This window comes from Triticum urartu, chromosome 1 (assembly GCF_003073215.2).
Source record: "Triticum urartu cultivar G1812 chromosome 1, Tu2.1, whole genome shotgun sequence".
Lineage (NCBI taxonomy): Eukaryota > Viridiplantae > Streptophyta > Magnoliopsida > Poales > Poaceae > Triticum > Triticum urartu.
This window is the reverse complement of record NC_053022.1, coordinates 567,632,344-567,704,432: the sequence shown is the minus strand read 5'-3', so window position 1 is coordinate 567,704,432 and position 72,089 is coordinate 567,632,344. Positions and strand designations below refer to the sequence as shown.

The 72,089-nt window shown below is 48.9% G+C and overlaps 2 protein-coding genes across 2 annotated transcripts; both read left to right on the top strand.

Moving 5' to 3' along the window:
- Positions 1 to 25,344: 25,344 nt before the first annotated feature.
- On the top strand, positions 25,345 to 26,903 carry LOC125531241 (serine carboxypeptidase-like 50). The gene has a single exon (XM_048695654.1). It carries the CDS (start codon positions 25,463 to 25,465, stop codon positions 26,831 to 26,833), a length of 1,371 nt encoding a protein of 456 aa, XP_048551611.1. The 5' UTR covers positions 25,345 to 25,462; the 3' UTR covers positions 26,834 to 26,903.
- Positions 26,904 to 44,692: 17,789 nt separating this feature from the next.
- LOC125533195 (E3 ubiquitin-protein ligase WAV3-like) lies at positions 44,693 to 46,711 on the top strand. Its single transcript, XM_048696934.1, has one exon. The coding sequence runs from the start codon at positions 44,693 to 44,695 to the stop codon at positions 46,709 to 46,711; it is 2,019 nt and encodes a 672-aa protein (XP_048552891.1).
- The last annotated feature ends 25,378 nt before the right edge of the window (positions 46,712 to 72,089 follow it).

Here is a 72,089-nt window from a genome sequence, read left to right as displayed (position 1 = left end):
ACCCTAAAGAAACTGTTGGGTATACCTTCTACCTCAGATCCGAAGGCAAGATCTTTGTTGCCAAGAATGGGTCCTTTCTAGAGAAAGAGTTTCTCTCGAAAGAAATAAGTGGGAGGAAGGTAGAACTTGATGAAGTATTACCTCTTGAACCGGTAAGTGGCGCAGCTCAAGAAAATGTTCCTGAGGTGCCTGCACCGACTAGAGAGGAAGTTGATGATGATCATGAAACTTCAGATCAAGTTGCTACTGAACTTTGTAGGTCCACAAGGACACGTTCCGCACCAGAGTGGTACGGCAACCCTGTCTTGGAAATCATGTTGTTAGACAACGGTGAACCTTCAAACTATGAAGAAGCAATGGCGGGCCCGGATTCCGACAAATGGCTGGAAGCCATGAAATCCGAGATAGGATCCATGTATGAAAACGAAGTATGGACTTTGACTGACTTGCCCGATGATTGGCGAGCCATAGAAAATAAATGGATCTTTAAGAAGAAGACATACGCGGATGGTAATGTGACCATCTATAAAGCTCGGCTTGTCGCTAAGGGTTATCGACAAGTTCAAGGGGTTGACTACGATGAGACTTTCTCACCCGTAGCGAAGCTGAAGTCCGTCCGAATCATGTTAGCAATTGCCGCATTCTATGATTATGAGATATGGCAAATGGACGTAAAAACAGCATTCCTTAATGGTTTCCTTAAGGAAGAATTGTATATGATGTAGCCGGAAGGTTTTTTCGATCCTAAGAATGCTGATAAGGTGTGCAAGCTCCAACGCTCGATTTATGGGCTGGTGCAAGCATCTCGGAGTTGGAACATTCGCTTTGATGAGATGATCAAAGCATTTGGATTTATGCAGACTTATGGAGAAGCATGCATTTACAAGAAAGTGAGTGGGAGCTCTGTAGCATTTCTCATATTGTATGTGGATGACATACTGTTGATGGGAAATGATATAGAATTCTTGGAAAGCATAAAGGCCTACTTGAACAAGTGTTTTTCAATGAAGGACCTTGGAGAAGCTGCTTATATATTAGGCATCAAGATCTATAGAGATAGATCGAGACGCCTCATTGGTCTTTCACAGAGTACGTACCTTGACAAGATGTTGAAGAAGTTCAAAATGGATCAGTCAAAGAAGGGGTTCTTGCCTGTATTGCAAGGTACGAGATTGAGCATGGCTCAATGCCCGACCACGGCAGAAGATAGAGAAAAGATGAGTGTCGTCCCCTATGCCTCGGCCATAGGGTCTATCATGTATGCTATGATGTGTACCAGACCTGATGTAAACCTTGCCGTAAGTTTGGTAGGAAGGTACCAAAGTAATCCCGGCATGGAACACTGGACAGTGGTCAAGAATATCCTGAAGTACCTAAAAAGGACTAAGGAAATGTTTCTCGTTTATGGAGGTGACGATGAGCTCGTCGTAAAGGGTTACGTCGATGCTAGCTTCGACACAGATCTGGATGACTCTAAGTCACAAACCGGATACGTGTATATTTTGAATGGTGGGGCAGTAAGCTGGTGCAGTTGCAAGCAAAGCATTGCGGCGGGATCTACATGTGAAGCGGAGTACACGGCAGCCTCGGAGGCAGCACACGAAGCAGTCTGGGTGAAGGAGTTCATTACCGACCTAGGAGTCATACCCAACGCGTCGGGCCCGATGACTCTCTTCTGTGACAACACTGGAGCTATTGCCCTTGCCAAGGAGCCCAGGTTTCACAGGAAGACCAGGCATATCAAGCGTCACTTCAACTCCATTCGTGAAAGTGTTCAAAATGGAGACATAGAGATTTGTAAAGTACATACGGACCTGAATGTAGCAGATCCGTTGACTAAACCTCTCCCTAGAGCAAAACATGATCAACACCAGAACGGCATGTGTGTTCGATTCATCACAATGTAACTAGAATATTGACTCTAGTGCAAGTGGGAGACTGTTGGAAATATGCCCTAGAGGCAATAATAAGATGGTCATTATTATATTTCTTTGTTCATGATAATTGTCTATTGTTCATGCTATAATTGTGTTATCCGGAAATCGTAATACATGTGTGAATACATAGACCACAGCACGTCCCTAGTGAGCCTCTAGTTGACTAGCTCGTTGATCAAAAGATAGTCATGGTTTCCTGACTATGGACATTGGATGTCATTGATAACGGGATCACATCATTAGGAGAATGATGTGATGGACAAGACCCAATCCTAAGCTTAGCTCAAAGATCGTGTAGTTTGTTTGCTGTAGCTTTTTTGAATGTCAAGTATCATTTCCTTAGACCATGAGATTGTGCAACTCCCGGATACCGTGGGAGTGCCTTGGGTGTGCCAAACGTCACAACGTAACTGGGTGACTATAAAGGTACATTACAGGTATCTCTGAAAGTGTCTGTTGGGTTGGCACGAATCGAGACTGGTATTTGTCACTCCATATGACGGAGAGGTATCTCTGGGCCCACTCGGTAATGCATCATCATAATGAGCTCAATGTGGTCAAGTGGTTGATCACGGGATCATGCATTACGGTACGAGTAAAGTGACTTGCCTGTAACGAGACTGAACAAGGTATTGGGATACCGACGATCGAGTCTCGGGCAAGTAACGTACCGATTGACAAAGGGAATTGAATACGGGATTGATTAAGTCCTCGACATCGTGGTTCATCCGATGAGATCATCAAGGAGCATGTGGGAGCCAACATGGGTATCCAGATCCCGCTGTTGGTTATTGACCGAAGAGTCGTCTCGGTCATGTCTGCTTGTCTCCCGAACCCGTAGGGTCTACACACTTAAGGTTCGGTGACGCTAGGGTTGTAGAGATATTAGTATGCAGCAACCCGAAAGTTGTTCGGAGTCCCGGATGAGATCCCGGATGTCACGAGGAGTTCCGGAATGGTCCGGAGGTGAAGAATTATATATAGGAAGTGCAGTTTCGTCCATCGGGAAGGATTCGGAGTCACCGGTATTGTACCGGGACCACCGGATGGGTCCCGGGGGTCCACCGGGTGGAGCCACCCATCCCGGAGGGCCCCGTGGGCTGAAGTGGGGAGTGAACCAGCCCCTAGTGGGCTGGTGCGCCCCCCCTTTGGGCCCCCCTGCGGCTAGGGTTGGAAACCCTAGGGTGGGGGCCGCCTCCACTTGCCTTGGAGGGCAAGCCTCCCCCTTGGCCGCCGCCCGCCAAGGAGATCCCATCTCCTAGGGTTGGCGCCCCCCAGGGGGCCTATATAAAGGAGGGGGGAGGGAGGGCAGCCACACCCCAAGTCTTGGTGCCTCCCTCTCCCCTGCTACACCTCTCCCTCTCGCAGAAGCTCGGCGAAGCCCTGCTGCGATCACTGCTGCATCCACCACCACACCATCGTGCTGCTGGATCTCCATCAACCTCTCCTCCCCCCTTGCTGGATCAAGAAGGAGGAGACGTCATCCGCTCCGTACGTGTGTTGAACGCGGAGGTGTAGTCCGTTCGGCGCTTGGTCATCGGTGATTTGGATCACGGCGAGTACGACTCCATCATCCCCGTTCTCTTGAACGCTTCCGCTCGTGATCTACAAGGGTATGTAGATGCACTCCTCTCTCCCTCGTTGCTAGATGACTCCATAGATTGATCTTGGTGATGCGTAGAAAATTTTAAAATTCTGCTACGTTCCCCAACAAATTCAACTAAGCACTTACGAAAAATATACCTAAATAAAGTAGCTCATCTAATTCAACTAACTAGTTCAACTAATTAATTCAACTAATTCAACTAAACTAGTTCTATTAATTTTCTTACTAAAAATAAGGTAGCTAGTTCTATATAATAATATGTTAATTAGATAATCAAATCTCATATAACTAAATTAAATATAGACCTAACATATAATTTATATCTAATTCATCTAACATTTGACATTAATATCTAATATATGTTCATATATAGGTGAAACATTAAACACTTACTAGTTATATTAATTCAACTAAATAAACTAGTTCTATTAATTCAACTAAGCATTTACTAAAAATAAACTAGTTCTATTAATTTCTTACTAAAATAAAGTAGATAGTTCTATATAGTAATATTTTGATTAGATCATCATATCTCATATACCTAAATTTTCTTACTAAAAATAACTAGTTCTATTAATTCAACTAATTCAACTAAGAATTTACTAAAAATAAACTAGTTCTATTAATTTTCTTACTAAAATATGTAAAGTAGACAATTTTATAACATTTATATATAATTGACATTTCTAATATTTCTATAACTAAAAACAGAAAAATTTCTAACATTTTTATAAATAAAAAACATAAAAATTTCTATAACTAAAAAACTAAAAAAACAATGTGTGTGTGTGTGGACATGGCGGTCGGGGCAGGATCTCACCGGCGAGGCGAGGCGACGGGGGCGGCGACAGGGACGGCGACGGGCGGCGCCGACGGGGATGGTGACGACGGGGATGGCGACGACGGGGATGGGGACGGGGTGGCGACAACGGGGACGGGGACGGACCGGGCGGTGACGACGGGACGACAGGGCGGGGCGCGGCGACGGGGACGGGGACGGCCAGGGCGGGGACGACGGGGACGGGGACGGGGCGGCGACGGGGGCAGCGACGGGGGCGGCGAGCGATGGGACAGAGGAGAAGAAGCAGATGAGAAACTGAATTTTTTGAAGTGTTTTCTTATATAGGATGGGCCTTAAGTACTGGTTGGAGCCACCAACCGGTACTAAAGGTTGTGCGCTGCCCCCCGCGGTGCACAAAGTTTAGTCCCACCTCACCGGGCGAAGGGCAGCCGCTGGTTTATAAACCCAGCCGCGGCTGCCCTTTCAAACTCCTCTATAAAGCAGGCTTCTGTGCCTAACTACGGTGCGCTGCCCTGTGAGTTTGCTGGGCCTTGTGGGCCTGAAATTGCATGCCCGTGGTCAAGCAGGTCCACAGGGCGGCGCCCCAAATTTTTTTATATAGTTTTCTTCTTTTCTACTTTATTTTTTCTTCCATTTATCTCTGAGTAGTTTTTTTCTTTTCTGCTATATTTATTTTCTTCTATTTATTTCTGAGTAGTTTTTTTATATAGTTTTTTTCTTTTCTGCTATAGTTTTTTTCTTTTCTGCTATTTTTTCTTTTCTGCTTTTTTCCTTTTCTGCTTTATTTATTTTCTTCTATTCATTTATTTTTATATACCATGCCAAGTTGATGGTTGAAAGTTGATGATGTCACTTTGAATGCTGCATACTGAACGCAAAAGAAGAAAACATTGAAGTGCCCATGAAACAGATGAGTTCTCGTCCGAAACCCTAATACTCCGAAAGAGATTGTCCAGTTTGTACACGAAGTGCGTCCAGTTTTTGCCGTGACCCTCTCTACTCTTTCGCACATGCTATGCGGATGAAATGATGATACAATGCCAAGTTTCAACATTTTCACAGTTCATTTTGTAGTGATCTTCAATTTCACGGTCATTTAGCTCTCTAAACAATTAGGTAAATGACTGAAAAACAACAAATGTAGTCAGAACATGTTGGAAATTGATGACCTCGCTTTGAATGCTGCATACTGAATGCAAAAGAAGTCCGGAGTTCAAATAAGTTTAAAAACATTGAAGTGCCCATGTAACAGATGAGTTCTCGTCCAAAACCCTGATACTCCGAAAGAGATTGTCCAGTTTGTACACGAAGTGCGTCCAGTTTTTGTCGTGACCCTCTCTACTCTTTGGCACATGCTATGCGGGTGAAATGATGATACCATTCCAAGTTTCAACATTTTCACAGTTCATTTTGTAGTGATTTTCAATTTCACGGTCATTTAGCTCTCTAAACAATTAGGTAAATGACTGAAAAACAACAAATGTAGTCAGAACATATTGGAAATTGATGACGTCGCTTTGAATGCTGCATACTGAACGCAAAAGAAGTCCAAAGTTCAAATAAGTTTAAAAAACATTGAAGTGCCCATGTAACAGATGAGTTCTCGTTCGAAACCCTGATACTCCGAAAGAGATTGTCCAGTTTGTACACGAAGTGTGTCTAGTTTTTGCCGTGGCCCTCTGAAAGGATCGATAAGGTTGACTAGAGGGGGGTGAATAGGCAACTACCAATTTTTAGCTTTTCTTTACCAAATTAAACTTTGCATCAAAGTAGGTTGTCTAGATGTGCAACTAGGTGAACAACCTATATGATGCAATAACAACAAGCATACAAGCAAGCAAGGGAAGGAACACTAAAGATCTAGCACAAGTAAAGGTAAGAGATAACCAAGAGTGGATCCGGTGAAGACGAGGATGTGTTACTGAAGTTCCTTCCTTTTGAGGGGAAGTACGTCTCCGTTGGAGCGGTGGGGAGGCCAAAACCCCCCAAAAAAAGCCACTAGGGCCACCGTATTCTCCTCACGCCCTCACACAATGCGAGATGCCGTGATTCCACTATTGGAGCCCTTGAAGGCGGCGACCGAACCTTTACAAACAAGGTTGGGGCAATCTCCACAACTTAATTGGAGGCTCCCAACAAGACCACGAAGCTTCACCACAATGGAATATGGCTCCGAGGTGACCTCAACCGTCTAGGGTGCTCAAACACCCAAGAGTAACAAGATCCGCTAGGGATGAGTGGGGGAATCGAAAATCCCTTGGTGGAAGTGTAGATCGGGGCCTTCTCAACCACTCCCGAGCCAACCAACAAGTTTTATTGGCTAGAGAGATAGATCGGGCGAAAATGGAGCTTGGAGTATTTAATGGAGCTTGAGCAATAACTTGGGGGAGGAAGAGGTAGGTGAGAAGGAAGAAGGGGGACTCCCTTTTATAGTGGGGGCAACACTCCCGTTGCCCCCCACCAACCAGCCCCGCACAGGGCGGTACTACCGCTGAGAGGGGGCGGTACTACCGCCAGGACAGCGGTACTGCCGCCCCAGCCAGCGGTACTGCCGCGCCGAGCAGACTAGTAGGGAATGGACCCAAATGCGGTACTACCGCGGTGGTAGGGCGGTACTACCGCTCCTGGAACGGTACTACCGCCACTACAACCGTGACTAGTGCCGCAAAACCCGACACGAGAAAAAGACCTCTCGAATCGAGGCGGTAGGAGCCAGACTGCCCGGCGGTACTATGGCCGCAGGGTCAAGGGCGGTACTACCGCTATGGAGCGGTACTGCCGCTTGTGACCCTTCGGCCGTACTACCGCTGGGGCGCAAAAGAGAGAGAGAGAATCTCTTCAAAGATGCCGAGGACGATGCGGAGGTGCCAGGCACCCCAGCGGTACTACTGCTGTGGAGTCATGGGCAGTACTACCGCTGTGGAGCGGTACTGCCGCTTGTGGCTCCTCAGCGGTACTACCGCTGGGTGCACGGTACTACCGCTTGGACCCAGACAGGACAAGGGAGAGAGAAGAGAACTCTACAAGGGAATGGAAAAGCTTGGAGGGTGAGAAGCTGATGTGTACGTGATGATTCCACCCATGCAATACCCCAGCGGACCCCCCCCCCTTGATAGTACGGTGCCCTCTACGCAACTAGTCCATCGAGAAAGAAACGAAAGAGCTACACCGCCTTGAAATACACTCCGAGGGGAAGAACGCGTCTCGTGCCAGGGGAGAATCTGTGAATTAGTCAAAGCACAAGATTAGTCCGCAAACATGTTGTCATCAATCACCAAAACTACCTTGAGAGAGATATGCCGTAACAATCTCCCCCTTTTTGGTGGATTGATGACAACAAGGGATTTGCGCAAGGAAAAGAATTAAAACGAATAAAACTATGAACTACAAAATATAGACGGGCTCCCCCAGAATGTGTGCACCAAGATAAGGCACGACACACACATTCGGATCAACACTCCCCCTATATTTTTATAGTCCAACAACACTAAGCACAAGATATATAAGAGAAGAGAATAAACAGGACAAGCATGCATCTCATAATAAACTACAGTACTCTGAAGTGACATAAGTAATAAGATAGCGATAGGGAGCATATGTCTCACACCATATGTCTAGAACTGAGGACTCACACCAAACCAAACCAAAAGAAACACACAAGAAACCACAAGGCGAGCATGACACAAGAAACAAATCCCTACACTCTCTCCCCCTTTGGCAGCGAGACACCAAAAAGGGCAAAGAGGGACACTACGACTCCAGGTGATGGGAGAGGAAGGTCTCGAACATCACATCTCTGCATCTTCATCATGGGTCGAAAACTGCTCGGCATCGGAGTCGGTCCAGTGGCAATTCTAATGAATCCAGTCCTCCTCTTCAGTGATCTGACCCTCAGAACCACTGGCAACTGTTGCTCCCAACTGACGCATGAGCTCCTTGTGGCGCGTCCTGGCATGCTTCTCCGCCACATGAGTCATGTACTAACCATGGGACTCCATGCAGAAAAGCTTCTTCATCTTGCACTTAAGCTTCTGAGCCCACGACGGTTCTGCACTAGAGGGGCCAAGGTTCTCCTTAGGAGCATCAGTAGCATCCTCACCCTCGATCTCCATGGCAACGGCAGCAGCAGACGGACCCCCCTGTGGCAGCAGTAGCAGATGTACCCCCTGTGTGAGGCGCTGACTAGTTGTCCTTCTTCCTCAGACGCTTGATCTCATGAGAAACCAAGTCTCCAGTCTCTAGCAGCACTCTGGGATAAGTCTGTGCCCAGGCCCTCTCAATGAGCCTCATGATGAATGGACCATAGATAGGACACTTGTGCTCAGACACGGCAGATAGGAGTTCAGACCACATGACATGAGAGATATCCAGGCTCTCTCCAGTGCTTGCTTCCTTCTCATGCTGACAGAAAAGGAGCATGTCCACAAGGTAAGAGTGGACCATATCCAGATTCCCGATCCGAGGGAAGAGAGTCTCACGGAATATGCGATGAAGAATGTCCAGATACGGAGACAGCTCATAGGTCTTCTTCTCAGTTACAGGGTGAACCTTCATAGTGCAGTAGGGCCAAAGGGCTTGCTTGTGGGTGGATGTAGCATTGCGGTGAGGACGGAAACCGACAGGAGTCTCAAGCCCGTTATCCACCACATCAAGTAACTCCATGAACGCCCGCCACTTGACGGAAAGTAGCTTGCCATTAGTCATCCATGTCAGAGTCCTGTCGCCATCCGTCCCAAGATGGACTGTGGCATAGAATTGAGCCACCAAATCCGCATCGAAATCCTTGTTGAATTGCATGATCCTGAGAATGTTTAACTGAGTGCACATCTGAAGGGCTTCTCCAAAGTACTCTGGGTCCTTCTCCATAGCATCAGTGTCAATGGAATGAACATCAACAAAAAGATTCTTCTTGGCCTTGATCACATCAAAGTAGATGGCAAACTGAAAACGGTTCCAGAACGGGCGGTTGACCAAAGTGGGTTCTTGGTCCACCGTATAGGGGTTGCGGCGACGCTTCTCCCAAAACTCCTTGTTGGTCATCTCAGTCACAGTCTTCCCTTTTGGCTTGTTGGCGGCTCGCTTCGAATGCTGAGGATGTGGAGGAACACTTGCAGCTGCACTTGCTGGAGGCGGTTGGGTGCTTGAGGAACCACCGGCTGGCTTTGATGTGCGGTAGCGTTTTGATGTGGCACGCCCGGGGTTGATACGGCGACCTTGCTGCTCGAAAAGGTCATCACCTGGAGCCAAACACAAAAACACGCAAAACAACCAGAAGGAACGAGCATAAGCCAACAAACACAACAAAAAGATCAAGGTAAGGCAGGAAAATGATGGAAATTGGCATGCAGCAGTAGTATCGTGACCTGCCCGCGGTAGTACCGCCCCAAAGGGAGCGGTAGTACCGCTCTAGATCAAGCGGTAGTACCGCTCCAAAGGGAGCGGTAGTACGGCTTGAGGCGGATAAACAGCAGTTTCATAGCACGAGGCGGTGAAACAGTGGTTTCCTACTACCGTGGTCAGATCCGGCACTACCGGCCTACCAAATTCAAAAATAATCCTACCAAACTCTAATCTAGATTGTCTAGTTGCCTTCTCCAACCAACTCAAGCCTAGATTTAGCCAAAAATCTAGAGTGCAACCAACATTGCCCCTAAGAAACAAGAACTGAAAAAGAGACAAAACAAAAGAAGGAACGGGGGCAATACCGGCATCCATGGCAAGAGGACGAGGTGGGGATCGACTCCACCAAAGGAAATGGAGAGGGACGCCCCGGAGACGGAGATCCGCCGGAGCCCTCCCGCGGCGAGAGGAGGCTGGAGAGAGAGGAAGAGACAAGAGGGGCGAAGTGAATGGGTATGGGGGAGAAGAAACCTCCCCTTGCCCCGACTTAACCCCCTGGTCCCGTCCCTCGGCGGTAGTACCGCGCTGGGGGCGGTAGTACCGTGCACCACCAGCGGTAGTACCGCCCAGCATGCCACGGCAACTAAACAAGCACGGCTTATGCTCGACGAAACGACAAACACGGCAAGAGAGAAACAACAACACACAACAGCAAACGACCAAGACACACCTCTTCAAAAGAGGGCGATGGCCGAGGCCACCTATGTTTGAGTCAAAAGGTATGGCACCACGAAGATTTTAACCTTGGGCCCATGACCAAAACTCGTCTTTGAAGCACAAGTGCCATCAACAATGGCTAAAGTGAAAGACTTGATCAATTTATGCATAATGGGGGGAGGGAGAGTTCATTGAGAGAACAACACTCCCCCTATGTCCATGCCTACACCTAAACATAGACAACAAATTGAGCATGGTGGGGTGTGCACGGGTTCAAGCAACATTGCTCGAATCGATGATATTTAGCTCATGCCTTAACTCGCGAAATCTTGCTTCATCCAAGGGCTTCGTGAAGATATCTGCAAGGTTATCATGAGTGTTGACGTAGTTGAGCTCGATCTCTCCTCGCCTAATGTGATCCCGGATGAAGTGATACCAGATCTCAATATGCTTCGTCTTGAAGTGTTGCATCGGGTTGAGAGAGATCTTGATGGCACTTTCATTGTCACACCAAAGAGGCACTTTGTCACAAGTGACACCGTAATCCTTTAAAGTTTGCCTCATCCATAAGAGTTGTGCACAGCAACTACCGGCCGCCACATACTCCGCTTCGATGGACGAGAGAGACACACAACTTTGCTTTTTGGAAGACCAACTTACCAAAGAGCAACCAAGGAATTGGCACCCTCCGGAAGTGGACTTCCTATCCACTTTGTCTCCCGCCCAATCGGAATCCGAGTACCCTACAAGCTTGAAGTTTGATCCTCTTGGGTACCATAAGCCAAAGTTTGGGGTATGAGCCAAATATCGAAAGATTCGTTTGACCGCCACAAAGTGACTTTCCTTAGGTGCGGCTTGAAACCGTGCACAAATTCCCACACTCAACATGATGTCCGGTCTAGATGCACAAAGGTAAAGCAAGGAACCAATCATGGAACGATATACCTTTTGATCCACCACTTTACCATTGGGATCTAAGTCAAGTTGGCACTTGGTGGGCATTGGAGTGGAGGCCGGCTTGACGTCACTTAGCTTGAATCTCTTGAGCATGTCTTGAGTGTATTTGGATTGATTGACGAGGGTTCCTTCTCTTCTTTGCTTCACTTCGAACCCTAGAAAGAACTTCAACTCTCCCATGGAGGACATCTCGAACTTTGAGGTCATGAGAGCGGCAAATTCCTCATTGAAAGCTTTGTTAGGAGAACCAAAGATAATATCATCAACATATAATTGGCACACAAACAACTCCCCTTTGACCTTCTTAGTAAAAAGAGTGGGGTCGATTAGCCCAACTTCAAAACCACGGTCTTGTAACAACTCGGTAAGGTGGTCATACCACGCACGTGGGGCTTGTTTAAGGCCATAGAGTGCCTTATCGAGTTGATACACATGATCGGGAAAGTAGGGATCCTCAAACCCGGGGGGTTGCTTGACGTAAACCAATTCATTAATGGGACCATTAAGAAAAGCACTCTTCACATCCATTTGTTGTAACTTAAAGTTATGATGAGAAGCATATGCAATCAACATGCGAATGGATTCAAGACGAGCAACGGGAGCAAAGGTTTCACCGTAGTCGATACCCTCGACTTGGGAGTAGCCTTGTGCTACCAAACGAGCCTTGTTGCGAGTAATAATCCCATGAGCATCTTGCTTGTTCTTGAATATCCACTTGGTTCCAATGACATTGTGATTCCCCGTTGGCCTTGGCACCAATCTCCACACTTTGTTGCGCTCGAAGTTGTTGTGTTCTTCGTGCATGGCATTGAGCCAATCCGGATCTTCTAGCGCCTCATAGACCTTGTGGGGTTCCACACAAGAGACAAACGTGTGATGCTCACAATAATTTGCTAGTTGTCTACGAGTGCTTACCCCCTTTCTTAAGCTTCCAAGCACATTCGTCATGAGATGATCCTTGGTGGAGATCTTGGAAGCAACCTTGGCGGCACGATGCTCTAATTCCTCCTCGGTGGTGAGTTAAGGAGGGGTTACTTGATCATCTTGAGAGCCGTCATGAGCTTGTTCTTGATCTTGAACTTGCTCGGGAGAGAGAACTTGACCTTGGGCATCACTTGGTGTGTCAACACCGTCTTGAGCATGATCTTGCCCTTGGTCTTGTTCATGAGGTTGAGGGCCTTCACTTTGTTCTTCGGAAGTGTGTGGGCCTTGGGTTGGTGATGGCTCCACTTGAGTGGAGCATTGTCCTTCTCCTTCAGCCACAAGGGTTTCCTCAATGGGTAGGATGAAACCAACACCCATTCTTCTTATGGCTTGAGGAGGAATTTCATCACCTACATCACAAGTGCCACTTTGCTCCACTTGGGAGCCGTTATTCTCATCAAACTCCACGTTACACGTCTCCTCAATAAGTCCCGTGGATTTATTGAGGACACGGTAAGCATGAGAGTTTGTAGCATAACCAACGAATATGCCCTCATAAGCTCTAGCCTCAAATTTAGACAACCGAACACCTTTCTTGAGAATGAAACACTTACACCCGAAAACCTGGAAGTACTTGAGATTGGGCTTGTTGCTGGTGAGTATCTCGTATGGAGTCTTGTTCAAGCCCTTGCGGAGGTAGAGCCGATTGGATGCATGACATGCGGTGTTGATGGCTTTGGCCCAAAAGTTGTATGGAGACTTGAACTCCGCCATCATGGTCCTTGCTGCATCCATCAACGTCTGGTTCTTCCTCTCCGCAACACCGTTTTGTTGAGGGGTGTATGGTGCGGAATATTGATGCTTGATTCCCTCATCACTAAGAAATTCATCCAAGGTGTAGTTCTTGAACTCGGTGCCGTTGTCACTTCTTATTGTCAAGATCTTTGCATTGTGTTGACGTTGTGCTTCATTTGCAAAGTCAATGACGGTTTGTTGGGTCTCGCTCTTCCTCTTGAAGAAATACACCCACGTGTACCTTGAGTAGTCATCCACAATCACCAAGCAATATTTCCTACCTCCAAGACTATCGAATGATGGGGGCCCAAAAAGATCCATGTGAAGGAGCTCCAAGGGCCTCTTTGAATAAATGATAGTCGTGGGAGGGTGAGCCTTCTCATGTAGCTTTCCTTCGATACAGGCACTGCAAGCACGATCTTTAACAAAACTAACATTCGTTAGTCCACGGACATGGTCCCCCTTGAGGAGACTTTGCAAAGATCTCATATTGACATGGGCTAAACGGCGATGCCGAAGCCACCCCACATCAACTTTAGCCATTAGGCATGACGCGGTCTTAGTGGGTTGCTCCGAAAAGTTAATCACATATAGACCGTTCTCGACATGCCCAACAAAAGCTACTTTAAGAGTCTTGCTCCACAAAAGGGCCACTGTATCGATATCAAAGAAAGTGGCAAAGCCCATGATTGCAAGTTGACGAACGGAAAGTAAATTGTATGCAAGGGACTCAACAAGCATGACCTTCTCGATCGTGAGATCATGAGAGATGACCACCTTGCCAAGTCCCAATACCTTAGAGGATGAGGCGTCACCCCACTCGACATTGGTGGGCATAGATGGAACTTTATGCACGTCCACCACCAAGTCCTTGCTTCCGGTCATATGATTTGTAGCTCCGCTATCGAGCAACCATGATCCACCACCGGAAGCAAACACCTACAAGAGATCAATGCTTGGTTTTAGGTACCCATTTTGTAATGGGTCCTTTGATGTTAGTAACAAGGGTCTTAGGGACCCAAATAGACCATTCGATGTACTCATGAAGAGAACCAACAAATTTGGCATAAACATGCCCATCACTAGCACGACATAACACATAAGAAGGATTAAAATTGTCGGCTTTGTTGGGAGGGGTGACATTCCCTTCTTGAGATTGTTCTTCTTCTTCTTCTCCTCGGGGGAACTCTCTCCCTCCCTCACAAAGGTTTGCATGAGGGGAGGAGGTCGTTTGGTCTTGTCATTCTTCTTGTTCTTGGAGTCGGGCACGTACCCAACCCCTTCCTTGGCCACACCTCCCTTTTGGTTGATCAAGAGATCGTTGAGGTTCTTCTTGCCTTGTATGCACGTCGCAAGACCTCTCTCAAGTTGCTCCTTAAACTTAGCATTTTCCTCAACAAGATGTATATGCTCACAACACGGGTTAGTAGCATTTGCATTATCAATTAAAACCATATGAGGAAAAGTTGCTTTCTCCTTAGTTAGCTTCACTTGGAGTTGATCATGAGACTCCTCAAGACTAGCGTGAATACCCTTCAAGGCCTTGTGGGCCTTGTCAAGTATATCAAACTCCTCTTTGAGTCTAGCAAGATCAACTCCGAGTTTGGCCTTCTCAGAATTTAGCACACGAGAAACAATGAGGGCATGATCATAATCTTTCTTTAACTTAGCATGATCAACGTTGTGTGACTCCTCAAGAGCCAAACGAAGACCACGCTCTTCCTCAAGAGCATTGGAAAGATCCGAAATCTCATCGGCATAGTCACGACTATGCCCTTCCATCTAGAGATGGTGTCTTCGTGAGCCTCGATCATGTCATTGGCCTCACTAAGTTGTTCCAAGAGAGCAACAAAGTGCTTCTTGGATTTTTCCCTTGAGTTTGCCCATAAAGACCTCAAACTCGTTAGCCTCCACATTAGCTCCCTCAAGTTCATTAATGCTATCCATTTGGGAAGGATGGTTAATGATGGTAGTTTTGATGTTAGAGGTTACCTTGTTGGTGGCTCTAGCCATGAGGCACTTGGCGGTGATGCTCTCGTTGGGTGAGTCGAAGAGAGATACTCGTGATGTTGTTGCAATGGCAACGGAGGCCATGGCAACCGACTCATCATCTTCATCATCGTCATCATCCTCATTGTACTCTTCTTGCACAACCAAAGCCCTGGGAGGAGTCTTCTTGGTGAAGTTGTTCTTGTTGGGGAACGACTTGGCCTTGTCCTTTCGGATGAGTTTGCCACCATTGTCTTCCCTCTTCTCATACGGGCATTCCGCAATGAAATGACTCACTTTGCTGCAATTGTAGCAAGTCCTTACACGTTGCTTGCCCCTTGTGCCACTCGAGTTGCTTTTGCTAAAGTTTGGCCTTGAGTTTTTCTTGCTCCAAAATTGCCTTGAAGCAAGTGCCATGTGTTCATGATATGCATACTTCATATCTTCGGGGTTGCTCTCCTCTTCTTCCTCTTCTTCTTCTTCCACGGTGAGCTTGGCCTTCAATGCTAGGTTAGGCTTCTTTGCCCGTTGAGAACGGAGCACCGCATTGTCGGCGGTCTTGTCCAAAATGTTCATGGCCACAAACTCATCCAACACTTCGCTTGAGGTCAAAGTGTGGAAGTCTGGTCTTTGACGAATGATGGAGGACATGGCCTTGTGATAGGGCTGTTGGAAATATGCCCTAGAGGCAATAATAAATTAGTTATTATTATATTTCCTTGTTCATGATAATCGTTTATTATCCATGCTAGAATTGTATTGATAGGAAACTCAGATACATGTGTGGATACATAGACAACACCATGTCCCTAGTAAGCCTCTAGTTGACTAGCTCATTGATCAATAGATGGTTACGGTTTCCTGACCATGGACATTGGATGTCGTTGATAACGGGATCACATCATTAGGAGAATGATGTGATGGACAAGACCCAATCCTAAGCATAGCACTAGATCGTGTAGTTCGTATGCTAAAGCTTTTCTAATGTCAAGTATCATTTCCTTAGACCATGAGATTGTGCAACTCCCGGATACCGTAGGAGTGCTTTGGGTGTGCCAAACGTCACAACGTAACTGGGTGGCTATAAAGGTACACTACGGGTATCTCCGAAAGTGTCTGTTGGGTTGGCACGAATCGAGACTGGGATTTGTCACTCCGTGTGACGGAGAGGTATCTCTGGGCCCACTCGGTAGGACATCATCATAATGTGCACAATGTGATCAAGGAGTTTATCACGGGATGATGTGTTACGAAACGAGTAAAGAGACTTGCCAGTAACGAGATTGAACAAGGTATCGGGATACCGACGATCGAATCTCGGGCAAGTATCGTACCGCTAGACAAAGGGAATTGTATACGGGATTGATTAAGTCCTTGACATCGTGGTTCATCCGATGAGATCATCGTGGAACATGTGGGAGCCAACATGGGTATCCAGATCCCGCTGTTGGTTATTGACTGGAGAGTCATCTCGGTCATGTCTGCATGTCTCCCGAACCCGTAGGGTCTACACACTTAAGGTTCGGTGACGCTAGGGTTATAGAGATATTAGTATGCGGTAACCCGAAAGTTTTTCGGAGTCCCGGATGAGATCCCGGACGTCACGAGGAGTTCCGGAATGGTCCGGAGGTAAAGAATTATATATAGGAAGTGCTATTTCGGCCATCGGGACAAGTTTCGGGGTCACCGGTATTGTACCGGGACCACCGGAAGGGTCCCGGGGGTCCACCGGGTGGGGCCACCTGCCCCGGGGGGCCACATGGGCTGTAGGGGGTGCGCCTTGGCCTATATGGGCCAAGGGCACCAGCCCCGAGAGGCCCATGCGCCAAGAGAAGAGGAAAAGGAAGAGTCCTAAAGGGGGAAGGCACCTCCGAGGTGCCTTGGGGAGGAGGGACTCCTCCCTGGCCGCACCCTTCCTTGGAGGAAGGGCCAAGGCTGCGCCCCCCCTCTCCCTTGGCCCTATATATAGTGGGGGGAAGGGAGGGCAGCACCACCTGAGCCTTGGCGCCTCCCTCTCCCTCCCATGACACATCTCCCTCCTCCCGCAGCGCTTGGCGAAGCCCTGTTGGAATCCCGCTACTTCCACCACCACGCCGTCGTGCTGCTGGATCTCCATCAACCTATCCTCCCCCCTTGCTGGATCAAGAAGGAGGAGACGTCGCTGCTCCGTACGTGTGTTGAACGCGGAGGTGCCGTCCGTTCGGCGCTAGGATCATCGGTGATTTGGATCACGACGAGTACGACTCCATCAACCCCGTTCTCTTGAACGCTTCCGCGCGCGATCTACAAGGGTATGTAGATCCACTCCTCCCTCGTTGCTAGATGACTCCATAGATAGATCTTGGTGACACGTAGGAAAATTTTGAATTTATGCTACGTTCCCCAACAAGGGCATCATTGCCTTGAGGAATTTGCGCTTGATCCAATTGCCATCCGTGTCCTTGCTCTCGTGATCTCGTAGTGAGACCGCGAGTTTGGTTACTCCCCGATAAAGCTCACGAGGTTCTTCATCTTCTTTCATTGCAAACTCATCAGCCTCATCTTGTACCACTTCATAATTGGAGCATTGAATGCTTGCGCTTCCCCGGTAGAGAGAGACAACACAACGCCATGCATCTTTGGCCAAGGCAAAGGGACGAAGATGAGGTAGGTCTTCGGGTGGAATTGCATCTTGAATGATGAAGAGAGCATTCTCATTGAATTGACTATCCGCGGCTTCTTGAGGAGTGAATTTGCTTGGATCATGCGGATAAAAACCTTCTTCAATGATTCTCCAAAGGTTAGTGTTCACATGATTTAAATGACGTTTAAAGTGGTAAACCCAAGAATCAAAGTCCCCATTTTTCACAATCTTAGGAGGAGGACCGGCATGATTCAAATGAGTGGAAGGAATCGGTCCACCATAAACGAGTGATGGTTCCACATGGGCAAAGATGCCAGTACCATTCTTACCACTAGAAGAAGGAGCCTTTTCACTACTAGCTTCCCCTTTGTCGGGGATAGCATCCGTCACCTTGTTGGCAGGATCACCCACTTTCAACGGTGCGGTGGATAGTTTAAGCCCTTCAAGAAATTTAGTAAACATGCTTTCAACTTCGGTCGTCATGGAGGTTTTCAATGTCTCCAAGGCTACATTGAACTCCTCACGAGAGACCGAAGTTCCCCCATTTCCCGTAGACGAGATCGGATTCACACCGGAGTGTTCCTCCACACCGTCTACGGTATCAACCATACTCTTTGGACGGTAAACTCCTTAATAAAGAGATGAGGCTCTGATACCAATTGAAAGGATCGATAAGGTTGACTAGAGGGGGGGTGAATAGGCAACTACCAATTTTTAGCTTTTCTTTACCAAATTAAACTTTGCATCAAAGTAGGTTGTCTAGATGTGCAACTAGGTGAACAACCTATATGATGCAATAACAACAAGCATACAAGCAAGCAAGGGAAGGAACACTAAAGAGCTAGCACAAGTAAAGGTAAGAGATAACCAAGAGTGGATCCGGTGAAGACGAGGATGTGTTACCGAAGTTCCTTCCTTTTGAGGGGAAGTACGTCTCCGTTGGAGCGGTGTGGAGGCACAATGCTCCCCAAGAAGCCACTAGGGCCACCGTATTCTCCTCACGCCCTCACACAATGCGAGATGCCGTGATTCCACTATTGGTGCCCTTGAAGGCGGCGACCGAACCTTTACAAACAAGGTTGGGGCAATCTCCACAACTTAATCGGAGGCTCCCAACAAGACCACGAAGCTTCACCACAATGGAATATGGCTCCGAGGTGACCTCAACCGTCTAGGGTGCTCAAACACCCAAGAGTAACAAGATCCGCTAGGGATGAGTGGGGGAATCGAAAATCCCTTGGTGGAAGTGTAGATCGGGGCCTTCTCAACCACTCCCGAGCCAACCAACAAGTTTTATTGGCTAGAGAGATAGATCGGGCGAAAATGGAGCTTGGAGTATTTAATGGAGCTTGAGCAATAACTTGGGGGAGGAAGAGGTAGGTGAGAAGGAAGAAGGGGGACTCCCTTTTATAGTGGGGGCAACACTCCCGTTGCCCCCCACCAACCAGCCCCGCACAGGGCGGTACTACCGCTGAGAGGGGGCGGTACTACCGCCAGGACAGCGGTACTGCCGCCCCAGCCAGCGGTACTGCCGCGCCGAGCAGACTAGTAGGGAATGGACCCAAATGCGGTACTACCGCGGTGGTAGGGCGGTACTACCGCTCCTGGAACGGTACTACCGCCACTACAACCGTGACTAGTGCCGCAAAACCCGACACGAGAAAAAGACCTCTCGAATCGAGGCGGTAGGAGCCAGACTGCCCGGCGGTACTATGGCCGCAGGGTCAAGGGCGGTACTACCGCTATGGAGCGGTACTGCCGCTTGTGACCCTTCGGCCGTACTACCGCTGGCAGGGCGGTACTACCGCTGGGGCGCAAAAGAGAGAGAGAGAATCTCTTCAAAGATGCCGAGGACGATGCGGAGGTGCCAGGCACCCCAGCGGTACTACTGCTGTGGAGTCACGGGCGGTACTGCCGCTTGTGGCTCCTCAGCGGTACTACCGCTGGGTGCGCGGTACTACCGCTTGGACCCAGACAGGACAAGGGAGAGAGAAGAGAACTCTACAAGGGAATGGAAAAGCTCGGAGGGTGAGAAGTTGATGTGTACGTGATGATTCCACCCATGCAATACCCCAGCGGACCCCCCCTTGATAGTACGGTGCCCTCTACGCAACTAGTCCACCGAGAAAGAAATGAAAGAGCTACACCGTCTTGAAATACACTTCGAGGGGAAGAACACGTCTCGTGCCAGGGGAGAATCTGTGAATTAATCAAAGCACAAGATTAGTCCGCAAACATGTTGTCATCAATCACCAAAACTACCTCGAGAGAGATATGCCATAACACCCTCTCTACTCTTTCGCACATGCTATGCGGGTGAAATGATGATACCATGCCAAGTTTCAACATTTTCACAGTTCATTTTGTAGTGATTTTCAATTTCACGGTCATTTAGCTCTCTAAACAATTAGGTAAATGACTGAAAAATAGCAAATGTAGTCAGAACATGTTGGAAATTGATGACCTCGCTTTGAATGCTGCATACTGAACGCAAAAGAAGTCTGGAGTTAGAATAAGTTTAAAAAACATTGAAGTGCCCATGTAACAGATGAGTTCTCGTCCGAAACCCTGATACTCCGAAAGAGATTGTCCAGTTTGTACACGAAGTGCGTCCAGTTTTTGCCGTGACCCTCTCTACTCTTTCGCACATGATATGCGGGTGAAATGATGATACCATGCCAAGTTTCAACATTTTCACAGTCCATTTTGTAGTGATTTTCAATTTCACGATCATTTAGCTCTCTAAACAATTAGGTAAATGACTAAAAAACAGCAAATGTAGTCAGAACATGTTGGAAATTGATGATGTCGCTTTGAATGCTGCATATTGAACGCAAAAGAAGTCCGAAGTTGAAATAAGTTTAAAAACATTGAAGTGCCCATGTAACAGATGAGTTCTCGTCCGAAACCCTGATACTCCGAAAGAGATTGTCCAGTTTGTACACGAAGTGCGTCTAGTTTTTGCTGTGACCCTCTCTACTCTTTAGCACATGCTATGCGGGTGAAATGACGATTCCATGCCAAGTTTCAACATTTTCACAGTTCATTTTGTAGTGATTTTCAATTTCACAGTCATTTAGCTCTCTAAACAATTAGATAAATGACTGAAAAACATCAAATGTAGTCAGAACATGTTGGAAATTGATGACATCGCTTTGAATGCTGCATACTGAAGGCAAAAGAAGTCCGGAGAAAACATTGAAGTGCCCATGTAACAGATGAGTTCTCGTTCGAAACCCTGATACTCCGAAAGAGATTGTCCACTTTGTACATGAAGTGCGTCCAGTTTTTGCCGTGACCCTCTCTACTCTTTCGCACATGCTATGCGGGTGAAATGATGATATCATGCCAAGTTTCAACATTTTCACAGTCCATTTTGTAGTGATTTTCAATTTCATGGTCATTTAGCTCTCTAAACAATTAGGTAAATGACTGAAAAACAACAAATGTAGTGAGAACATGTTGGAAATTGATGATGTTGCTTTGAATGCTGCATACTGAACGCAAAAGAAGTCCGGAGTTCAAATAAGTTTAAAAACATTGAAGTGCCCATGTAACAGATGAGTTCTTGTCCGAAACCCTGATACTCCGAAAGAGATTGTCCAGTTTGTACACGAAGTGCGTCCAGTTTTTGCCGTGACCCTCTCTACTCTTTCGCACATGCTATGCGGGTGAAATTATGATACCATGCCAAGTTTCAACATTTTCACAGTTCATTTTGTAGTGATTTTTTCAATTTCACGGTTATTTAGCTCTCTAAACAATTAGGTAAATTACTGAAAAACAGCAAATGATGTCAGAACATGTTGGAAATTGATGACGTCGCTTTGAATGCTGCATAATGAACACACAAGAAGTCCGGAGTTAGAATATGTTTAGAAAACATTGAAGTGCCCATGTAACAGATGAGTTCTCGTCCGAAACCCTGATACTCCGAAAGAGATTGTCCAGTTTGTACACGAAGAGCGTCCAGTTTTTGCCGTGACCCTCTCTACTCTTTCGCACATGCTATGCGGGTGAAATGATGATACCATGCCAAGTTTCAACATTTTCACAGTTCATTTTGTAGTGATTTTTTTAATTTCACGGTCATTTAGCTCTCTAAACAATTAGGTAAATTACTGAAAAACAACAAATGATGTCAGAACATGTTGGAAATTGATGACATCGCTTTGAATGTTGCATACTGAACACACAAGAAGTCTGGAGTTAGAATACGTTTCAAAAACATTGAAGTGCCCATGTAACAGGTGAATTCTCGTCCGAAACCCTGATACTCCGAAAGAGATTATTTAGTTTGTACACGAAGTGCCTCCAGTTTTTGCCGTGACCCTCTCTACTCTTTCGCACATGCTATGCGGGTGAAATGATGATACCATGCCAAGTTTCAACATTTTCACAGTTCATTTTGTAGTGATTTTCAATTTCACGGTCATTTAGCTCTCTAAACAATTAGGTAAATGACTGAAAAACAGCAAATGTAGTCAGACATGTTGAAAATTGATGACGTCGCTTTGAATGCTGCATACTGAACGCAAAAGAAGTCCGGAGTTCAACTAAGTTTTAAAACATTGAAGTGCCCATGTAACAGATGAGTTCTCGTCCGAAACCCTCATACTCCGAAAGAGATTGTCCAGTTTGTACATGAAGTGCGTCCAGTTTTTGCCGTGACCCTCTATACCCTTTCGCACATGCTATGCGGGTGAAATGATGATACCATGCCAAGTTTCAACATTTTCACAGTTCATTTTGTAGTGATTTTTTTAATTTCACGGTCATTTAGCTCTCTAAACAATTAGGTAAATTACTGAAAAACAACAAATGATGTCAGAACATGTTGGAAATTGATGACATCGCTTTGAATGTTGCATACTGAACACACAATAAGTCCGGAGTTAGAATACGTTTAAAAAACATTGAAGTGCCCATGTAACAGGTGAATTCTCGTCCGAAACCCTGATACTCCGAAAGAGATTATTTAGTTTGTACACGAAGTGCGTCCAGTTTTTGCCGTGACCCTCTCTACTCTTTCGCACATGCTATGCGGGTGAAATGATGATACCATGCCAAGTTTCAATATTTTCACAGTTCATTTTGTAGTGATTTTCAATTTCACGGTCATTTAGCTCTCTAAACAATTAGGTAAATGACTAAAAAACAGCAAATGTAGTCAGAACATGTTGAAAATTGATGACATCGCTTTGAATGCTGCATACTGAACGCAAAAGAAGTCCGGAGTTCAACTAAGTTTAAAAACATTGAAGTGCCCATGTAACAGATGAGTTCTCGTCCAAAACCCTGATACTTCGAAGGAGATTGTCCATTTTGTACACGAAGTGCGTCCAATTTTTGCCGTGACCCTCTCTACTCTTTCGCACATGCTATGCGGGTGAAATGATGATACCATGCCAAGTTTCAACATTTTCACAGTTCATTTTGTAGTGATTTTCAATTTCACGGTCATTTAGCTCTCTAAACAATTAGGTAAATTACTGAAAAACAGCAAATGATGTCAGAACATGTTGGAAATTGATGACGTCGCTTTGAATGCTGCATACTGAACACACAAGAAGTCCGGAGTTCAAATAAGTTATTAAAAATAAAAAAGAGGTGCAATGCTGGTTAATTTGCTTCAAGCCTTTCGGAATAGTGTAGACTGCACTGCACATAGCTCAGTGCAATCTATGCTATTCCGAAAGGCTTGAAGCTAATCAACATGCAGGTGAGCATTGCGCCTCTTCGTTATTGTCTCTGCACTCACGGCTTATAAACCGCTCATACCGCCTCTCCCTTGGCGAGGTGGGACTAAAAATCAGTTTACTAAGAAACTCTAGTACCGGTTCATGCCATGAACCTGTAGTAAAGGTCTTCGTGGGGGCCCCAGCCTGACCACAGCCGCACTGGCCTCATTAGTACCGGTTCGTGGCATGAACCGGTACTAAAGGTTGCTCACGAACCGGTACTAATGATGTCCGCCCGCCTAGCCGTTGGAACCGGCACTAATATGCTTCACATTTGACCCTTTTTCTACTAGTGCATACCTGATCCTCGACGCTGGCGCCGCTCTCCGGGCGAGCCGCGACCTCCTCGACGACCCCATGCCATTTGTTGCACGCCCCCTAGAAACGCCCCCAATGGTTCGCCATCGCCTTGGAGCCGCGCTGCATGTAGACGCCTTTGAAGTAGGGGTCGACAAGCTTGCGCTCGTCGAACTCGGCCTTGATGCGGTCCCAGTACGTGTCGATGCTCTGGTTCATGCCGGTCGTCTGGTCGAGGCAGACGACTTTTCATACTTCCGCGAGGCATTCCTCCTCCTTGGACGCCCACTTGATGCGCGGCTCGCCTGTCCTAGCCGCCCACTTTTTTTTCTTGCGCCCCTTCGCCGTCGCAGGCGTCGGCTCCTCCTTCTCCTCCTCCTCGTCATCATCCTCCTCCTCCTGCTCCTCCTGCTCGTCCTCGCCATAGACGTAGCCGAGCTCGCCGTCCATGCCGCTGCTGAGATCCACCACCTCGTCCTGGGTGACGAACTCGGGAGATGCGGCGGCCGCGGCCGAACCTGCCGCGATGATGTTGTCCATGTCGGCCTCGGTCTCGTCGGTGTCGCCGAGGTGCAAGAAGGGCAGCGGGCCACGGCGTAGCGGGGACGTCGGGGAGGAAGTGTAGGCGGACGGCGAGTAGTTGTATGGAGGGTACTACATGCCGGCGAAGGCAGGAAAGGGCGTGCACTGGGCCAGGTATCCATGCGGGAAGGTGACGTTTGGGTTGAGCCCACCGTGCGCGTCCCCGTCGGCGTAGCCCGGCGAGGGCGATCCCCATGGCTGCGGAGAGCCGACGCCTTGCTGGCCCCAGGGCGCGTACTGGGCGTGGCTTCCGGGTGGATTCATCATCCCCGCGCGAGTCGCCTCGGCCTCGGTTTGGTCCGCCGAGACAGCCGCAGCCGCGCGCGTCGCGTTGTCGCGGGCCTTCTTGGCGGTGGCCTTGTTCCGCCGGTTGGCGGTGACAGCCTCCCGCCGCTGAACTTCCGCCCTCCACTCGGCGTTTGACATGCCCGGTGGCTTGATCGGCGGCGCCCTCGGCTTCCTCTGCTTCGGCTGGGCGACGGAGGCGGTCGCGGTTGCCGCCGCGCGGGGGGCGACGTACTTCTTCGATGACATGGCGGCCGGCTGGGAGGGAGATTGGCGAAAGGAAGGAAGAGTACGGGAGGGAAGTGGGGAAAACGCGGGAAGAAACGGCGGGAAGAGGCGCTTGCCTCGCCGACAGGACGGACCCACGCGTCCTTTTCGCTTGTGCCGGCGCCCCAGGCGCCCCCCAGAAAGCCGGGTTCGGCCTGGGTCCGCCGGCACCAGTTTCGCCCCAAGCCGGCGAAAAACGAGTTTCTGGAGGCGCGACTGAACCGTTTTTTCGACACCGGCACGGCAAAATCGCATGGAGAGGACCTGTTGAAGACGCGGCTGGAGATGCTCTTACATCCCGTCCCGTCCCCGTCACTAGTTCGCCGGCGTCAACGTGCGTGCGTGTTCGCACACAGACACATGTGTATAATATTCCAAACACCACGCTACGCTACAAAAAACAAAAAACTGATCGTCCATCGTCGCCGTCCCACTCCACTCAAGCGGCGGACCCCACAACCACCTCAAAAACATACTACTAGTAGGCCCCACATTGAAGACGACATTAAACACTTCACCAACTAAACCTCTCATCATCGGTTCACTCGGCGGTACTGACCTCACCTGCACGCACGGCATATCCTATCCAGTATCCCATCGATGGCTCCGCCGCTCCTCCTCGCCCTGCTCCTCGCGGCGGCCGCCGTCGGCCTCGCATCCTCGGCCGCGACCGTGGTGTTCCCCAAGGAGGCGCTGCCGACCAGCTCCGGCTACCTCCCCGTCGACCCGTCCGCCAACGCCTCCCTCTTCTACGCCTTCTACGAGGCCAGCGCCCCGCTCGCCGACGCGCCGGCCGACACGCCGCTGCTCCTCTGGCTGCAGGGCGGGCCCGGCTGCTCGGGACTCATCGGCGACCTCTTCGAGCTCGGCCCCTACCTCGCCGCCCCCGACGGCGCCTCGCTCTCCCGCAACCCCTTCGCCTGGAACCGCCGCTTCGGGCTGCTCTTCCTCGACAGCCCGCTCGGCACCGGCTTCAGCGCCGCGCCCTCCCCCGCCCTCATCCCCACGGACCAGCCCGCCGTCGCCGCGCACATCCTCGCCGCGCTCCAGTCCTTCTTCGACGCCAGCCCGCCCTCCTTCCGCAAGCGCCCGTTCTTCCTCTCCGGCGAGAGCTACGCCGGCAAGTACGTCCCGGCCGCCGGGGCGCACATCTTCGCCGTGAACCCGACGCTGCCCGCGGGGCGGAGGGTCAACCTCCGCGGCGTCGCCATCGGGAACGGGCTCACGCACCCGGTCGCGCAGGTCGCCACGCACGCCGACTCGGCATACTTCACGGGGCTCGTCAACGCGCGGCAGCGCGGGGAGCTGGAGGCGCTGCAGGCGGAGGCGGTGGCGCTGACGAAGGCCGCGCGGTGGCGGGAGGCGTCGGACGCCCGGGGCCGCGTGCTCGACCGGCTGCAGAACGCCACGGGCCTCGCCACGCTCTACGACTACGCCAAGCAGCGGCCGTACGCGTCCGCGGGCGTCGGCAAGTTCGTCAACCGGCCGGAGGTCAAGGCGGCGCTGGGCGCGCGCCCGGACGTGACGTGGGAGGAGTGCAGCGACGCGGTGGGCGCGGCGATGCACGAGGACATCATGAAGAGCGTGCTGCCGGAGGTGGAGGCGCTGCTCCGGCAGACGCGCGTGCTGCTCTACCAGGGCATCCGCGACCTCCGGGACGGCGTCGTGTCGCAGGAGGCGTGGATGAAGGAGCTGCACTGGGGCGGCCTGCACGCGTTCCTGGACGCCGACCGCGCCGTGTGGCGGACCGGCGAAGGGGAGAAGCAGGAGCTCGCCGGGTACGTGCAGCGGTCGGGGGCGCTGACGCACGTGGTCGTGTACGGCGCCGGGCACCTCGTGCCGGCGGACAATGGGCGGGCCACGCAGGAGATGATCGAGGGCTGGGTCACGCAGACGGGCGTGTTCGGCAGCGGCATTAGGTCGCGCGGCCTGCTGCCGGCCGGCAACCCCATCAAGGCGACGGCGACCTGATGCTTCCAGCTTGACAAAGCTGCTTTCTTGCTGTGAAGAAAATGGTTCAGTAATAATGATTTCAGTCCCATCATCGAAAAAGTCAATTCTACACTACGAAACAATCCGAGCCAACAGAGTCAATCTCTTTAATGCCCAATTGATATAAAACAAAATTGATCTAGAAAAAGAACTAGAAGGACAACTTTGCCCGAAGAAAATATTTGGAAATGACAGGATGAAAAACTATACGAAAAATGATTTGTTTAATATCAGCGCAAACTATGTTTCGCATATTATTCCCAATTTCCGTGGTCCGCGAGGAAGCCGGAATGGCAATTTAGAAATCTACTAAAAGTGTTGTAGAGTGTCTGCTTTGGTCGCTAGAATGGTAGAGCCCAGAAGGGTGTTGTGAGTCGATGAAAAAGCCCGTCGTGGGCAAGGCCTATGTCATTGCAGTGTGTCGGACGGGGATCTTGCCCAACCTCCAAGAGTCCTGGAGCCACCGTTAGCCGTTCGTTGTCGATGCCAAGCGCAAACAACCATCCTCTCTCGCCCACCGGTGACACTGCACGGACGACAACCACTGACCGAACACCTAAACCACATGACCGGAAGGGTCAACGGGAAGCTGAGCCCACCGGTCGCCAATGTCACCATGGATGCCGTCAAGATGAGACTAGAGTGAGGCATTATTCTTGGATGCGTCGTCGCCATCACCGCCAGAACACAACGCTACCCACACGAAGCCTACCCTATCTATAGTCGAAGCCAAACCACCGAGGTTTCCATCCCTTCCAATTGCCGAAGCAAACAACAGAGGACGCACGGACCGGCGGCGTCGCCCATGAAGAAGGCAATGGTTTCGCCTATCCAGTCGCCTCTTCGGAGTGGTACACTAAATTTGGTACACACACGACTCGAGCTAGATTGAACTCTTTGATGTAATATAAACAAGTTTTGTTTCACTAAATTTAATTTTAGCTGATATGTTATGGCTTGAATTCGATACATGTGCACTTTGCACTTTAGGCCTTATGGTTTACTATACTTCTATCTCTGGACCATATATGTAGTCATAAACCAATAGTATTAATTTAAAGACAGATGTCTTAAGTAATAGCATAACTTCATTTAATTAGATAATTGTTTAGAATTTTTCATAGTTTTGCACAAAGCACAATTTAATACACAGTCATATGCAAGACATGGTTTGTAAATGTTAAAATTTTAAATTCCCTTGAATTTTAGCATGCGAGAATGCAATAATGATGCACAATTGATGTTTCTAAAACTTTTTTCTCTGTTTGCAGTGGAGGGCTGCACCCAACGTTTCGCACAATGTGTGCCTCCATGAGTATTATCATGTAGGAGGCATGTGGCTGGAGGAGGCTGATGGGCGGTGGACCGGGAAGGGAGAGAGAGAGAGAGAGAGAGAGAGAGAGAGAGAGAGAGAGAGAAGGGGGAGGGGGAGGAGGGAGGGGGAGAGAGAGAAGGTGTGAAGGTGGGTGTGCTATTGAGGTTCATGGTGACCGAGGGGGGTGGGGGGGGGGGGGATGGTGCCGCTCAGGGGGCTGGAGATTTGGTTACTAGGATGATAGTGGGCCAACTATAGGGCGCATATTACAATCCCATCCCATACCCAACTTACTCATGTGTGCCATGTCGGCATATAATCATGCCCGTGTGCATAAAAACCATGCCAAGCGCACAAACACCACACTTTCTTTTGACGGACCTGACGTTCCGAGGAGAAGAAGGGTGGTACCCGACAGGCAAGTCAACACACATATGGAAATATGTTACCTAATACTAAAACACAAAATTAAAATAAGATTTATGATATTATCAAACATAAATGACATCAGCAATTCAAACAAATGACTTCAAGAGGCCAAACGAAGGACTCCATGCACATGCCCACATCACAGAAATAAAAGTTTAGAAGTTAAATGGTTAGGGTCACATACGATAATATGGCACCACATGTCCGCTTGTCGGATCGAGTTTCGACATGCCCGTCAACACAGAGTTATATCCACGCCCTACCATGACTAGCCGCGTAGGGTTCAGACGCTGCCCATGGGCCAAAATATGTCGAAGCCCTGCCCATGTGGGTTTAATGCCATGGGTAAAAGTGCATGGAACACAATGGACATTTAAATGATATTTTAGGCTCAAAGTCACCGAGCCATGCAACGTATCAGGAACGATCATTGGTATTCTACAGCACCAACGGGACATCATTGGTATCAAGAACCATCAACTCGTCGACAATAGAGGTATGACACTGCTGGCAGGCTTGGACGTAGGCTTGTGCCTGGTACCTTTTGTATTTCTACTGAAACCTGGTGGATCCTATTTTCTCACATGAGCAAAAAATAGATGGGTTAATGCCCGCAGGCGGGGGAATTGGGTCGACCCCGTTCTCGCTAAGCGGCAACATAGATGGGATGACGCCCGCAGACGGGGGAATTTGCAAAGATGCTAGTCATTTTGTGGGCAATCTGGTGGACGAGGCAGAAGGCCAAACATGAGCAAGTTTTTTAGAGTACACTGTCCACAATGGCCTTCATAAATAAGTATATAGGGTGATCTTAACTCTTGGTGCTACAACGGAAGCAAATGAAAGTTGGTGTCTCGCAGCAGAGGCAAAGGAGATGGATTAAAGGGAGTAATGAAAATTAATGTAGATGTTGCTGTATCCCGAAGTGGCCACACATGAGCATGTTCGGCGATATGCAGAGATGACATAGGAATGTAGGATAGTTTGACTCCCGTGTCGCTCCCCGCAGCGGCCCGGGAGAACCCTATACCGCCGCCGCCGGCCACCTACCCACCCCTCCCTACCTCCCTTGCCGCCGCCGGAGTGCGTCGCCGGGCAAAGCCCGTGCGGCGTCGGCGGCGGCGGGGTCTTCTCCGTCTCGTGAGGTGCACGAGCTGCGCGGGGCGGCTCGGCCACGGGGATGTGGATCTCGACGAGGCGTCGTCGGGTTCCTGGCTGGCGGTCGACGCAGTCGTCGGCGTGCGCGTAGGGAGGGTGCGTCCTTGCTGCGCCTTGGCGCGCACGGCGTGGATCTGGCGCGGCCGCCGGCCCACGAGGTGGAGGGGGGATTGCAGCGGGGTGGCTCGGATCCAGCGCGGCCGCCGGCGCGCGAGGTGGAGGGAGGACTGCAGCAGGGCGACGCGGATCTGGCGTGGCCACCGGAGCGCGAGGTGGAGATGGGTGTGCAGCGAGTTGGCGCAAATCTGGCGCGGCCGTGCTGAGCCCGTGTGGGGAAGGCCAATGTGCTTGTCAGTTCGCTGGCCGTCCGCTACTGCTGGCTGTGTTTCGCGCCATGATGCGGTTGCGGTTCGCGCTCGGCGGTAGTTGGCGGTGTAGTTGCGTGGCCGCAGTCTGTTCCGGGGCGGCGAGTGCGCTTGTTGTTCTCTGCGCGGGAGAAGTTGTGGGAGATGAATGGCATCCTTGCTCGGTGTTACATCCTCTTGATGGTGGTTCGGTAAGCTCGACGCTGCTTCGGGTGGGAGGACGAGATGGTGGTGGCTGGAGGGAGAGGAATGGCCTTGTTGCGGTTGTTGCATCCTTCGTCGGGAGAGGAATGGGTGGCAGGCGTTGCATCCTCGAGGAGACGAATGGCGTCGTGTTTGGTTGTATCCTTCTGATGGGAGACGAATGGCGCTGTTGGGGGTTGCATCCTCCGTCTAGTGGGGGCCGCAGATGCTAGGTTGGAAACACGTCGAGCTTACCGGGGAGGTGCGGTTGGCCGTGGAGGCAGGTGTAGTGGTTAGGTGTGTAGGCTGACCGGATCCTAGGCTCGGACTATGCAGGTGAGATTGCCGGCAAAAGTCGTACTCCGGTTGCGGCCGGAGTCGTCGATGGCGGCGCTCCCTCGTTGGAGGCATCGATGTAGCTGCTCTCACCTTGCCTTTCTCGACGTGCTCCGGGGGAAACCCTTGATCTAGTTTAGATCGAACGATGGCGGCGCTATTTAGCGTCGCGTTCTCTCTTGGGAGCATCGTTTTGGAAGTGGATCCGGGCAGAGGGACCTGTGGCTCGTGTGGATGTGTGTGTTGTTTGCCGAAAGGCCCCGTTTATATGGTTTTTGGGTCCGGTTTTCCTTATAAACTGGACCAACTCTTTTTCTCCTGATCAATGAATTTGATAGATCTACTATCAACATTCAAAAAAAAAAAGCTTTGAAGGATTGGTGGATCCTGAGATCCTTGAAGCGAAGGCATGCTCGAAAGCTCGGGCTCTTGCGGCTGATCTAAATCTAAGCCAGGTTAGAGTAGCTACAGATTGTCAAGCGATGATTAAACATTTGAGGAAAAGTTTTTGTGGCCCATCATCAATGATTATTGATGATATCAAGATGATGCTAATTGCTACTCCGGATGTGGAGCTAGTGCATGAAGGACGTGCACGTGAAGAAAATTTTGAAGTTGATCTCTTGGCGAAAGCAGCAAGTATGCTACCAGCTGGTCGTCATGTGTAGTGTTTAAACACCCTGGACATTATTTGTATATAGAAAACCGAAGATAAATTCATCCAGCAAAAAAAAACTTTCAAGCGACCTTTCCCAGTGTGGGCTGGCCTATTTGGGCTCGCTCACGAGCAGCGACTAGGAGGTCTTCTGAAAACTGAATCGTTTATAACGAAGCAGCCCATTAGTGGTAACGCTTGTACTGACCAACCACCTTTTGGCCTATCAATGGATGAGGAAAAAAAAGTTAAGGGTATTTCCCCTAAAAAAAGGAAACGGTATATTTTCCCTCAACAAATATGTGCATGACAGCTGTATGACATGTGGGTCCGACTGGCTGTTAAACTGCTACAGAAATTCCGGATCTCACCGGCCGGCCAGGATAAAACGTCTGTATTAGCTAAATTAACCCTAATCGTGACTCGCCTCCAGTGTGCCGCCTCCGTACGTGCTTATTATCCAGGTACGTACGACGATCTTGTTCGTCGCCTTATCTTACTCAATTCTCCTTGTCTCATTGCCTTGTGCTCCGGTTGGTCTCGACCCCCCTTTCCATGATCATAAACTTGCTAGTACTAGTAGTGTACGTGCCGGCCGATCCGTCGATCGATAGCCGATTCCTGCCGCTTTGCATGCACTGTAGATGAATTTGCCGACTCATGTCATGTTTATTTCTTGTCCTTCAAGATTCCGGCCGGCCGTCTGATTCTACCGTTGTATCTAGTAATTGTCCAAGGCGGTGAAAAATCATAATGGGGGCTGAGGAGCTGGAGCCGGTTGCAGAGGTCACCATGTCATCATCATTGAAACTAAAAAAGGTACGCATGGTTTGTCACCAAATTAGAGGAAAAAAAAACATAGATCATCTTGCAGACAAGGTTGGCCGAGTTTGGGCGGAGGTTTAGAGGGATGACCGAAGTTTTACTTGAAGCATGCTTGCCTTCTTTCTAGGTTGGAGTAGACAACACAAGGAGGAAGAAAAGGCGATCGACCGAAGCAAACTTGATGATATACCAGCGACGCTCATGGCCAGGGGTCCTTGGTCTCAAGGCGCACAAGGCCGAGAGGATCATCAGGAAAGGCAACCCGTACCTCTTTTGTCAAGTCGTTCTAGAAACAAAGCCGTTGACCATGGACCACCGCACGACCCGTGTCAGGCTTATCGTAGACACATCCAATCGCGTCGTGCAAATTCCCAGAGTTGGTTAGTGACGTTCAAGTGAATAACAGAGTATCGGGGTCGAAACTATAGACTTGATGAATCAAGCACTTAATTCAGATGTGCTTAGCGAAATATACAGTATATATGTCTTCATGTCCTTGTAGGACAGATGATATTGTTTGCTTTTGATGGGTCTGCATTGTGGGTTCTTAACATCTGAATATATCATACTCCTTTCATCCGGAAATACTTGTCGGAGAAATAGATATATCTAGACGCATTTTAGTTTTAGATGTATCCATTTTTACCTATTTCTCCGACAAGTATTTTCGGACGGAGTGAGTACCATGCATGTAGCTAGGCCAGAGAATCAATCTCGATCGTTGGACAAGTGTTTGTGTTCAACTCTGCAGCAGCGTCATCTTCCCAATACGCAGATAAGTCTCAGCTACAGGAGCCTGACTTTTCTTCCATGGACCGTCGATCAAAAACGAGCAGAAGAGATAGATGTCCAAGTCAGCGAATCCGGGGCGTATAGTTGCATGTTGGGACAAACAAACGAGGTTTGATCTCTGAACCACGGACAAGGATCCCCTGCCGTTCGGCACCCTGCCTTCCGCTGACTGAACCTGGCCCATATGTAAGTGGCCCAACGGCATTGGCCGTATGTCAGAGGAGCCGGATCCATGAACCACACATGCTAGGTCTAAAGCAGTGTAAGTTGCGAAAAGGCCAAATGGAGGATGAGCTAAATGGAGGTCGATTTTATACTTTTATGTTTCCAAAATTTCCGAAAACAGACATATATCCAGAGACATGATATAAATGTGTGTAAAGTTTCATAATGTGAAACGTTAAAATGAGAGCTACAAAAAAAAAACAAATATGTGACTTTTTAACACATGCACAGTTCATTCTCAAAATCCATGAATTTGTTTTGTTTGTGCAGCTCACAATTGAAGGTTACTTCTTCGTGAAATTTTACACATATATACAATTAGAGCAACTATAGCGGACCTCGCAAAATCTCGACCTGTAAAACGCGTTTGCAGTTTCGCGGGAGAAATTGCACCTCGTGGACGCGATCACGCACTACATAGATTTTACATGATCAAACACTACAAACACTAGTTCATACTACATACTACATTAATACTAGTACTAGAGGGGTGGGGATCTCACGGCGGCGAGGTCGCGGCCATGGACGACGCCGTGGAGGAGCTCAATCCTTCTCGTCGGAGCTGCAGTGGTCGATGTACTTCGCCCTCTGCTCCCTGCAGATGCGGCGTCACTCCTCGTCCTTCTCCTTGGTGGCGAGGTTGGCGGCGACCGCCTGCCGCCACTGGAGGTCTTCGACCTCCTCGGCGTGGCGCCGGCGCTCCGCCTCCTCGCGCACGCTCCGCTCGGCAATGGCGGCCGCAACCGCGTCGACGTCGGAGACGAAGTCTTCCGGCCCGACGACTCCCGCGGCGGCCGAGCGGAGCGGGCTCCTCCTTGACGGGGACGAACTCGAAGTCGTCCGGCTCCTCCAACCACTCCCTCTTCACAGGGAGAAGGCCCGCGCCGGAAGAGGGGGAGCTCCCGGCATAGGAAGATCTCGCCGCGGAGGAGAAGGACGCGGCAGAGGAAGCTCGCCGGCAGTCGTACTCCCCGTCTCGCGGATGCGGAAGCTCGCCGGAGGCAACATGCCGCGGTTGGTATCGGTGTCAAAACCGGCGGATCTCGGGTAGGGGGTCCTGAACTGTGCGTCTAAGGCAGATGGTAACAGGAGGCAGGGGACACGATGTTTTACCCAGGTTCGGGCCCTCTTGATGGAGGTAAAACCCTACGTCCTGCTTGATTTATTCTTGATGATATGGGTATTACAAGAGTTGATCTACCACGAGATCGGAGAGGCTAAACCCTAGAAGGTAGCCTATGGTATGATTGTATGTTGTCCTACGGACTAAAACCCTCCGGTTTATATAGACACCGGAGAGGGTTAGGGTTACACAAGGTCGGTTACAAAGGAGGAGATATCCATATCCGTACTGCCTAGCTTGCCTTCCACGCCAAGTAGAGTCCCATCCGGACACGAGACGAAGTCTTCAATCTTGTATCTTCATAGTCTAACAGTCCGGCAAAAGGATATAGTCCGGCTGTCCGGAGACCCCCTAATCCAGGACTCCCTCAGTAGCCCCTGAACCAGGCTTCAATGACGATGAGTCTGGCGCGCAGTATTGTCTTCGGCATTGCAAGGCGGGTTCCTCCTCCAAATACATCACGGAAGAATTTGAATACAAGGATAGTGTCCGACCCTGCAAAATAACTTCCACGTACCACCATAGAGAGAATAATATTTCCACAAATCTAATCTGCTGACACGTTTTGGCAACATGACATTATGCCACGGCCCGGTAATTATTCGAACCCTTTCCTTTAACTAGCCCCGCACATAATGCGAGGCAGTTTTTTTGACACGTCTTGTCAAAGCAGAGATCGTGTCCCCCTTATTACGGGATTCTCATCAATACGGGCGTGGGTAACCCAACCGCGCCATCGATTACGGTGCTTGGGGGATAAGCGAGTTTTACCAGGCTAGTGGGGGGCATAGTTTCGGCCGCCCTTATAAAGGGACAAGGTTTAACCTTTTTCTACCCACACCTTCTTCATCCTTCCTCATCCATTCTTGCGCACTCGAGCTCCAGCGCCCAAGTCCGCGTTTCCCACCTCAACCTTCTCCGACCATGTCCGGAGCGGGAGGCAGGTGGATGGTCTCCTCCGTCACGGAGGGACACATCAAGAAGCTAAGGAGAGCCGGATACCTGCCCGACGACATCGCGCACCAGCTCCCAGATGAGGGGCAGCTCATCCCCACCCCCAGGCCCCACGAGAGGGTAGTGTTCCTTACCCATTTCCTCCGCGGACTGGGATTCCCTCTCCACCCATTCGTCCGGGGGCTCATGTTCTACTACGGCCTGGATTTCCACGATCTGGCCCCGAATTTCATCCTCAACATCTCGGCGTTTATCGTCATGTGCGAGGCCTTCCTCCGCATCAAGCCCCACTTCGGCTTATGGCTGAAGACCTTCAATATCAAGCCGAAGGTAGTGAGCGGCTGCCAGGCGGAGTGTGGAGGCGCCATGGTGGGCAAGATGCCCAACGTCACATGGCTCGAGGGCTCCTTCATGGAGACCATAAAGGGGTGGCAATCGGGGTGGTTGTACATCACCGAGCCGCGTGACCCTGCATGGGCAGCGGCCCCCGAGTTCCGATCTGGCATCCCCACGCGGCTCACCTCCTGGCAAGAGAAGGGCCTGTCCTGGGGTAGTTTAGGAGAGTTGACCGGACTCCAAACATGTATCCAAAACATGATGAGCAAGAAGCTCAAACTCGTCAATGTAGTCCAGGTCATGCTCATCCGGCGGATCCTCCCGTGTCAACAACGAGCTTTCAACTTGTGGGAGTTCGACCCGGCCCAGCACCAAACTCTGAACATGCTCTTCGACACAACACACGAGGATGCCTGGAAGGTGCTATTCAAGGGCGCCGAGGTTCCCCCTCCCACTACCGAGGATCTCGGATTCTGCGCGAAGCGCCAAGCCAGCGCGGTAAGCTATTTTACCTCTTACAGGATAGTTGTTTTTCATAGTTTGACTCTATGCGGGATCTAAGCTCCCGTACCTTTGACAGGACTGGCAGGAGATGGCCGGACAGATCGACTGTCCGGCTCCTTTGCCCGAAGGCCTAGCAGACGCTCTCCTGACGGAGATGCTGACTCCGGCTCCTTACAAGGTGCCGAAGAAGACCAAGAAGGCCAAGGGAACCCGAAAGAGTTCCCGGCGCCAGGTGATATCGGACTCATCGTCCGAGGACTCCTCGGCGCACTCCTCCCACGAAGATGAGGAGGAAGATGAAGGTGTTCCCCCTCCAGTCGGGGGAGACAAGAAAAGGAAGGCCGCCCCTACTAGGGGGGCCGAAGGGTCCAAGAAGGGAAGGACTCTCCTTCCGGACTACTCCACCACCGCCGCCGAAGGCGAAGACGAGTGGCTGCTCAGGGCGAAGCCCCTGGCGAAGTCGTAAGTATTCGGATACCAGAGTAACTCATAGCATTCCTTTGTTGCAATGCTTCTCCTAACGCCGAATTATGATTATGCAGACCGCCATGAGCCCGTATCGACGTATCGTCGGACGGCTCCCTGGGCTCGTCGGATATGGATAGCGATCCACTTCTGACCGCCATCTCCACTTGCCTTACGGACAATGCTGAGGTATTGTCTCAAGAGGCACCGGGTCGTGGGGAGACAGTCCCGGAGGCGCCTCAAGGCGACCTTCCGGACTCCGGGAGCAGAGGGAGCAAGGCTCCCGAGGGCTCCGAGTTCGGCCATCAGCCGAACACCGCACCGGAACCTCCAATGGTTCCGGACTCAGGCAGGTGGCCTCCTTCCAAAAGGGGCAAGATGCCTGTGCCGGTGACCTCTGTCCAACCAGAGGCACCGGACAATCTGCTGGGAGGGCTTCGCAGCGCTTCTATCGACGAAGGGCACCACACTATTATGAGTGCGGTGGTCCAGAAGGTTCAGTCCGCCAAGAGCGAATTGACTGAAGCCTGTGCCAGCCTTCTAACAGGCTTTGAGGTAAGTTTTTGAAATATAGAAAAAATATTACCGCATAGACAGTAGCCCCTGATGCTCTATTCGGTGTTCAAAAAGAAAAGCCGAATAGAGGATCAAACAATATCGCAGGAGTCTAACATAAGTATGTCTATATGCGTATGCAGGCTTCGCTGCTGGCCTCTGCCGCACTGACTGCGGAGGTCGCCGCACTGAAGCAGGACCTCGAGGGGTCCAAGAAAGAGCTCGGCCTTGCCAAGAGGCAGCTCGAGGAGAACAAGGGTAAGTAATACCCTGTCTATAGATATGTATATATAAAAGAAGACGCGATTGCAAAATGATAGGATCATCTTAAATTTGCCAGGGGCCACGACCGAGGTGGCGACCCTGAAGCAAGCGTTATCCGAGGCCGAAGACAGAGCAGCCAAGGAGCGCACCGAGCGGGAAAGGCAGGAGGCACGGGTGGGCGAGGTGCAGCAAGAGCTCCAAGCTCTCGTGTCGAAGCATGAGGCGTTGGAGCGTGACTCGAAGACGCGAGAGTCCGAGCTTGCAGCGGCCCTCGAAAGCGCGAAAAATGCCAAGGCTGAGGCCCAAAGAGCCCTCCAGGAGATTGAGGCGATGAAGAAAATAGCGGCGGGGCATTCCTTATGCAGAGCAAGCATGTGAAAGTAAATTACTTGTTACTTACCCGAATCCGGAGCTCTCGAGGAGCGTTCGCAGATTTGCCCCGCAGCGTGTCGGATGCCGCACAGTTTTACCAGGCCGAGGAGGGAAGCTCATCGGAGAAGTTGTTCTGGTCTTAGTATACTGGGGCCGAACACCCGGTGCCCATGAGCGACCAGCTAAAGCAGCTGGTCGAGCTACACAAGGCGGACGAACAGGCCATGAAGGGCTTTATAGTCCGGATGTGGCCTGGCGACGCCCTTCTCAACAGCTACTTCGGCCTGGTGAGGCGGCTTGTGGATGTCTGCCCATGGCTGGAAGTCATCAAGCGGTCCGTCTGCATCGAAGGTGCATGCCGGGCTTTCGCCCGTGTGAAGGTGCAATGGGCCAAGCTGGATGCCGTGAAGCTGATTAAGGAAGGGCCGCCGGCGGGCAAGGAGCATCGCCACCTCGAGATGTACTATGAGGGTGTCATGAAGGGTGCCCGTCTCATAGCGGACGAGTGTACGAAAGATGTAATATTTGAGTAAACTCGCTCGTGTAATCATGTAGTTATGAAAACTTGTTCATATGCGCTATGCAACGCTTGTTTGAATTTAAAATATTACCTTCTGTTCGGCTGTTTATCAAATCTGAGAGATGGCTAGTCGTCGGCTTCTGCCCCCACGCCACGAGTGCTGGGGTGTTCGGGATAAATCTGAGCACTCTTGTTCCCATTGTTGGGTCCTTCGAGGGAGGTGCTCAGCACAACAAACAAGGCAATCAGACTATAATGCGTTATCACTCTCACTTAGCCATAAAATTCTATAATTTTAAATTTCGGCGAAGCCCCTAGTATTCGGAAGGCCAAATTTGGGGCGCGATACACGCCTTAAGCCGGACAGGGCCGACTCCTCGCTCTAAGCGGCATAAGTCTTGAAGGACTCGAAAACCTCTCGAACAGCGACCAGTCTCTCGCCTTATCATGACAGTCAGTTTTAGGTTTCTATACTGAGGTGCTTAGCCCAGCTGAACCGGGGCACAATCGTAGTAGTTCTCCCAGTGCTACCTTAGCCGATATAGCAGAACGTAAGGTACCAAAACATGGGAGCCGGAAAAACCCAACTATTGACCAAAGACATGATTCAGAGCTGATGCATATAATGCTATAAGTTCGGGGTGCCGCACTTGTGAAAGTGTTCGGACTTCTCACACCATATTGTGGGGTACTTAAGCCCCTGGTGTTTTGGCCGTACCAAAGTGTATGGTTGCAAGGTGTCATTAATGAACACACACACACACACATATATATATAAGAATGCAATAAAAGCCGTAATGCAATCCATTGTTTATTAAAAAACGTGCGTTAGAGCAGAATGATACATGTAGTGAGATAAGCAAAAAGTAGGACTATGTCCCCTCCAAGGGCAAGCTGAGGAATAATATTAAAGCAAGTATTTCACTCGTTATCGTAATCCACCTGGGAGTTCTGTGGTGTGATGTAGCTTTCTGCCTCCTTGGTTGCTGCATCATGTGTTCGGCAATCATGCTGCCGGACAGGGTTTCCAGAGATTAATGTCCTGAAAGAGAGAAAAATAACACAGCGGGAAGCCCCTAGTGCGGTTTAAGCCGCGCCTTGGGGCGTGCCGTAGTCGTGCCCCCTTCCTACTTGTGCCCATGGTATTTTTAATGCGTAATTATGTACGCGTGGCGCGAGTTTCGCCGTTTGGCTTGAGCCGGGGTGGGGGCCGCATTGCTATGCGAGCTCGGAACGTGCCAGGCGGTCCTGTTGCCGATTACTCCGGGCGCGCTTGAAGGTGTTCGGGTCCTTAAACGCCGAACTAGTGGATTGCCTTAAGAGGTTGCCCTGCGCTTCCGCTGCGAGGGCCGCGGTGTGCTCCTCCGTTCGGAGAGAGCGCTATGTGTTTCCATTAACTGTAATAACCCCCTGAGGTCCTGGCATCTTGAGCTTGAGGTATGCATAATGCGGTACCGCATTGAATCTCGCAAATGTGGTTCGCCCGAGCAGTGCATGATAACCACTGCGGAACGGGACTATATCGAACATTAACTCTTCGCTTCGGAAGTTATCCGGGGATCCGAAGACCACTTCCAGTGTGACTGAGCTTGTGCAATGGGCCTCTACACCTGGTATGACGCCTTTAAAGGTTGTTTTTGTGGGTTTGATCCTTGAGGGGTCTATACCCATTTTGCGCACCGTGTCCTGGTAAAGGAGGTTCAGGCTGCTGCCGCCATCCATAAGGACTCGAGTGAGGTGTAATCCTTCAATAATTGGGTCTAAGACTAGTGCGGCGAATCCGCCATGACGGATACTAGTGGGGTGGTCCCTGCGATCGAAGGTGATCGGACAGGAGGACCATGTGTTGAACTTTGGGGCGACTGGCTCCAACGCATATACGTCCCTGAGCGCACTCTTCCGCTCCCTCTTGGGGATGTGGGTTGCATATATCATGTTCATCGTCCGCACTTGTGGGGGGAACCTCTTCTGTCCTCCGGTATTCGGCTGCCGGGGCTCCTCCTCGTCATCGCTATGTGGCCCCTTATCTTTGTTTTCGGCAATTAACTTGCTGGCCTGCTTGAACACCCAACAATCCCTATTGGTGTGGTTGGCTGGCTTGTTGGGGGTGCCGTGTATTTGACACGAGCGATCAAGTATACGGTCCAAACTGGACGGGCCCGGAGTGCTTCTTTTGAATGGCTTTTTCCGCTGTCCGGGTTTAGAGCCTTTGAATCCGGCATTGACTGCTGTATCCTCGGTATTGTCGCTGTTGATGCGGTGCTTATGTTTATTACGACGTGACCTGCTACTGCCGTCCTTGGTATCCGAAGTACCATGGTTCTTTAATATGTTGTTACTGTGAGCTAGTCAACTGTCTTCTCCCGCACAAAAGCGGGTCATGAGTGTCGTGAGGGCTGCCATAGATTTCGGCTTTTCCTGACCAAGGTGCCGGGCTAGCCACTCGTCGCGGATGGTGTGCTTGAAAGCTGCTAGAGCCTCTGCATCCGGACAGTCGACACTTTGATTTTTCTTTGTTAGGAACCGTGTCCAGAATTGCCTGGCCGATTCCTCTGGCTGCTGAATTATGTGGCTCAAGTCATCGGCATCTGGTGGTCGCACATAAGTGCCCTGAAAGTTGTCGAGGAATGCATCTTCCAGATCCTCCCAACAGCCAATGGACTCTGCTGGCAAGCTATTGAGCCAATGCCGAGCTGGTCCTTTGAGTTTGAGTGGGAGGTATTTAATGGCGTGTAGATCATCACCGCGTGCCATGTGGATATGCAGGAGGAAATCCTCGATCCATACCACAGTATCTGTTGTGCCGTCGTATGATTCTATATTTACGGGTTTGAAACCCTCTGGGATTTGATGATCCATTACTTCGTCTGTGAAGCATAAGGGGTGTGCGGCGTCTCTATACTAGGCTATATCGCGACGCAGCTCCAATGAGTCTTGCCCGCTGTGTTCGGCCCGGTCGGATTTACTTTTACTGTATCCGGCATGACGTTTATCGTCTCGCATAGTGGCGCGCCCTCGTGATCCGTAGATCGATCTTGCATGTTTTGCTTTGTCCTCCAATACGTCTCGCAGGTCTGGCGTATTTCCCCATGCCTTTTTATTTGAATGGCGTCGGGGTGCAGGCTGAGCTTTTGGCTGGAATGCCTCTTTATCGCGGCCACGAGGTGGCCGATCATCCGCGTCATACGCTTCTTCCTCCAGTCGGGGTAGCAACCTGCATTTTGGGTAACTCTTGGAGGGGCATTCGAGTTTATATTCCTCGGCCGCGAGGACTTCAGTCCATCTGTCAGCTAGCAGATCTTGATCATCTTGAAGCTGCTGGTGCTTTTTCTTAAGGCTATTTGCCATGGCTATAAGCCGACGCTTCAAACGCTCTTGTTCGACGGGATCCTCTGGCACGACGAATTCGTCATCATCGAGGCTTGCCTCGTCTTCGGAGGGGGCATGCAATTATCATCCTCCGCCTCTCCATCTGCCGCTCTCTCTGGAGGGCTGGCCTCTCCATCCTCCTGTCCTAGATCGCGCTGGAGGGGATTGTTGCCATCTTCGGCACTATCCGGAGTGTTATTATCTCCTGTGCCGGTATCACTACTTTTGCTTTGGCGGGACTTAGAGCGGCGCTGCTGACGTCGGCGCTTGGGTTGCTTCTTGGAGGGGTCATCCTCCGCTGTCTCGTCGCCATTGCCTTCTTTGGGTGTGTCCACCATGTATATATCGTATGATGAGGTGGCTGTACAGTGCCCTGTGGGCAGTGGTTCCTCTTCGTCTCCCGCATCGTCGTCCATACCGTCGATGACTTTGGAGTCGAAGTCGAGCATGTCGGTTAAGTTATCGACAGTGGCTACTAAGTGGGTGGTGGGTGGGCAGCGAATTTCTTCGTCATCCGCATCCCAATCCTGCCGGACATAGTTCGGCCAGGATCCTCCTGACAAGGAGAGGGACCTTAACGAGTTCAGTATGTCGCCAAAGGGCGAGTGCTAAAAAATATCCGCGGAGGTAAACTCCATGATCGACGCCCAATCGGATTCACTAGGAACGGGTGAAGGCGGTTCGGAGTCCGTGGCCGGAGAAAGATCCGGCAGTCTGACAACACGGCTCTCGTGCAGGGTAAGGTCGATATTCGGCTCGATCGCCACTGAGGCTAAGGCCTCCGTGGCGGGGTCCATCCACCCGTCCATGGATGGCGCAACTGGCTCCGAATTGAGGGTCGGAGCGGCTGCCGGTGCGATCTCCTGAACACTGTCTGATGGTAGAGCTAAATCGTACTCATCGTGACCGTGTGACACACAAGGCAGAAGCTCGAATCCATCGAAGATTGCTACGTCTTGAGCTTGCGTTGGTTTTCCCCGAAGAGGAAGGGATGATGCAGCAGAGTAGCGTAAGTATTTTCCTCAGTTTTTGAGAACCAAGGTATCAATCCAGTAGGAGGCCACGCTCAAGTCACTCGTACCTCCACAAAACGATAGCTACTCGCAACCAACGCGATTAGGGGTTGTCAATCCCTTCACGGTCACTTACGAGAGTGAGATCTGAGAGATATACTATTTTTGGTATTTTTGGTATAAAGATGCAAAGTAAAAAGTAAAGGCAAAGTAAAAAGCAAAGCAAGATTAAAGTGATGAAGATTGATATGATGAGAATAGACCCGGGGGCCATAGGTTTCACTAGTGGCTTCTCTCAAGAGCATAAGTATTCTACAGTGGGTGAACAAATTACTGTTGAGCAATTGACAGAATTGGCCCGCAGTGCGAAGCCGCCGAACACAAAGATCTGTCCGGGGAGAAAAGTCTCACCCTGGACTGCATCGCTATCGATGGTCGTAGGAGCCATCAAGCCTAATGGCAACGACACATAGGAACTCTCAATGAAAGCACCAATATCGGTGTCAAAACCGGCGGATCTCGGGTAGGGGGTCCCGAACTGTGCGTCTAACGCGGATGGTAACAGGAGGCAGGGGACACGATGTTTTACCTAGGTTCGGGCCCTCTTGATGGAGGTAAAACCCTACGTTCTGCTTGATTTATTCTTGATGATATGGGTATTACAAGAGTTGATCTACCACGAGATCGGAGAGGCTAAACCCTAGAAGCTAGCCTATGGTATGATTGTATGTTGTCCTACGGACTAAAACCCTCCGGTTTATATAGACACCAGAGAGGGTTAGGGTTACACAAGGTCGGTTACAAAGGAGGAGATATCCATATCCGTACTGCCTAGTTTGCCTTCCACGCCAAGTAGAGTCCCATCCGGACACGAGACGAAGTCTTCAATCTTGTATCTTCATAGTCTAACAGTCCGGCAAAAGAATATAGTCCGGCTGTCCGAAGACCTCCTAATCCAGGACTTTCGGGCCCCACACTTCCTCGCGCCGTCCGACCGGACGCGCCACTCGCGCGCGGGGTCTGCTAGAGTTGCTCATATACATCATATCCTTGTATATGTGTATATTGTTTCATGATTTTTTGATACTGAAAAATTAGAATTTTGATTTATTTTCCTTCCAAATTTCAGCCTCCCAAACATCCAACTCTAAGTTGCCTCCGTCCGGTACAAAACTATGATCTCGGTTCATCTAGAAGGAAATTATGGTCTCGGCTGAAGCTTCAAAGTGGCGCATCTGTATTTATCTTATGCAAGTGGAGCGTTGTGCTTGAAAGATGGCATGCAACTTTGAATCATCTGAAACCAGCAGCATAATGATCAGATAACATTATCTACAATTAGAATGGGCATATCCATTACAAGATTTTAAAAACGTGAGAATAGAAAAAACATAGAATTGAAGTAGCATGCTCATCTCGACCCTACAAGATTTTGTGTTGTTTGACTGCATCATAGGAAAAACAAACGTTTTTTCAAAAAGGTTTTGAGTGGATGCTAAAAATCTTATGGAAAGTAGTAAAAAAATCCTTAGGAAAATCCTTAATCATGTGAATCAAACAACCAACATAGTAAAGATTCCCAAGGATTCTAGTCCTTCAAAATCCGTATGAAAATCCTTTGAAAGGAGGCCTAAGCATGCACCAATTAGCAGGTTAGAAATAGCAAGCATTTGTTTTCTCCGTACAATTTTGCCCAAAAATAATCAAAACATTGGCTCGTATGAATAGTGAAGAACAAAATGAGGCTGCTTGCTGAAGTCGAAACAAGAACATAACATATGAGAGAATGAACAGCGTGTTTTTACTGCCGTGTATTTGGGCTGTGGCTAAACTAGCCTAAAGTCCTAAACCGAGTCTGCCTCTGCTGCCATGTCTTCCATATCGATCGATGCTTCTTCCTTAGCGTCCACCGAACGCAGTTGAGTTGGCGCCAGACTCACGCTGACTACACCTCTCCTCTATCGGTTTGCATGGCCTATAAATACGTGCACAAATTCAAACATCTTCAACTCGAATCCATCCATACACCCACACCACCGCCAACACGTTCGATCGATCCCCGGTTCTCGCCGATCGATCCATGGAGAGCCGGTGCTCCGCCTGCTTCCACCCCCGCTCCGGCACCGCGGCCACCTGTCCGGTCTGCGACGCCGCGCGCACCACCACGTTCGGCGTCTCGCCCGCGGCCCGAACGGTGCATGGGTCCTTCTCGCCCGCGCAGCCGGAGCATCGTCCCACGGCCAACCGCTTCTCCTTCGGCGGCTCGCCCGCGCAGCCGGAGCATCTGTCCACGGCCAACCCCTTCTCCTTCGGTGGCTCGCCCGCGCAGCCGGTGCACCGGTCCACGGCCAACCCCTTCTCTTCCCCGTCAGCGACGGGCTATTTTGGATCTGGACTGCCCCCGGCCACGGAGAACCCCCTCTCCAAGTACACGCTCATGCAGCCGGGGCCTGTGCAGACAAGCTTGCCGTTCCGGACAGACAACGCCCCGGAGACCTGCGTGTACGACGACGACGAGCCCGTCGTGGAGCCGCCACTCGATCGCCAGAGCGTCGTCCAAGAAGCGCTCGTCCTCAAGACACACTCCGAGATTCCGGCCGTGGCGAGGGGCACGGCCCACGGCGGCTTCGCCGTGCTGGTGCACGCCAAAGCTCCCGGCGTGGCGTCCACCGCCGAAAAAACGCCGGTCGACCTCGTGACGGTGCTCGACGTCAGCGGGAGCATGACCGGCCAGAAGCTCGAGCTACTGAAGGACGCAATGGGGTTCGTCGTGGACAACCTTGGCCCCGCCGACCGGCTCAGCGTCGTGTCCTTCTCGGACCACGCTCGCCGGGTCACCCCGCTGGCGCGCATGTCGGAAGCCGGGAAGGCCTCTGCGAAGCTCGCCGTGCAGTCGCTCTACGCCGATGGCTTCACAAATATCCTCAAGGGCCTTAAGATGGCCGCCAAGGTACTCGACGGCCGCCAGCACAAGAACACCGTCGCCAGCATCATCCTGCTCTCGGACGGCAAGGACAGTTACCAGCAGCAAAGAAGCTACCAATATCTGGTGCCACGCTCCCTGGCGAGAAGAGGTGGCCGCCCGATGGCGCCGATACACACGTTCGGCTTCGGTACCGACCATGATCCGGCGGCCATGCACGCCATCGCTGAGCTGACCGGCGGCACGTACTCCTTCATCGAGAACCAGGCGGTGGTGCAGGACGCGTTCGCGCAGTGCATTGGCGGCCTCCTTTCCGTCACCGCACAGGAGGCATGGATCGCCATCACGTGCCCACACCCTGACGTGCGCGTCCGGGACGTCAAGTCCGGTCGCCATGAGAGCCGCGTCCTTGCGTACGGACGTGCCGCCTCGGTGGATATTGGCGAACTCTACGCCGACGAGGAGAGGCGCTTCCTGCTGTTGGTGGACGTGCCAAGAGTCGCCGGTGTCACAGACGATGACGCCATGGCCACACCTCTTATCAAGGCGAGCTGCACCTACAAAGACACGGCGACGGGGAAGTCGATGGAGGTGGCCGGTGAGGACGCCATTGTGCAGAGGCCGGCGGAGGTGACGACGGACCAAGAGCCATCCATAGAGGTCGAGGTGGAGCGTTTCCGAGTGGAGGCAACACAAGACATCGCGGCAGCGAGAGCGGCCGCCGAGCGCGGCGACTACGCCGAGGCCGCAAGGATACTGGACAGACGGCAGAAGGCGGCGGCAGGCAATCTGGCCGGCGACGCCCGGTGCATGGCCCTGGTGTACGAGCTAGGAGAGCTCAGCGCCCGCGTGGCGACCAGGCGTGAGTACGAGCAGACGGGCCACTCAACCCTGCTGTCCGGCATGAGCTCCCATGAGCAGCAGCGTGCCTCGTCTGCGAGCCTGTTTGGTAGCATGGCGCCCGCCATGACAGCAGGATCGGCGGCACGTGGGCATTTTTATTTAGAATCGTCGGCGATTGCGTTTGGGGCGGCGGCAGGAGCGTTCGCTACGCCGGCAATGAAGAACATGGTGGATTCATCCCGGAAGATACGTGAAATGCGGCAGCAGTCGCCGGCGACGACAACAATGCACAACGGTGCGATCAACTTTGCTCCGAACAATGGCGGCAGCTAAGCCAAAGCTGGCATGGTGACCTAGAGGTGTAGTGCTAGCCTGCTAGGCTAGTCTATTACTACTACTACTTATCTGGTTAGGTTAAGAAATGTGGAATGGGGGATGGATACATTATGCGGTTTCAGTTAAATTTGGACCTTGTTAGTATGCATCGTATTTTTTTTACGGGAAAACCTCTCGATATTTTATTTCTCAGCTAAAAGAGTTACATCATTTATTACGTACATAAGGAAGAACGAAATTGGGTGGATCTCCATCCCATTCAAAAGAAAATTGAGTATCATAAGAGTGCTTAGCCAGATGGTGAGCAACTCGATTGGCTTCCCTCGGGCTGTGTTTGAAAGTAACTTCATTGATCATCTTAGCTCTTACAAAACAGTCAGCTAAGGCTGCAGTATAAGGACCAAAGATCTCCAACTCCCCATTGCACGCGTTGATTAACTCCAAACAATCAGACTCACATGTGACATGGGTGCAGCCCAACTTCTCAACTAGCTCTAGACCTTTTAGCAGGGCGAGGGCCTCCGCCGAGGCAGCATCTAAGATCATCTGAACAGGGCTGGCTGCTCCTGCGACAGCCTCACCTGCGCTGTTACGTCATCTTATTCTTATCGATGGAAACTATCGTGAAAACAAGAATATCCTGAGCCGATGCATGTTGATGAAAATAATTCCAGTGGTTACAGTTTTCTTTTGTAGTGACTCTCACATTTTTGAATTGTTTGTTCATCGATTTTGCTTTTCAAATTGGCAAGTGTGTTCAAACATCTAGTAGGATTGTTATTCACCCACAAAAAAAGAGATGGTTATTCGCCCTCATTTCCATTGAACACACATCAACAAGAACTCTATGACCAAGTATTTCTAATCGATGACAAAATGAACGTCAAAACTCAAAGATAATATCACAACAATGTCATGCTTACCGATTTCTCACTACCACAATTAAACAATTACTCACGGCCATACATAGCACCAACACGTATAGACAGTCATAAATAAAAAATTACTAATACATCTTATGCACAAACAAAAGTTTGCATGACGATCATCTTCAAAACATACATCATAGAAATCACAATATTATTCAAGTTTTACAATGGCAGAAACAGTCATTAAAAAATACATCTTATGCGCAAACAAAAGTTTGCATGACTATCATCTTCAAAACATACATCATAGAAATCACAATATTATTTAAGTTTTACAATGGCAGTGCCATGCATCGACTCTCATTTACAACCATATATATTAGCTTATTTCAGAGCACTATCTTCACACGATGTAATTTACACACGAATCGGCAGCTTAGCTATCACAATAAGTGGTAAAGGAAAAATGAGAATGCAAGTGGTAAAGGAAAAAGGAGAATGCAACAGAGGGACATGGAAATGCTCGGTCGTCTGGCTGCTTTTTATCTCAAATTGATGCTCGCATAAGGGAAGAACTCTGACGGTGCATACTTGGAGGTATTGAAGCTTATGCGGTAGAAACCAGGAGCGACATTGTCGACAATGTCCATCAGCTGACCTCTGCGTCCATCATTGTTTGTAATTGAATTGCCCAGGACTTTCCATCCTTGAAATCTATGTTGTCGAATGACGGGGGACTAGACGCATCCTTCCACATCTCTCCAAGTGAACTTCAACTCCATGTGCTGGTGATCCGAGAGCCATGTCCAGCACACGGGTTGTGATAGGAGGGCATGTCCGGTATGTAAATTCAGGAGCTTTATTGTCAGAAAGCTAGCAAGGAGCTCCAAGGTGTGCTCCGATAATCCTCATCCGATCTTTCAATTTTTCTTTAATGAAGCGTAAGAAAGCCAAATTTTCAAAAGTTGCCCAGATATAAAAACTAGTACTCCCTCTGTCCGGGTCCATTTCTTCGACAAGTCTTTGCGGACGGAGGAAGTATCATGCAAGAAAAGTATCAAAAACAATCCACAAAATCATGGAAGTACAAACTACGAACAATTCTGGTGCAAGAATTTGATAAAAATCCAAGCCAGCTTATGCTTGTTTAGTAATGACAAACTATTTTGATGACGTTTCAACACAGTTACAGTCAAGACAAATGTTTAGAATGAAACATCCATTATATCTCTTTCATGTAGAGTAGACAATAGTTTTTACTTGTCAAGAGACAATTCAGTTGAGTTTAGATGAGCAAACAGAGAGAAACACAGTAAGAGAAGTTATTGCGTGTGATAATTGCAAGCATAGATTATCATCAGGCCTTTGCAAACACTAGCCATATTCTAATGTTTGCATATCAGATATACCAACCTATAGGAGGCAGCTATATTTCCGGCTGAAAGATCAAACAAGAGCTTCTACAAGAAGTGCCAATGTAAAAAAGCGCACCGTGGAACTGCTCACTCAATTTATTTATTTTTACACAAAAGGTGGCCGAGCCTGAGAAAAGGCTCGAACCTAACCCGACTTGAATTAACAAAACCATCAACTAGCCAGGATTATAAATAAAAGAATACAAAGAAATAAGAACGAAATGGCAAAGATACAGGGTGCCAGAACAACTAACAACCTAACAATGATACAAGCAAGAAAAAGATAAAGAAAATGAGCCCAGCCTAAATCGCTGAGGCCAAACGCCTAAAACAGCAGCCACACCAGAACTAGGTTGAATACCAACAAGCAACACTAGCATCAGTAGCCACCTCCTCGTCCACTCCCACGGAACTTTCCAACAAGCCATCAGATCCTACCTCCAAAGAGGTCCACAATCCTCTCGCACTGGCTTGAAGGCCTTCTTACCGTTGGAAGGTAGAGTGCGCACCCTAGAGCTGTGATACGTCTCCAACGTATCTATAATTTTTGATTGTTCCATGCTATTATATTATCCGTTTTGGATGTTTAATGGGTTTTAATATACCTTTTATATTATTTTTGGGACTAACCTACTAACCAAAGGCCCAGTGCAAATTGCTGTTTTTTTTTTGCCTATTTCAGTGTTTCGCAGAAAAGGAATATCAAACGGAATCCAAACGGAATGAAACATTCGGGAGAGTTATTTTCGGAACAAACGTGATCCAGGAGACTTGGAGTGGACGTCAGGAAAGAAGCGAGGAGCCCACGAGGCAGGAGGACGCACCTAGGGGGGCCAGGCACGCCCCCCCACCCTCGTGGGCCTCTCGCAGCTCCACCGACCTACTTCTTCCTCCTATATATACCCAAATACCCTGAAAACATCCAGGAGCACCACGAAACACTATTTCCACCGCCGCAACCTTCTGTACCCGTGAGATCCCATCTTGGAGCCTTTTCCGGTGCTCCGCCGAAGGGGGAATCGATCATGGAGGGCTTCTACATTAACACCATAGCCTCTCCGATGATGTGTGAGTAGTTCACCACAGACCTTCGGGTCCATACTTATTAGCTAGACGACTTCTTCTCTCTTTTTGGATCTCAATACAAAGTTCTTCTCGATTCTCTTGGAGATCTATTCGATGTAATTCTTTTTGCGGTGTGCTTGTTGAGATTCGATGAATTGTGGGTTTATGATCAAGATTATCTATGAACAATATTTGATTCTTCTCTGAAATCTTGTATGCATGATTTAATATCTTTGCAAGTCTCTTCGAACTATCAGTTTGGTTTGGCCTACTAGATTGATCTTTCTTGCAATGGGAGAAGTGCTTAGCTTTGGGTTCAATCTTGCGGTGTCTGATACGTCTCCGTCGTATCTACTTTTCTAAATACTTTTGCCCTTGTTTTGGACTCTAACTTGCATGATTTGAATGGAACTAATCCGGACTGACACTGTTTTTAGTAGAATTGCCATGGTGTTATTTATGTGCAGAAATAAAAGTTATCGGAATGACCTGAAAATCAACGGAGAATTATTTTGGAATATATAAAAAATACTGGAAGAAAGATCCACGTCAGGGGGCCTACACCCTGTCCACGAGGGTGGGGGCGCGCCCTACCCCCCTGGGCGTGCCCCCTGCCTCGTGGGCCCCCTGATGCTCCACCGACCTCAACCTTGACTCCATATATTCACTTTTGGGGAAAAAAACCCAGAGAGAAGGATTCATCACGTTTTACGATACGGAGCCACCGTCAAGCCCTAAACTCTCCCGGGAGGGCTGATGTGGAGTCCGTTCGGTGCTCCGGAGAGGGGAATCCATCGCCATCGTCATCATCAACCTTCCTCCATCACCAATTTCATGATGCTCACCCCCGTGCATGAGTAATTCCATCGTAGGCTTGCTGGACGGTGATGGGTTGGATGAGATTTATCATGTAACCGAGTTAGTTTTGTTAGGGTTTGATCCCTAGTATCCACTATGTTCTGAGATTGATGTTGCTATGACTTTGCTATGCTTAATTCTTGTCACTAGGGCCCGAGTGCCATGATTTCAGATCTGAATCTATTATGTTTTCATCAATATATGAGAGTGTAAGTGCATCTAGTGCCACCCCTAGTTGGTTTTGGAGTATTGATGACAAACCTAGTTGAGGGACTAATGTGTTTGTGAGAATTGCAGGATAACACAGGTAGAAGTCCCTCATTGATTCGGTTTCACTACCAGAGATGACCCGTAAAAATTACGAAGACATTGAAGACAATGGTGGTTTATGAAGATATTCATATTGAAGACAATGACATAAGAAGACTCCCTATGAAGCTTATGGAACTCGAAGACTTAGATCCTTCGTAGTTTTATCTCATTTATGTTGTGTCATAGGAACCACCGTACTGTTAAGTGGGGTCCAAGAGAACCAGTCAGGATGATTGAAGTGATGCCTAATTCAAAACCTATGTCTTCGAGCGAAGACTATGAGAGAAAATCTTGTCCAGAGTCAGACAAGTCAGCTTTACTTGTAGCCCAAGTAAAGTTGCCGTGTGAGTTCGAAATCCGACCGTTGGTACACGTGTAAGTTCCTTAGTGACCCAGGGTCATTTCGGACAAATCAGGTCGGGTTGCCATGTGGCTATAAATAGTCCACTCCTACAACCATAAACGGTTGGCTGCTCAGATTTCAGTGCACGGCTTTTATCGTTTGAGAGCAACCCACCTCGAAGCCTTTGAAAGAAAATCCCTAGCGAGGAGAAAAGCCCTAAACACCCAGAGCCAGAGTAAATTGGGCATCACTTAAGTCTTCTTGTCTGTGTGATCTGAAGACTTATTACACTTGAGGACTGTGCATCCTCCAGACGGTTAGGCGTCGTGTTCTGAGCATCCAAGAGTAATTGTGGATCGCCGGTGAAGGAAGTCTGTGAAGGTTTGGGAGTCTACCTTGAAGACTTACCAGAGTGATTGGGCGAGGTCTGTGTGACCTTAGCTCAAGGAGAATACGGTGAGGACTGGGTGTATTGGACTAAGTGTCCTTGACTGGGTGTCCGGGACTGTGTGTCCTTTGGTTTAAATACCTAGCCGCTCCAACCAGACGTACAGTTGTCACAGCAACTGGAACTGGTCCAACAAATCATTGTCTTCAACGTGTCACTGGTTTCATCTTCACTTCCCTTCAACTTACTGTTATTCATTGTGAAGCCATTGCATGCTTGCTCTATCTTTTGTCTTCACAACATAACTGTATGATTTGATTGGCTTCATAACTTCTTCCTACCTGATCCTTATTACACTGAAGCTTTTGTCACTGTGCTTTCACTCTATTGAATACTTGACCATGGCTTGCCTAGTGTAATCTAACTTCCGCTGCTTAGTGAAAGCCCTATCTATTCTGTTTGTCTTCATAACTTCCACGTTTTGAACACTTTCATAAAAATTGCCTATTCATCCCCCTCTAGTCGATATAACGCACTTTCAATTGGTATCAGAGCGAGGTGCTCCCTTGTTCTGTGTGATTTGGTTTAACCACCTGGAGTTTTAGCTATGTCGACTGCAGGGATAATCAAAGTCTCCGCTGCGTGCCCCGTCTTCGATGGAACTGAATATCCCTACTGGAAGAATAAGATGCGCATGCATCTTGAAGCCATTGACGTCGACCTATGGTATGTCGTCGAAAACGGCGTTCCCAAGGCTGGAGAAGGTGTCACTGCTGCTGATGTCAAGAAGTTCACTCAACTGGACTCTACTGCCAAGAATATCATCTGTGGTCATCTGACTAAAGGACAGTATGGCCGTGTGAGTGCCTTGAAGACATCCAAGCTGGTCTGGGACTGGCTCTCAAAGGTCAATGAAGGCATCTCAACCCAGAGAGATCAGAGAATCAGTGTTCTTTGCAACCTCTTCAACCGCTTCAAGCGAAATGACAATGAGAATGTCCAGCATACATTTGACCGGCTCAGTGACATCACAAATGAGCTTCAAGCCCTCGGCGCCACTGAGATCACCAAACATGAAATCGTCAAGACGCTGCTGAGATCACTTGATAGTTCATTTGACATTCTAGCCCTGATGATTCAAGAACGCCCTGATTTCAAGACACTCGATCCGTCTGACATACTTGAGAGGCTCAACACACATGAGTTTCAGCTTTCTGAGAAAAGAGATATCTACGGTCCAAACTATGGGCGAACTCGTGCCCTGAAGGCAAAAGCTGTGTCCTCATCTGAAGAAGAATCTGACAGCAGTTCTGATGATCCTGAAGACATTGGAAGAGAACTTGCGATGCTAGTGAAGAAGTTCCAGAAATTCACCAAGAAGAAAGGCTTCAGAAAGTCTTCACGATCAAGCTCTAGGAATGATGAAGCTTCTGCTCATGACTACAAGAAGAAAACATGCCACAAGTGCAAGAAAACTGGACACTTTATCTCTGAGTGTCCACAATGGGACAATGAGAACAGAAGGAAGAAGAAGAGCAAGGAATATGACTCTGACGACAAGAAGAAGAAGAAATACTCGAAGTCTTCTTCCAAGTCTTCTTCAAAGTCTTCATCACACAAGAAGAGCTCATCTGGCAAGGCACGTGCGTTTGTTGGCAAGGAAATGGATTCTGAGGAGGAGTCTGCATCTGAGGAGGCAGAGGTGGAGTCTGAGGAGGAATCTGATTCAGGCATTGCGAGTCTGGCTACTTCATATGTTGCCAAGTCCATCTTCAACACTGAAGACAATGACTTCATCACCAACAATGACTCTAATGACGAGGACAACTCCACTCCTACCTACTGCTTCATGGCCCGTGGTGCCAAGGTAACCAAACGCACTACTCACTATCAAACATCCAGTGACGATGACTCTGATTGTGATTCAAAACCCAGCTACAAAACACTTGCTAAAATTGCAACTGAACAACAAAAGGATATGGAACATATTCAAAAACTGTTAGAAAGAAGCGATGATCTGTTGGGTGCTGAAATGACTCATTCTGAATCCTTAATTGAAGACATAAAAAATCTTCACGTTAAGTATCAGGAACTTGAAGATCGTCTTGAGACTCTCTCAACTACTCATGAAAAGCTTTCCTATGATTATCTTCAAAGGAAGCAAGAACTTGAGAAGTTGAGAGCGAATCATGAAGATCTTCAAAAGGAAAACGAGTCACTTCGCGCCAAATAGATCAGTTCCGCTCAGGAAGGATTTGAACCACCATGCCTTAAATGCATTGAGCGTGATAATGCTACTTCTGTTGCTGAATGTTCCACTGCTACTGCTATTGCAATATCTTCAACTGTTGAAGTGGTAACTAACCCCTCTGCTGAGGATACCACTGCTATTGCTGATGAAAATGCTAGGTTGAAGACATTGCTTGAAACAGGGATGTACAAAAGTCTCAAAGGGCATCAGACATTATGTGATGTCCTCAAGAAGCAGATTCTGAACCGAAACCCTAGGAAGGAGGGTGTTGGGTTCACAAGGAAAATAAATGCAGATGGATCTTACTGGAAAGCTGAGCAGTACCCCAAAACCACATGGGTTGCTGCAACGGAATCCTCAGCAGATCCATCCAATCTGTCTGGCTTCACTTGTGCCAACCCCATTATAATTGATGAATCCTTTGATGCAAACTATAAACTGTTTAAAAATCAGAATGGTGAAGTGTTTGCCAGGTACATTGGTACTAACTGCAGGAATGGACCACCCATGAAGAAGATCTGGGTTCCAAAAACGTGTCTGGAGAATCTTCCTGTGAATGTCTTCATGACACCTCACATGAAGAAGACAAACCTCAGACCAAAGGCTTCATACGGTCCAAAGGCTTCATACAGACAGAGGACTCACCTGAGTCGCACTAACGCAAATGTTTTGCAGGGAAACCATACTCAGGCATATGAATATGAGAACGGTTCATAAACCGTCATGTTCATATGACCAAGAACTATTCTGCCTATTCTTATGAGTACTATTGTCCTCCTGCTAGACTGTTTGCTAGGGCCCCAAAGCCAAAATTCTCAGATGCTGCACTTAGACTTATTGCTTCTAAACCATCCTTGAAGATGGGTGGTTAATAAAGCTTAACTCTCTTTTGCAGGGAAAGGTCTCCAGCAGAAAACCAAAATCTTCTGACGCTATTGCTGGGGACCTTAAAAATCTTGCAGGGCGCAAGATAGAATGCCCTAATGGCATCACTATGTATTTCGTTCCTGAATCGCATGCTAATCTCCCTATTAGTCCGAATCTGGATCTAAGTTTTCATAACCCACTGGTTCGTCAAATGTTTTTGCTTCACAATTCTCTTCGTGAAGCCTATCCCCCTAACTGCACTGTAGGGTACGACACAAGCGTCTTCAGAGTCTTCAGAATGGATTATTGACAGTGGGTGTACAAATCACATGACTGGCAAAAGAAGCCTCTTTATGGACTCAACCTTACGTCCAGCTGACAAGAGCCACATCACATTTGCTGACACTGGTAAAAGTAAGGTATTGGGTCTAGGTAGAGTTGCAATCTCTGTCTCAATGCTTTGCGATTTGAACATGGTCGTAATATTTGGAAAATATCATTGCCTGGTACTAATGGAATCTGACAAGTCTCTAGTGTTTGAAGGGTATCGGAAAGATGATTTGTATGTGGTAGATTTCTCAGCAGGGCCACAGCTTGCAGTATGTCTTCTGGCAAAGGCTTCAGAATGCTGGCTTTGGCATCGGAGGCTTGGGCATGCTGGCATGAGGAACCTCCACACCCTTGCGAAGAAGAAGCATGTCATAGGCATCGAAGGCGTCAAGTTCAAGAAAGATCACTTATGCGGTGCCTGTGAAGCAGGGAAGATGACAAGGGCAAAACATCCTTCGAAGACAATCATGACCACTACTCGACCCTTCGAACTGCTTCATATGGACCTTTTTGGTCCTACTCACTACTCAACTTTCAACACTACTGCATGCCTCTATGGCTTCATTATTGTTGATGATTATTCTAGATATACTTGGGTGCACATAATCCTTTTCAAGACTGAAGTGCAGGATGTCTTCAGACGCTTCGCAAATCGAGCCATGAACAATTATGGCGCCAAGATAAAGCACATCAGAAGTGACAATGGCACTGAATTCAAGAACACTGGCCTTGACTCATATCTTGATACATTGGGCATCACTCATGAATTCTCAGCTCCGTACACGCCACAGCAAAATGGCATCGTTGAACGCAAGAATAGAACACTCATTGAGATGGCCAGAACAATGCTAGATGAATACAAGACTCCAAGAAAATTCTGGACTGAAGCTATTGACACTGCATGCCATACAATCAACCGTGTTTATCTTCACAAGCTTCTGAACAAGACATCTTATGAACTCCTAACTGGCAAGAAGCCAAATGTCAGTTACTTCAGAGTATTTGGCGCAAGATGCTGGATCAAGGACCCACACCATACCTCTAAGTTTGCACCAAAAGCACATGAAGGCTTCATGCTTGGATATGGAAAGGATTCGCACTCCTACAGAGTCTTCAATCTTTTTCACTACAAAGTGGTTGAAACAGTGGATGTGCGGTTCGATGAAACAAATGGATCACAAAGAGAGCTTCTGCCACATGTGCTAGATGAAGTTCCAGCTAGTGAATCAATCAAGCTTATGGGAACTGGAGAGATTGTACCTTCTGAAGCTCATCCTGAAGAAGAACTTATCATCTCAGCACCTGATCCACATGAAGACAATGCTCAGTCTGAAGACATTCCTCCCAACGACAACACAGATCAGCAAGAGCAAAGTCTTCGCCCTGTACATCCTCGTGTTGCCAATGAAGTGCAGATTGACAGAATAATTGATAGCATCAATGCACCTGGTCCACTGATTCGTTCAAGGGCAACTCAACTGGCAAATTTCTGTGGGCACTTCGCATTTGTCTCAATTTCAGAACCCAAGAAAGTTGAAGAAGCCTTTATGGAACCTGAATGGATTCAAGCTATGCAAGAAGAGCTTCAACAGTTTGAACTGAACAATGTATGGGAACTGGTTAAGCGTCCTGATCCACGGAAGCATAACGTAATAGGCACAAAATGGATATACCGCAACAAGCAAGATGAGCATGGACAGATCATCAGAAACAAAGCTCGCCTTGTTGCTCAAGGATACACTCAAGTGGAAGGCATTGACTTCGATGAAACATTTGCTCCTGTGGCCAGACTTGAAGCCATACGTATACTGCTGGCCTATGCAAATCATCACAACATAATTCTGTATCAAATGGATGTGAAGAGTGCCTTTCTCAATGGAAAGATTGAAGAAGAAGTGTATGTTGCACAACCACCAGGGTTTGAAGATCCAAAACATCCTGACATGGTATACAAGCTCAATAAGGCACTGTATGGCCTCAAACAAGCCCCTCGGGCCTGGTATTGTTGGGGAACGTAGCAGAAATTCAAAATTTTTCCTACGTGTCACCAAGATCTATCTATGGAGAGACCAGAAACGAGGGGAAGGAGAGTGCATCTACATACCCTTGTAGATCGCTAAGCGGAAGCGTTCAAGTGAACGGGGTTGATGGAGTCGTACTCGTCGTGATTCAAATCACCGATGATCAAGTGCCGAACGCACGGCACCTCCGCGTTCAACACACGTACAGCCCAATGACGTCTCCCATGCCTTGATCCAGCAAGGAGAGAGGGAGAGGTTGATGAAGATTCAGCAGCACGACGGCGTGGTGGTGGATGCAGGGCGTCACAGTAGCAGGGCTTCGCCTATACTACGAGAGAGAGATGTAACGGGGAGAGGGGAAAGCACCAAAGGCTGGTGTATGAAATCCCTCCTCTCCCCCACTATATATAGGAGGGCCAAGGGGGGGTGGTGCGCAGCCTAGGAGATCCAATCTCCTAGGTGCGGCTGCCAAAGGGAGGTTTCCCTCCCCCCCAAGGCACCTAGAGGTGCCTTCCACCATAGGGACTCTTCCCTTAAGTGAAACCCTAGGCGCATGGGCTTTTGGGGCTGGTGCCCTTGGCCCATCTAGGCCAAGGCGCACCCCCTACAGCCCATGTGGCCCCCCGGGACAGGTGGCCCCACCCGGTGGACCCCCGGGACCCTTCCGGTGGTCCCGGTACAATACCGATGACCCCGAAACTTGTCCCGATGGCCGAAACAGCACTTCCTATATATAATTCTTTACCTCCGGACCATTCCGGAACTCCTCGTGACGTCCAGGATCTCATCCGGGACTCCGAACAATATTCGGGTTACTGCATACACATATCTTCATAACCCTAGCGTCACTGAACCTTAAGTGTGTAGACCCTACGGGTTCGGGAGACATGCAGACATGACCGAGACGTTCTCCGGTCAATAACCAACAGCGGGATCTGGATACCCATGATGTCTCCCACATGTTCCACGATGTTCTCATCGGATGAACCACGATGTCAAGGACTTAATCAATCCCGTATACAATTCCCTTTGTCTATCGGTATGTTACTTGCCCGAGATTCGATCGTCGGTATCCATATACCTTGTTCAATCTCGTTACCGGCAAGTCTCTTTACTCGTTCCGTAACACATCATCCCGTGATCAACTCTTTGGTCACATTGCGCATATGATGATGTCCTACCGAGTGGGCCCAGAGATACCTCTCCGTTTACACGGAGTGACAAATCCTAGTCTCGATTCGTGCCAACCCAACAGACACTTTCGGAGATACCTGTAATGCACCTTTATAGCCACCCAGTTACGTTGTGACGTTTGATACACCCAAAGCACTCCTACGGTATCCGGGAGTTGCACAATCTCATGGTCTAAGGAAATGATACTTGACATTAGAAAAGCTTTAGCATACGAACTATACGATCTTTGTGCTAGGCTTAGGATTAGGTCTTGTCCATCACATCATTCTCCTAATGATGTGATCCCGTTATCAACGACATCCAATGTCCATGGTTAGGAAACTGTAACCATCTATTGATCAACGAGCTAGTCAACTAGAGGCTTACTAGGGACATAGTGTTGTCTATGTATCCACACATGTATCTGAGTTTCCTATCAATACAATTATAGCATGGATAATAAACGATTATCATGAACAAGGAAATATAATAGTAACTAATTTATTATTACCTCTAGGGCATATTTCCAACAGGTATGACACACTCAAATACTTCCTGAAGAGCAAAGGCTTCATACCTGGTTCCCTAGATCCCACTCTCTTCACGAAGACATATGATGGTGAACTGTTTGTGTGCCAAATATATGTGGATGACATTATCTTCGGCTGCACAAATCAGAAGTACAGTGAAGAGTTTGGCTATATGATGCAAGAGCAATATCAGATGTCCATGATGGGGGAGCTGAAGTTCTTCCTCGGTCTTCAAATACGGCAACAACGCAACGACATTTTCATATCTCAAGAGAAATATCTTAAAGAGTGCCTGAAGAAGTTTGGTATGCAAGACTGCAAAGGCTTCACAACACCAATGCCAGCCAAACATCATCTCGGTCCCGACGACAATGGTAAAGAGTTCGATCAAAAGGTATATCGCTCCATGATTGGTTCTTTGCTTTATTTATGTGCATCTAGGCCAGATATTATGCTTAGTGTTTGCATGTGTGCTCGATTCCAAGCGGCACCAAAGGAGTCGCATCACCTAGCTGTGAAGCGAATTCTTCGATATTTGGCTCACACACCAACCTTGGGATTGTGGTATCCAAAGGGCTCAGAGTTTGATCTGGTTGGATTCTCGGATGCTGATTATGCTGGTGACAAGGTTGATCGAAAGTCCACATCAGGCACATGTCACTTTCTGGGACGATCACTTGTATGTTGGTCTTCAAAGAAGCAGAACTGTGTATCCCTCTCCACTGCTGAATCTGAATACATTGCTGCTGGATCCTGCTGCGCTCAGCTTCTATGGATGAAGCAAACCCTCAAGGATTATGGCATTCATCTGAAGCAAGTGCCACTTTACTGCGACAACGAAAGCGCCATCAAGATCGCCAACAACCCAGTACAGCACTCGAAGACAAAGCACATTGAAATTCGTCATCATTTTCTCAGAGATCATGTTGCAAAGGAAGATATTGATATCATACACGTCAACACTGAAGAGCAATTGGCAGATATCTTCACCAAGCCCTTGGATGAGAAGAGATTTTGCAAGTTACGGTGTGAGCTAAATATCTTCAGGCACACATCCTAACACTTATGCATATTGATGACTTAGGTGTGCAACACACAAAGTAACGTATATCTTCAATCAATGAAGACATACACTCTAAGTGTGAATACATTAATGCGGAAATTGACTTCGGAGCGCCACGATAATTGTGCGCCGTGTCTAGGTCTAATACTTCCTATACGGTGGGTAACGCCACCACCAAACGTTCTATTTTGAAGTGTTTCACTCATGGCGTTACCTCGCAATGTCTTCACATTTGGTTTTGCTTCAATCTCAATATGTCTTCATGATTATCTTCACTACATTGATATATAAGTACTAGTGTTCTGTCCTCTACAGCATTCACTTATAGCTATGTCTTCTTGTTTGAATCTTTTGAACTAAGTGAATGTGATCGGACCCTAACCTCTCTATGCTTTCTACCTCAAACTCTATCTCTCCAAGTCGTATGCATTCTATTGAAACTGTCGAATGTCTTCACTGCATCCTTGTTAGCAGAAGACACAGAGACAAACTTTAAAACCGTGTTCAATGCTCATTCATCCACAAGAAATCCGGAGAAGTAGGAACGACCCCCGACAATCAAGTCGTGCGTGGGATGTGGAACTGCCCCCAAAATACCGCATGATGGCCACGTGCTGCTCAGATGCGAACCGCCAGGGGCACCTGAGTAATAGCGCCATGCCGCCTCTATCCCTATAAATACACGATTCACTGCGGTCACTATCTCTTCTTCCACCCTCGCTCGCACGAACCCTAGCGCCACCGCTAGCCCTCGACGACGCCGGCGACGAAGCGCTTCACTGCCGCGACCTCTCTGATGCCGTTTTCACGCCGACCGCGGACTTCAACCTCTCCGCCGTCGCCGTAGGTGTCTTCCGTCGCCAAGTTAGGGCACGGAGGATCGAACTGCTCGGCCTCAAATCCCACTTCGTCTAGCAGTTCCAAGTGTGGTAATTAAAACCCCTTTTTACAGCCTCTTTTGATCCTATAGTTCAGTCATTTTCTTCCATAAGAAGTTTCTCTTCACACAAGCTAGTTCTCTTTCAATCTGCATCTCACAACATGCCTAGTATATTCACTTGTAATTCATGAAGTAGTTAGATTCCTCACTTGTACTTATCTGTTGGTTCGTACAAATCTGGAACCAACTTCTTTTCTCTAAGTGAATATCTTCGCACGATGAGGTCAATGTCTTCTAAACTGATTTATCTTCAAAATCTTCTGAGAATGCATATGACCTCTTCCCCTTCCCTCGCACCATAATGCTGTCACAGGTACATGTCCGTGGGAGAATCCTTTGGTTCTCATAGTCTGCATTCATTTGCAGAATTCTTACAGCATCACATCAACTCTCCTGAAGCCAGTTCTTGTTTGTCAAGCAAAAGGAAGCCTTTGAAGCCTTTGAACATCTTGAAGCCTTCCAAGTTAAGATTCATGGCTTCAGAAGCAGCAGCAAGGAAGGGAGGCAGACAGCGCCGTGGTGGCACTTCAAAGGATCTGCCTGATGAACTGGCAGAGATGTACAAAATAGACCCTGAAGAGAACTATGGTCAGCGCAAAACACGAATCCAATGGATTCGAAGATACTGGGCAGAGCAATGGTTCCAATACCGCTTCATCACCCAGGAGTATGCGGAGAAGTGCGCCATAAAGCCACCTTGGGGAGACGTGCTGTACAAAAATCTTGTACCCAAGACCAGAGACGAAGCCATTGCTCAAGGCTTTTACCGATGCATGGTCTGAGGACCGCAGCCAGCTGAAGCACATCCGTCATCACTCCTCTGGTGTCGCGATGACAATTTATTCAAGCGCAACTTTCAGTTTGCTCAGAACTCTGCGAAGCAAAACAAGGAGATGGGGTTAGACTTCAACCCTGGCCCATCTGCGCCAAGGGCGGATGGCACACGCGACGCCGATCCCAATATCATCGGGCCGTATGCCAATCTCGCTGGCCTCATCACCCGCATTCTAGTCCAAGGGACTGCCATGAACGACCCTCCAGCAGACACTGAATCTGATGACGCACCTGCTGCACCGAAGCCGGAGCAAACGAAGAAGCCAAAAGCTTCAATGCCAGCCGCCTCTCCCAAAATCTCAAGAGCGAAGCCATTGGCAACTGCACCTCCTGAAGCCAGTGTGCAGTCAGAAGACTTATCAAGATTCTCCAAGCCCCAAGAAGCCAAGAAGCTCACAGCTGCTGCCATTCTGCGCAGCGAAACCATAGATCTGTCAAGCGATGAAGATCTTGGAGATGATGCTCTTGAGCAGCTCATCAAAAGCAAGGAAGAGGCTGAAATCTTCAATAATCTGCCTCTGTTTGATGTCGCCATCATCCACAAATTCATCGATGAATGGTTTGACTCCCCAGACATCAGCTTCGAAGACCTGCAGCTGCCCATAGGCCTCAGTGTTGCCTTTCAAGGCGCAATTGCTTCAGAACTTGCAATAGCCCAGCGCATTGTTGAACTGAAGCAGAAAATTGATTTTGAAAAGGCTCAGTTCAAGAAGCACGTTGCCAAGCTTAGCGTGCAAGAAGTAAGAAGCTTCAAGATCATGCTGCACGAGCTGAAAGAAAACTTTTTGAAGAAGCGTGCCGAAGCTCAAGGTTCACGAGAGCGGATGAAGACTTTGGCTGATCGCTGCGTGCAGGCCTACAATGAGGCCGAAAAGCGCAAGGCACTTGGGCGTCCAGGCATCGACCCCAAGATGGCCGCCAAGAAAAAGAAGAAGACTGTCACCGCTGAACTAGAGGCGCCAAGGCAAGAAGCTGCTCCGATTGTCTTCCCCACTGCTACAACTGGCTCGAAGCCAAAGAGCCGGTCCAATGCCTCCGAGCTCAAGAAGACAAGGAAAGCTGAAGCTGAAGCGAGAAAGAGAAAACACTCAGAAGCCTCTCCTTCTGACCCCACCATCAAGAAGCGCAAGACCAAGAAATCTCGGGCTGCTCTCATAGAGCCCTTGATAGTTGAACCCCTCTCCGTCCGCTATCCTGACGAAGATCGTCAGTTGACAGTGCATGAGCCTGCTTTCACAGAGGCTTCGCACGCTGAAGACATTCCAGCAGCCGACCACAACGCTGCTGAAGACATTGGTCTCCAAGACAATGTACATGGTGATGCAGCCCTTCCTCAGCTTGAGACAAGCGAACTGATCAGCATTGGTCGTCCATTGACGCCAATCACACAAGATGCATCGTGGGCGGATCGCCCACAGGAGGAAGATAATGAGCCCCAGCCCACTGCAACTCCACAGGCGTCGCCTACATTCCGTAGGCTTCGCAAAGGTCCAAGGGCTCAAGCTGCTGACGACATTCCGGCTGCATCAGCCGAAGACAATGAAGAAGCACCACCAGAACCCCAAGCTCCAACTCCACCGCTCCAACAAGAGGCAGTTCCCCAGGAGAACGTACCTGAGTCCGTCCCTCTCACTACACGTGTTGAGGCTGAAAACATTGCGGCTGCCACAAACAACAATGAAGCAAATGTGGAGCCCTCCCCTAGAACAGCTTCAGAAGACACTGAAGTTACTGTCCCTGAACCTTCTGCACCTGAGTCTGCTGCCGGTCCGCAATTCAACTATCACATTGCGCACAGGCCCCAGGTCCAGAAGCTGATCCCACGACTGCCAAGGTTCCCAGGTCCTGCATCAGCTCCTGGCTCCTTCAACATCAACAGCTTCAGGGCAGATAACACGTTCTTCAACAGCTCCACGAACCCTTATTCGAGGGAACGGATTGTATCAGATAGGTTCTGGAGCTATCAACAGCGCAGCTATTATTCATGCATCCTCTACAATCAAGGCCGCATCTTTCCTCACCAGCGCCTTGAGGTTGAAGCTGTTGCTGGTCTGCCTGGTCTGGAAGAAGCACTAGATTTCTTCAAGCAAGTGGGTCTGCTGCCGTTCATCACCGATGAAGAGCACTGGAACGAAGAGCTTATGCTTCAATTCTATGCCACTCTACATATTAAAGGCTACAACAGAGATCCGAAGACATGGGTCCTGAAGTGGATGACCGGAAATGTCCATCATGAAGCTAATGCTTTCGACATCATTGAGCTTACCGGCCTTCCCACTCCTGGCGAATTCTTTGAAGAAGGCTGCCAACTCCATGCTGAAGCAATTGAGAGCATATTTCAGCATCCTGAGCCAGATATGAGTCAGATGCTCTCAATGATGAAGCCATTGCCTCCAAATGCAACCTATCCAACTGAGTTCTTCGTTGAAGACTTAGAGTACCTGCCCAGAACAATATATCACATCATAAGGCGGACTCTCTGGCCCGTTAAGGGACACTCTCGATATGCAAAGATTGAAGGTGCAATGAAGACTCTCATCTTCTGCATTCTTCATGGCAAATGCTTCAACGCACAGGATCTCTTCATCCGTCAACTTGCAGCATCTGCCTCAGAATTGTATGGATTGAAGTTCTATGCTCCTTGGGTTATGAGGCTGATTAAGCTTCACTCTGCAATCTCCTATCAGCCCTCAGCCCGCAACCATAGGATATTTTTGCCAGATGTGGACACATCTGCTGAAGTAATATATCCAGAGCCTGCCAAGCAACCACTAAGTCTTCAGAATGCAGAACACCAAAGCTTCACTCAAAATATTGAAGGTGTTGAAGCTCTCTCCCGAGTGTATCCAATGGCTGGCACCACACATGCCCCTGCATCAACTGAAGCCACTGACAGCGCAGCTGCACCGAGACCCAAGAAGCACGCTCGTGCACTCAATGACCGAGAACTTCTTGTGGCTCTTCACCAAAAGCAAGATAGGCATCACGACTGGCTCAAGAGGCAGATGAGAAGCATCATGCAAGACGTCAATCGCATCAGAAATCTGGCAACCAAGAATGCATTTGTCGCACACGAGACCTGTCGCCGCACTTGGAAAGGCCTCACCATGATGTGCACTGAAGCTGAACTGCACGGGGATGGCTTCAAAGAGAGATTCAAATTTGACTCCACGCCTCCTAGAAGAGCTGTGATGCGAAGCACACCATCACTTGAAGAATCAGAGTTCTCCTCTTCTGCAGCCACCGTGTCTGCCCGGATTATTGAAGAAGAAGACGACGCGACATCATCTCCACCTGCTTCAACACGCGTCGAATCTGCACCGAGCTCGTCTGCACCGCCACCCACCTCCAACGACCCTGCTGCGCCTGGGAATGCGTAGAAAACTCAATGTCTTCAAACCTTTTTGGTCATCACTGATAAAAGGGGGAGAAGCATATGATGTTGCTATTCTTCAAGCGGGTCACTATGGGCGGGTGTCTTCATATGCTTGCTACATTTTGCTTCGTGCTTACAACTCCCGTTTTTGCTACATTTGCTTCTTTGAGTTGTAAGCACGTAGCCCTAATGGTCGTCTGCTACCTGTTTATCACTCTATTATGTGAAGATAAATTCCACATGTGTGACGATAAATTCCGCACTTAGATCACTCTACAGACGTCCATTTTCCATTATGCATGTCATTATCTTCGTATACTCTAACATGCATAGTGGATTGTCATCATAAGTTGAAGAGGATCTCCATAAGTAAAACCTGCCATGTGCATTTGCATTCAAGAAGCAAATTACTTACATGCACATCTTCAGGGGGAGCCCTTGTAGCTTATGAAGACAATTCTTATACAATCTCACAAATTATGTTCCCCGTTGAAAACTTCAACTAGTTTGTCATCAATCACCAAAAAGGGGGAGATTGTAAGTGCATCTAGTGCCACCCCTAGTTGGTTTTGGAGTATTGATGACAAACCTAGTTGAGGGACTAATGTGTTTGTGAGAATTGCAGGATAACACAGGTAGAAGTCCCTCATTGATTCGGTTTCACTACCAGAGATGACCCGTAAAAATGTACGAAGACATTGAAGACAATGGTGGTTTATGAAGATATTCATATTGAAGACAATGACATAAGAAGACTCCCTATGAAGCTTATGGAACTCGAAGACTTAGATCCTTCGTAGTTTTATCTCATTTATGTTGTGTCATAGGAACCACCGTACTGTTAAGTGGGGTCCAAGAGAACCAGTCAGATGACTGAAGTGATGCCTAATTCAAAACCTATGTCTTCGAGCGAAGACTATGAGAGAAAATCTTGTCAGAGTCAGACAAGTCAGCTTTACTGTAGCCCAAGTAAAGTTGCCGTGTGAGTTCAAATCCGACCGTTGGGTACACGTGTAAGTTTCCTAGACCAGGGTCCATTCGACAAATCAGGTCGGGTTGCCAAGTGGCTATAAATAGTCCACCCCCCACAACCATAAACGGTTGGCTGCTCAGATTTCAGTGCACGGCTTTTGTCGTTTGAGAGCAACCCACCTCGAAGCCTTTGAAAGAAAAATTCCCAGTGAGGAGAAAAGCCCTAACCACCCAGAGCCAGAGTAAATTGGGCATCACTTAAGTCTTCATGTCTGTGTGAAGACTTATTACACTTGAGGACTGTGCATCCTCCAGATGGTTAGGCGTCGCCTTCTGAGCATCCAAGAGAAATTGTGGATTGTGAGTGAACGAAGCCTGTGAAGGTTTGGGAGTCTGCCTTGAAGACTTACCTGAGTGATTGGGCGAGGTCTGTGTGACCTTAGCTCAAGGAGAAAACGGTGAGGACTGGGTGTCTTGGACTAAGTGTCCTTGACTGGGTGTCCGGGACTGTGTGTCCTTTGGTTTAAATACCTAGCCGCTCCAACCAGACGTACAGTTGTCACAGCAACTGGAAACTGGTCCAACAAAATCATTGTCTTCAACGTGTCACTGGTTTCATCTTCACTTCCCTTCAACTTACTGTTATTCATTGTGAAGCCATTGCATGCTTGCTCTATCTTTTGTCTTCACAACATAACTGTATGATTTGATTAGCTTCATAACTTCTTCCTACCTGATCCTTATTACACTGAAGCTTTTGTCACTGTGCTTTCACTCTATTGAATACTTGACCATGGCTTGCCTAGTGTAATCTAACTTCCGCTGCTTAGTGAAAGCCCTATCTATTCTGTTTGTCTTCATAACTTCCACGTTTTGAACACTTTCATAAAAATTGCCTATTCATCCCCCTCTAGTCGATATAACGCACTTTCAGAGAGTTCTTGATCCTATCTTGCAAGTCTATAGTCACCTATTATGTGTTATGATCTGTTAACCCCGAAGTGACAATAATCGGGATACTTACCGGTGATGACCGTAGTTTGAGGAGTTCATGTATTCACTATGTGTTAATGCTTTGGTCCGGTACTCTATTAAAAGGAGGCCTTAATATCCCTTAGTTTCCAATAGGACTCCGCTGCCATGGGAGGGTAGGACAAAAGATGTCATGCAAGTTCTTTTCCATAAGCATGTATGACTATATTCGGAATACATGCCTACATTACATTGATGAACTGGAGCTAGTTTTGTGTCACCCCAGGTTATGACTGTTACCTGATCGATCGCATCCGGCATAATTCTCCATCACCGATCCAATGCCTACGAGCTTTCCCTATATTATTCTTCGCTTATTTACTTTTCCACTGCTACTGTTACAATCACTACAAAAACCAAAAATATTACTTTTGCTATCGTTACCACTACTATCATATTACTTTGCTACTAAATACCTTGATGTAGATATTAAGTTTCCAGGTGTGGTTGAATTGACAACTCAGCTGCTAATACTTGAGAATATTCGTTGGCTCCCCTTGTGTCGAATCAATAAATTTGGGTTGAATACTCTACCCTCAAAAACTGTTGCGATCCCCTATACTTGTGGGCTATCAAGACTATTTTCTGGCGCCGTTGCCGGGGAGCATAGCTCTATTCTTTGAGTCACTTGGGATTTGTATATGCTTATCATTAAGAAGAACTTGAAAGATCAAAGAACCAAGATTTTTCCCTCAACTACGAGGGGAGGTAAGGAACTGCCATCTAGCTCTGCACTTGATTCACCTTCTATTTTGAGTAAGCTTGTCGGTGTCAAAACCAGCGGATCTCGGGTAGGGGGTCCCGAACTGTGCGTCTAAGGCCGATGGTAACAGGAGGCAGGGGACACGATGTTTTACCCAGGTTCGGGCCCTCTTGATAGAGGTAAAACCCTACGTCCTGCTTGATTGTTCTTGATGATATGAGCATTACAAGAGTAGATCTACCACGAGATCAGAAAGGCTAAACCCTAGAAGCTAGCCTATGGTATGATTGTATGTTGTCCTACGGACTAAAACCCTCCGGTTTATATATACACCGGAGGGGGCTAGGGTTACACAAGGTCGGTTACAAAGGAGGAGATATACATATCCGTATTGCCTAGTTTGCCTTCCACGCCAAGTAAAGTCCCATCCGGACACGGGACGAAGTCTTCAATCTCGTATCTTCACAGTCCAACAGTTTGGCCAAAGGATATAGTCCGACTGTCCGGAGACCCCTTAATCCAGGACTCCCTCAGTAGCCCCTGAACCAGGCTTCAACGACGATGAGTCCGGCGCACAGTGTTGTCTTCGGCATTGCAAGGCGGGTTCCTCCTCCGAATACACCATGGAAGAGTTTGAATACAAGGATAGTGTCCGACCCTGCAAAATAAGTTTCACACACCACCGTAGAGAGAATAATATTTCCACAAATCTAATCTACTGACACATTTTGACAGCATGACATCACGCCATGGTCCAGTCATTATTTGAACCGTTTTTCTTTAACCAGCCCCGCACATAACGTGATGCGGTTTCTTGACACGTCTTGTCAAAGCAGAGATCGTGTTCCCCTTATCACGGGATTCTCATCAATACAAACATGGGTAACCCAACCGTGCCTGTTGGTATGACTCCTATATCTTAGGTAAGTCTCGAACGGCCACGAGGAGGACGCCTGATATTCATCCCCTTTATAAAGGGACAAGGCTTTTTCTTTTTCCCCTCCCGCGCTCAATCGAATCCTTCCCCCGCCTCGAGTTCTAACACCCAAAGCTCAGGTCAGGCGCTTCGGACCTTCAATCATGTCCAGATCCAGCCTTCAAGGCCGGTGGATGCCTTCATTCGTCACAGAGGAGGACATCAAGAAGTTGAGGGAGGCCAGATATCTGACCATCGAAATTTCGCATAGGCTGCCCGCCCGAAGGCAGGTTGTCCCTACTCCCAAACTCAACGAGAGCGTCGTGTTCGTCTCCCACTTCCTCCGAGGACTAGGCCTCGCTCTGGATCCCTTTGTTAGGGGTCTTATGTTCTATTACGGGCTATATTTTCATGATCTGGCCCCGGATTCCCTTCTTCACATCTCGTCATTTACCGTTGTATGTGAGGCCTTCCTCCGCATTACTCCTCACTTCGGCCTGTGGCTCAAGATCTTCGATGTGAAGCCGAAGATGGTCGAGGGGCAGTACGCAGCGTGCGGAGGTGCTTTAATAAGCAAAATTGCTGACGCTCCATGGCCAAAGGGTTCCTTTCCAGAGGCGTCCGGATTGTGGCAGCGGGAGTGGTTTTACATCACAGCTCCCCGAAGTGCCAAATGGGTAGCTGCCCCCGCCTTTCGCTCGGGCCCCCCACCACAACTGATGTCATGGATCAACAGGGGGCTGAGCTGGGGTCCAGCCAAGGACGTGCCAATACTGCAGAGCCGTATCCGAGATCTCTTCGAGGGAGATTTCAGTCTGGTTATGGTAATGCAAGTTATGTTGGTTCGTCGAGTCCATCCTTGCAAACGCCGACCCCTCCGTATGTGGGAATTCAACCCGGAAGGACTGTGTGCTATTCAGCATTTCCTTGGCATGACGCACGAGGAGATGTACAAATCATTCTTCGGACCCCAAATAGTGTGTCTGGACACCACCGAGGACGTGGGACTAAGCTGCAACCGCCCCGCTGCCCAAGTAAGTAATCCCATGGCCGGACACACTGTCCTTTTATTCATCATGACATCATTTCTGAAGAATCGCTCTTTGACCAGGACTGGATAACAAAGGCGAAGCTGATCCGGTGTTCGGCTCCCCTTCCTGAGGGGTTGGACAATCCGGTGCTAGAAAAGATGCTCGAGCCAGCACCTAGCCCTCAAAGGAAGATGAAGGGGGAATAAAGAGGGGGAAAGCGGGCCTCCATCGCTATCTATTCCAATCGAGGGAATGAGCGCCTCCGTGAGGGAGGATAACCAAGGGGAAGAATCTGACATTCTTTCTCCCCGGGGAAGGAAGAGGACCACCTCTGAAGATCCGGAAACTAAGGTTTCCAAACGGGAGAAGAAATCTCCGCCAGAGGGTCCTGCCTCGGAGGGTATTCTGGCCGCACCATGTCCGCGCGGGGATCAGCCCTCTACCGAGTTGTATGTAATCAAAAAGTACCTAATAGTGAAGATATCCTATCTTACTTCCAAAGACAATAATCGATGCTTGTAAATTGTAGTCCGGATCACAGCCCTTCTCGACAGAGTTCATCTTCGGGGGATCTTCTTCCAGAGATGATAGAGAGTGAAGCGCCTCCCCCGGACTCCCCAACTCAAGAAGCGAGCGACCTTGAAGTGTCTTCGCGAAGGGTATCTCCAGATCCACTAGGGCCAGAGGATAACCCTTTGGCTGCCCGGCATTCCCAGTATCCGGCTCCTGAGGGGAGCGACAGCAAGGGTCCGTACAGTGTGCGGTCGGACGCGCTGAAGGATCTTTTGGGGCAAGCTGCCGTCTCGGAAGCGCATCGTACGCTAATGGGTATGGTAATTGAAAGGATTTCATCCGCTGAAAGTGGTTTGCATGAAGCTTTTATGAGTCTGTTGAAAGGCTTCGAGGTACGTGAAACTATATATGCCTTTAACAGTACCGCATACGTTAGGTATGCCCATGCAGATAGTATCCCCTGAGACTCTAGTTGTCATCGGGAATGGCGGCAAACAGAGGATCATAGTCCCAGGTAATAACCAGATTGCCTTTATGTGTAGGTGGTTGAAGCTCCGATGGTTAGCCGGACTGATGGTCTTGCCGAACTAAAGCGGCAGCTGGATGCGGCAGATGCCGACATCGTGCTTTTCAACAAGCGGCTTGACGAGGCACATGGTGAGTGATTTTTCTGGTGATCGTCACGTAATAAGAGCAGCATGATGCCAGTATCGTTAATATGTTGTGACTGCAGATGGAGCTGCCACCGTGGAGACCCTTCAGGTGGAGCTTGCCCGAGACAAGGAGCAAGCAAGGAGTAGCAATGCGTCCGCTTTAAAGGCGGCCGAAGAGTTAAGGGCCGAACAGGCCGCGCGTTGCGAGAGCAAGGAAAAAATAGCCAAGATGGCTATAGAGTTAAAATATGCTGATGACCGTTACCGGCTTCTTGAAGAAGAAGACCGGGTGAAGGCGACGGACCTGGAGAAGGACAGGGTGGCCGCCAAGGAAGCCCGCTCCAAAATTAGAGCGACGAAGGAGGAGCTGAATCAGGCTGCAGATATCGTGTCTGGGAAGCCCTTCTTGTTGTGGACTAAGTTCGGAGATCCGAAATATGCTCCTCTGGACCGGCTATGGAGTTCTGCGGACGCGTACATGGATTTGGCTGCAAGTGCTACTGACACGGCCGAGTACTTCAAGGATCAGAAAGGTCCCGAAGTGGAAAAGCTATTTTGGTCACAGTTTCACGCTCCAGTCCGTCCGCTGCTACTGATGAGCGATTGACCGGTTGGGTCGAGCTCCATAGGTTGTCCGAACTTGCCATGAGGTCCGTTGTGGATCACCTGTGGCCGGGAGGGCCAAGGCCGAGTAGCTACTTTAGCTTAGTGCAACAATTCCTTGAAGCTGTGCCACGCATCGATGTTGTAAAAAGATCAACGTGCATAGAAGGTGCACGGATGGCCCTTGCCCGCGTCAAAACATACTGGGCGGAGATGAAGGCCACCACTGTTGCGGCACAGGGTTCGGCCATAGGTCGAGTTGCTGCCGAGCACTACTTTGAAGAAGTCCTCGAAGGCGCTCGCCCAATAGAGGCTCA

Bases quoted from the DNA above. Each gene is read 5' to 3' on its own strand.
- LOC125533195 (XM_048696934.1), top strand. From the start codon at position 44,693: ATGGAGAGCCGGTGCTCCGCCTGCTTCCACCCCCGCTCCGGCACCGCG.
- LOC125531241 (XM_048695654.1), top strand. From the start codon at position 25,463: ATGGCTCCGCCGCTCCTCCTCGCCCTGCTCCTCGCGGCGGCCGCCGTC.